We start from the raw sequence: 68254 nt of genomic DNA, 5'->3' as shown, positions 1-68254 counted from the left end.
GCTTTTGGGCTGCACAGACGCCAAATCCGGTTCCGGATCTCCGTTTGATGGTGCCCGCAAGACGGGCCCCGGGGTACAATTCACCCGGACCCCCTAGTAAAGATGGTTTTGAATGCAGCAAGACGGGTAGAAGGTAGAAGGAAATTCAATCAGGCACCCACTTTTCATTACCAGCTCGGTAATTACGTTAAAATGGTCCAATCGTCCGTGTGCAGCAGCCTGCCACAAGGCGAGGGTATTTGTCGAAGGAAGTGCAAGCGATTCGTCTTCGACAGTGGACAGGACACTTAATTGTAAATCGTCCATGAAGCAGCCAGCAATTAACGGTAATGATGATGATGGGACCGATGCGTGGTACAAGTAATCAATTAATGATGTATCAATTTATTTGGATGTTACTTATCGAAAACATTGCCATTTCGCAAAGGTAACGTGGTAGTGTGGTTAGCATACAGGACACGGGAGAATTTTATGTTTAAAAGATTGATAGTCTATTACTAAAGTTTTATTACATGTGTGCAGGTTTCTAACCTCTAATTCACTCCGACATTCTATTAAATTTCTTCCTTTATCTGGTCTCGTTGTCTCAAAGATGCCCCTCCGCGTGCGTACGCAACACTAACAACTTCCAAAAATCAATCGTGAATAATTTGCCCACGAACTGAAGCAAATGTCTTCTCCACGGGGAAGCAAATAATGGTCTGGTTGTGCCTTGTGCTTCAAGCATAAATTCCCATCTCCGAGTGGTGCCAAGAGGAAATTCCTGTGTTTTATTTTTGCTATTGGTTGAACTCGTAAGGGAGTTCCTAGCAATCTTGCACTGGCATTGCACCATCATACAAAGCCTAATCCAGTTATCACATTTTTTTTTCGGGAGGGTGAACAATTGGGATTGGACAAAAAACTCTGCGAACCACCCGATGCCGCTGGGTTACGTGGCGGCCAGGAAGGTTGTGCTTTTTTTGCTTCCTCTCTGCTCCGTGTCATACACAATAGGAAGCAATCTCACCAATCCATTCTTTGCACCATGGGAACGCATTAATAGTTTTTCAACTCCTTCCGGTGCACCAACAAACCGGGGGGTTGCAATTCGGTTCAATTAGACGCCCGCGATTCGTAGTACACCTTCGCGATGTTATGCCTTCCTAAACGGAACCACATTTTCCATTCGATTTCCAGCCCACCGAATGGAAGTCTGCTTCATCAACGGCAGCAGGATTTACGCTCCGTTGGTTTTCCACCCACCGTGCAGCAGGAGAGAGAGACAGAGAGAGAACGAAGGATCCGTAAAGGGGTGGATGTCCTGCCAGTGATTGTCTCGAACTCATCACCCGGGGCAACACGATAGGCTGTCGATAGTGTTCCAGTTCCCCATTTTAGTGCTCGCTTCCCGTCGTACTTCCGGGCACGGCGGCCCGAAACTGCACCAAAACAAAGTAATTATCCTTGACGCCGGGTCGTTGTGGGCATAAAAGAGGGCCCCAGCAAACGGTTTCCGCGAACAAGGCACGTAGGAAAGTAACAGTTACCGGTTATAAATCGGCCAGAAAAATGTTCACCGAAAAGGATGTCCTGTTCTGTTGTCTTCAAGCTAACAAAAAAAAAGAAAAGAAAAACGGAGGCTATTCATACCACCCGACACAAGGATATATGAATGGGTGCGCGAATCGGCAGCACATGTGTGCCATACTGCACTCCTTCCCGAAAGGATTGATGTCCAGGTGAAGCAAATCGTCGCGAAATCGGATCCTCACCTCGGAATTGACACCGACATAAAGCCTCCGGCCTTTTGGCACGATCCGTACGCTCCCGGGGACACGATCGAGAAGGACACTCGAGTGCGTTGCATTCATGGCAGCTGCGAACGATTGCAGCAGCTTGCTCGGTTCTCCAACCACTATAACGCTGTAATTTACGATCGAGTAACGTCTCTCTCTCTCCTTTCCGCTTCGGTCCTTCCTGCCGTTTCCTGCATACATCCTGACGCACCGGTCGGGGATCGTCACTGCACCCGGGAAAGAACAGAGGGCGCAGAGCGAAATGGTGAACTCGCTGCCAAACCGTGTATCGCACCCGTCCAGGGATTCGCATAACGATGGATGGGTGATAGGATTTTAAATGCGCACCGAAACACACGGCCAGCGTTGTTCGGGCCGGCTGCAAAAATTGGGTGAAAATAGCAGTGCAATGCCGATTCTTCGATCTCCTTCCTGGCATTGTGTCTGTGTGGAGTTTTATGTACTGCAACCCCGGTCCCGGACGTGTGCCGTTCGGAGATAAATTATCTATTTTATTGTTATTGATTTCCAATCCACCCGTCCGCCCGTCCTGTTCGGGATCGTTCCTCTGGCACGCTTCAAGGCACTGTTTGCGCGCTCAGATTGACATTTGGTGCATTGTTGCGAAGGGTCCTAGGGCTTACACAGGGTCCTAAGCTAAGGTTACCCGCTTCGATTGATTGAACCGATATGGGCAGACACTCAGGATTCTAATTCCAACAGAAGCAGAAGGAAGAAAGCAGAGCAAAACTTTGAACATGTGGAAGGCGGCGACGAGATTCGAGAATGCATCTTGCAGTGAAGTTCTGCGCTTTGTGGTGGAGTTTTGTGTGGATACGCCTAAATGCCGATACAAATGCCGCACTAGGCATCCGAACCAGATGACGGCACATCTTGTAAGTTTTGTTGCGTTACGGTGGAGATATTCTGCACCCTTATTATGTCCCTTGTTCGTGTATAATTTGGTAAGAAGCAAACACACACATTTAGCACATACGAAATGTCACACAATGCATAATGAAATGGTTCTTCGTACTCATCAAATGCTATCTATATCACACATCACGTTGGTGTGGTGATGGGTGTTTTACAACGAAATCCCACTAGGAGTGCGCCGCACAATACGCGGGACCCGTAATTAAACGTTAACCATTATTGGGGGTAAGGAATGACTCCCGATTAGTGGTACCCTGGATGGGGTTTTCTAATTTGTTTCGGCAAGCTTCATCAACGAAATGGCTAACGTTCGTACGCGTCCAACAGGGTCATTATCGCACAAGAAAAAAAAAAATACGCCACAAACCTCCGAGTCACGCCATTAATGCGTGTGTGTGCATGGGATGGTGGCCGTGATGGCGCGTCCACCTGTGTGTAAGAATTCCTGCCTCGTTGCTCACCCGACGCAAATACTGACACTGTCGCCACACGCAACCATCATCCCAGACGCGAGGTTTTTTTGTCGCTACGCCTTCGCTACGAACGATTTTCCCGAAATACCTCTAAACGTTGCTGGCTAAGGGTGGTTCTACTCCCCTCCCCGGGGGAAAACACTTTGACGGGGTGGTGAACATATCTACCGGACGAATGGCAATTCGGAATGGAGCGCAAACGGTAGAGAAGAAAAAAAAAGCGCATACCAATCCCGTCTTTAAATGTATTAATCATATCCTTCTCTCCGTGCAGTTGGACGTATTTTTAGATTGATGATTCATAGGGTACCCTCTTAACGGGCAGTTCCTTCCATTGCTGGCCGAACCAACTCCGAATGCTCCGTAACGCATGAAAAAAGGAAAGGTGGAAAGTTTAACACCCACCACGAAACGCGTCTTGTTTTGCTGTTAAGGCAGAAGCAATTCGGAAGATGAGATAGATTGTCTTTCCGTTTATTTAAATGCAATCCCAATGATTTCTGTCCCATCCCATCCGTAAGGACACAAACACACCCGAACTATATGGGGTAAGATGAAGGTATCAGGTTGTGTTTTAAGTGTCGCAATAGACACGGCCCGGGACAGTGGGCTGAATCTGCTGTCAGTTCTGGTTTTGCTGGAATGCTACTACGTGATGGTGCATAAATTTCATTGTCAATCAAACTAATGCAAAGCTATCCAAGCTCCCCAACAGCACCGTGGTGTACTCGCCGTCTGGAGCAGCGTCTGGTTGTGTCTGATTGATCGATCTGTGACAAGGTATTTTCATTTGCTGATTAAACTTGGCCTTACTCCTCTCGTGAGCTGAATTTTGCACAATCCGTTTGAAGCTGGCAATGAAGATGGCGATCCTTTTCAGCAATGCGAAGGAAAATCCAGTTGAAATACTCTTACCGCGTTGCAGTTCGTTTGTGTGCGATTGGTTAGCGATTCCTTCTACCGACACATCGGCGCAGCAGATTGCATTAATTTATTTGTTTACCAGCGCCAAACAAACCACCGAAATACCTCGCCACACAGTGCAGAAGCGTCTCCGAACGAATGTGTGCATCCGGAAAACCATGTCCAATTAGTAGTGGTCGGCAAGAAACACCCCCGAAAACGTATGGGTCCGAAGAAAATTAATCGAGTGAAACAAGCAGCTCCCCCATTTTCCTGCCAACCGGCCTGGTAACACTCCAAGGGGGGATGAGGGGGCAACACAAAAAAGGGACAACGTAACAAATGCACACAGACACAAGCATACGTCGTGTGTTTTAGACCCAACAACTTCATATGCGAGGGCAGCAGCTAGGAAAATGTGATGGACCCTCTAGGGTTTTTTTTAATAAAAAAATTCCAACCCCACTTTGGTTGAAGGGTTAGGGTCCGCATTGAGGGCTGTATGGTAAGTGTGGTGCGTTACTTAACATTACGCGACGAGGGTGTCGTGCCGGTGCCTTCTATGGGTCCGTCGGTTTGTTATCATATCGGCATCGGCAAGGGTTCCCGATGTAAAACACACACCTGCCGCCCCGTAACATTGCATGGCAGCAGGATCACCTTGGTAGCCCTTCGATTGGGCATGGTGAAGGCGTCTCGTTTTGCGAATAGTAGTAATGGTTCATTTAAAACATCACCGTACAACAAAAAAACACATCGTACGATTAAAGCTACATTTTTTTTGGGTGTGTCCGGTCACGCGTAGGAAAAAAGTTTTCAGACCCACGAAGGTCGTACAATATTGTTTCATTTCATAATGATGTAGCTTTATGTATGTAAGTCTGCTATGTCAAAAGAGAAGACCTATTCGAATTCAAATAGAAATCTTCAATCAATCTGGCGTTTGTTTCTAACGCCAGTTGTGAACTGAAGAGGGGACTCAAACATGCTCAGTCCGAGATTTGTAGTAGCGTTTAGTAATGTGCCTAATGTTTGAGAAAAGTTACAAAGAACATCTGGAGTCTGTAAAGTAAAGATTCGTTTTGCTATAAGGTTGAGCATTAAGTCATCAATTTGTTACATACCGCTATTGGAACTCATCCATTTGTTGAGTAACATATCATTTCTGCCTTACTAGACTTAATTTTACCACGTAGCCACGTAGGTTCGGCCAGGGATTGGTCCGGATGGGATGTCAGTGAAGGCTTCTTGCCGCAGTATACCAAAGATGGGCAGTCAGTACTCTCAGTGAGTAGAAAAGTCACTAACAGTTGCTTTACCATGCGTCGTCGATCGTCGATCGGGCAAAAAGCATAAGCTGAGCTCGATGTTAGTGTGACGTTAGTGGACGTTAGTCTGTGAGACGTTACTTCGAAGTCTTCCAAACTGTAGATGCATATTCAAGTACTTAGCGGACGACACAGTAATAGACGGAGTAAATAGTTTGTAAGATTGGATCTTTAAAGCCCTTGGACATGCGGAGTACGATTCCCATCTTCTTTCTTTCGACAAAACAACCGCAAGAGGTCTAGAGGCTTACCATTTCTGGCTTCTTTGATTTTATTTACCCGTAGCCGTGGATAATCAGAGTGCTTGATAGGGGAGATTTTACCGGATGAGATTTTAAACCAGTCCTGTCGTGTGAAGATCGGCGCCGCTACTAATGCACCACCGATCCGAATACGATTACCAGTAGTTGTGTGTCATCGCCTTCTCATCCTGTAGGCCATATACTAGATTTGTTTCAAGGACAATGTCAAGATCATTGATGAGTCTAGTGTGCTCTACTGGAATCCCATAAATTTAGTAACTGTAACTGACTTAAAGTATGACGGGCTCAGGTAATTGAGCTACTGTAACTTGGTTCGATTCATAGTTTAAAGGTAGTCACGATGAGTGATAAGAAATCTTCGAAGTATTGTTACAGTTGGTGACAGTCAAAGTCATACCGAACTGTCAAATGTGAGATATGGCAACGCAAGAGACAGGTCTTTAACGAACGGTAGGAAAAACAACAGAAAAGGTAAGAATTGAATACTTCAGAAAGAATTTTCCGAAATAAATTATTTTTAGTTAATCAACTACAAAAATGATTGTATATCCCAAATGAGCGTCTTTTTATTAAACGCAGCATGCATCTAAAATCATTTGCTAGAATTAGTTCATGGAATAGTTGCATAGTGTTGAGGACACCGTACCAGCTGTACAAATATTTAACGTGTTCCGATGAGAAGCAGCGCATTAGAACGAATACATAAATTGTCAAATCATCTATGTAACATCAACGATTGTTCAATCGTTAAAAACTGACGAAAGAACCGTATCAGAGCCGTATAGAGGAAAAAAGATATCCCGATATAAAATAACCGACCCCGGCGAAACGAAACGGAGGACAAAACGCGAGATACTGTAACGTTCAGCGTAAAAAGCAGCAGGGGTGGTTTGATAATTCCTCTCATCCCCTAGTTTAGAGTTTGTATTCGCAAGCCACCGCTCACATCGGATCGCTGTCCTGGTGTTTGCGCGTTGCACCACTATCACCACTGCACATCACACCACCACCATCGGCGTACATTGGCGAACAGTTGTGCGTAGTGATTTGGATCACACTAGAAGAGTCTGGTTTCGAACACAGTCACACACCGACCAAATGTACGAATCGAATTGTGAGGGATGATACTTGCCAGCGTGCTTGTCCGCATCGGCCCTAGCCCTAGCTCTTCCCTATGTTGTTGCTAGAAGTGCTCTAGAGTTTTTCTGTTGCTAATGGAATTTTCACCACCACCAACACTATCGCGTCCAGGGGCCGGCCAGTGATTGTTCAGATGATATACCCAACCCCTAAAATCGGTGGACGAGTGTCCCTATACACCGGGGCGAAAAGGAATAATTGTCGGGTCGCGTTGTGCCCATTGCGTATGCAAAAGGAACTGAAAAATTTCCACATCCGCCCTGGAATGGGGGAAAAAGAAATGAGTTTTTTCGTGGTTGTTGTTGTTGTTGTTGTCGAAGTTTGCTACTTCGATGTTTGTGAGTGAATATTCTTAGTCGGAACTGCGCCCGCCACTAGCTTGCAGGGATGATGCCGCGGGACCTACGTGACATTACACTGTGCACGCGGGATGGGGCGCAAAAGAACCGGGGAAAATAAATATCACGACGATTATTTCCTTCCCGCAACCGTATTGCTCCGACACCCGAGTGGTTCCCTGGTTTTAAGGGAAATTTTACTACAACAAAAAAAAAACACACTCACACATAAAACAGTAAGGGAAACCACCCCTACCTGACGACTGGAAAGATGGAAAATTGTAATTCGCTTCACACTGTAGTAGTAGTTTGTTGTTTTTGGTGTTGTTTGCAGCAACGCAGCGTACGATCCAGTGCATGACAACGCACTGGGCGCTGTGTGGGAAGATTGTTTGTGGTTACCAATGGTTACCCCTAGGATGACGAGAAAGATTTTGAACGTGTTTAAACTGTTACCGTTACGGGCGAGTTTCACTTTGCTTGAAAGGGACTTTTGGGACTCGTCACCATGAATTGGATGGATTGGAAAAAAATCTCATACCTCAGAAAAGAACTACACTATAAGACAAAAGTAGTGTTTAATGGATTAAAATTAATCTCTATTCTCTATTCTATTAGGTTCATGAATCCTTAGAGATTTATGATTCATAGATTGTTCTATGAATCTCTTTTAGAGCATTATTTTTGATATTTTTTAATTTTTTGTTTCTGGATATTTCAGTGCAAAATATTCGAGATACATTATACATAATTTTATTTATCGTTTTTATGATTTACCTATTTATGGTTTCCAAAGCAATAAGTAATAAAAAAATAAATAAAAATAATAAGTTAAAGAGTTGAACTTGTTAATGCTAAAAAACGCCGCTAAGTGCAACGTCAAGTGGGCCAATATGTCTTCTGTATTCAGTTCTTCTTTCAGTAACAAGAAGGACACAAATGAACCAAAAGTATAGTTTTTGAAGAGATATATAAATAAGAAGGAATCTTTTGGTAGTCGACTCCTGATTTTAATGACTCCTTCGTAAGGATTCTCAAAATATAGAATATGGATGATCCTACTCAGAATTGAATCTAATTCATATTTCAAAAGCCCCCAGCAATTTAAAATCACCTTAAAAATAATGCCTACACCCAGCAGTTTAAATATCCTGATTAGTCTTCCCTTTGTTTCACTTTTTAGTTTAAGATAAATGTCTTGTGGATTTTTGTTCGTCGGTGAAAAATTCTCGCTCTACGTAAGCAACGTCTATAATTGACAGCAATGGTAACGAAATTAGCTTCCCATTGAGTGCATTTGTTGTGTTGTCCTTTTGTTTGGCAACGGAATGATTTACTACCACACCATTCGGGCCAGCCCGTTTCAACCAATGTGTCCCTGCCAGACAAATGTGCCGCACTGTAAAGCCACTTGCCAACACTACACACGGGTAGTGTTTGTGATGGTGATGAGTTAAAGTTCTGGCACAGCCATGCTTTGATCGACGAGTTTCGTGTAACAGCACCCCCGCTGACAGTGACTGACAGCGACCGTATATGACGAAGGCAACCGTACATTCGATAAAGAAGCGCAACGGGCAAAAATTTAAATTTATCTTTCCGTCACCCTTTCTAATGTTGCCCGGCACTGGTTACTGGTTGATGGCAGGTTTTTGTTGTCGTTCGCTTGTTGTTCCTACTCTACACTCTACTCGGTGCACGAAATTCCGGCCACCGTTGTGTTTCAATTTCGGCCGGAAGTTTTCCCCCTTCAGTTTTTTTTTCAAGCCAATTTCCCAGTGACCTTCAATTGCGGAACTCATCCTTATGGTGCTTCGGAACGATGGTGGCATTTCCGTCGATAGCGAGCGAAACTTTGCAGCAGAACCGGTGTATCGAATTGAGTTTTCTTTTCGTGCGAGGGTGTAAATCGATAGCGCCCAGGGATGTGTATGGCCCATATTCGTTCCCAAAACATTGGCGCATCATTTAGCGCTTCTGGGCGGTGCGGTGAGGATACTTTCACCATTCACCGTTCCGTGAGAACGATCGCGTGAGAAAAGGTTATTTATATTCGAAATCGAAACTGCACGGAGATGAAGTATGTTCGCTGGCATTCGTTAGCGATTGATTGCATCTTGTTGAGGGTTAATACTACAAAATTGTGCTGTGAAGTAGAACTTCAACCATAAATTATCTGTCCGATTCCGTGCTTAAAAGATCTCAATTCTCCATCCAAAATCAGCTCAGGATAGCAGATAGAGCCCTTAAGAGTATGGTTTAGCTAACCAAACACTACGGATAAAACGCATAAATCATTTTCCTATGGCGTGGTTTTGCTAAAATTTAATTACGCTAAAATTTCAATAAGCCACCACCACTGGACAGATTGAATTTTCCATCCCATCTATTGGGAAGTGGCAGTGCACTGCACTGGTTTCGGACTCGTTCAATATCGCCCACCCGTAACGTGCGGCTCATCATACTTGTACTGCTTGTGCTGCAAGGAGTGGCATAGGAAATGAAGGGACATCGCTTCGCTTCGGGTCTCGATTGTCTGTGTAATACATCATCATCAACTTTACCAGCCTCCGCAACATCACCTTGCAATAACCACCCACGGGGCAATCCCTGTGCCAAAGGGAATCATCAAACCGGATTTAGCACCAACCAGCCAGCCAGCCAGCCAACACCCCAATCGATTGGGCCGAGGTTCTCTTTTTGTGCTCGATTTGTTTCGACGGTGACCGATGACGTGAAGCAAAACCACCGACAGCAGATGGTCAAATGGGATACGATTCCGGGCCGGTAACCTGAGGAGAGACCAAAAAAAGCAGTTGCAGCGAAAAAAAAGAGAGATATCCCATACACACAATGCACCCCCTAACTAGCTTTGGTGGCGTGGCTTTTAAAAATGGTGAATGTTATTGGGAAAGATGAAACAAAGAAAAAAAACAATCCCGTAGCGAGTGAATTTCGAAGTTGTTAGGAAGTTTGTTGTGTCCTGTGTTCAGAATAGCAACATTGTATCATCGCTCGTTCGTGCCGTTCGTCGCCTGTCGTCGCACGCTCGCGTTGCAGTCCTTTGATCTTTAAACGGGTGGGGCAAACGGCGTCTTTATTACGACTGTTGTCAAAAATTCACATAATGTCAACATTTGGCAGTAGGATCAGTCGCATGCCGTAGTTTTACTTATTTTATGGAAAAAAGAAACAACACAAAATCAACTAGCGCGGGGCCAAGTTGTTTGGATGCGGTGTGCCCAAGCACTGTTATTTTATTGCCAACCGTTCTTAGACAAACAACGGTTCGGAAACACGATTGCTACCGAACCATCGGAGAGGACACATGGACACCACCGCCTCCGTTCAGCTCACAGAAGGATGAATTATTCGATGGCAGTAAATTATCATGGAAATTAAAACGCCATGAAAGGAAATCCTTCGGGATGTTTGGCATTTAGGAAGAGATTTCAATGAAACAAGAAGCGGGAAAGATTGTAATTAAAAACCTCAGCAACAGATTATCTTGTCTCGCCGGTGGAGGGAGTTATGCGCTGCGCTCTACGGCTATCTGGATGATCAGATAGCCGAACTGTGTGCGCTATCGGACAGGGTAAAGCAGAGGGAACAAAACCGAGCTACACAAGGACATGGGCTTTAACAGCGGGATATAGACAAAATTCAAATCAACCTTTTGTTCGCTAAATGAGGGCTGATAAAACAAGGACACACTGAAACTCCCATGGGAGCACCTTGAGCCTTTCCGAGGGAGATGGGGCAGTGCAGGCTTACTGTTCTACCGCTTTTTACACGTTTATATGATTTATGTGCATCACGAAAGGTGTAACGGATATAAATTTATCGTTCAAGGATCCAATTTTTAAATGCATTTATTGTGCCGTGAAGATGCGTGTTGCACTTTCGAGCACAATTCAATATTGCAAAACGCCCTTTAATGGAATAATTTCATTACCTGGCACTCTAAATACTTCACCCTGTGCACATCGGTGTATGTGTGTTTTCTTCTCCATTTGGTTCCACATACTCTTCCCACGCTCCGTGATGCACTCGAACTGCGCTGCACTTCCATCCGATTGCGTGGGGATTCCTCTGAAGGGCTTCCGTACATACAAAAGGTTCAAACGTTCGGGTGCTACTGGAAATCGATTACTGCGTTGTTTCCTCTCCGTTGGGAATTATTTTCCATTGAAAAAAAAAAAACAGAAAAACATGAAAGAAAAGGAATAAATTGTTTCTCTATGCTTCCGCCCGGTCGAGGTTTCCTTCTTGTTGCTCGTTGTAATCCTATCGTTGCCCCGTCCGTCATTCACGACGCGCACGACGCGCTCTCTCTCACGATGGTATCTTCTCACGTACGCGGGAGTAATTGAACACCGTTCAAACATTCATCGTACTGCCGGGTCAGTAAACTTAATCCCGCTGGATGCAATCAACTGGTCAGCTTTTCCGGTACGCGGCTCCAATGCCAATGCCCTCAAAAACTCGAACTCGAGCAAGTGTTTTGCTTTTCATTCCATTTCCTACTGTGGCTGCAGGCAAATAGCTTCAGTCCGGCAGTCCGACATCCTACCGATGGAAGCATTATGATGTTATTTTCCTAGATTTGCCACCAGCGGCTATGAGTTCCATCGTACCACAACGCCACATAAAGCGTGTGTTTTCTTCGATCATGAAAAATGCAATAAAGCACATAATGGATGCACTATCCCAGCATAACATCTACTGACAACAAATTCCTTCCCCCGTTCCGTTTCGTGCCCTTTTTTTGTTTTTGTTTGTGGTCTTATTTGGCGACAAACCGACTAGACACCCGCTACTAACGTATGCAACGCTGATGAGAGGGTTAAAATTGTTCCTGGCGTACCGCAAAAAAAAAACAGGATCGAAAACAACCACATGCACCGTAATTAGGGCTTCCCTGCGATCGAGTGGACCACTTTCACCCTTGTTTTTGCTGTGTGTCCGGACCAGCGCTGCTTGGACCATTTACTATATCAATTCGTTGTGACTCGGTGGTGCCCCGGTTGCATCGTCGTCGACCCCGGAACTGGCAAACAGGAAGTGTAGCGCTATTCCAATCTCACTCGCACAGTTCCGTATGGTCAAGTTCGCAGCTCGTTTCCGGCCGGGTCGGGTTCCGTACGGTCGCCCTTGGTTGCCTGATTATACTTTGCCGGCAGTGCCCCCTGCTCGCCTTCATCCACAATCACCCACATTGTGAGTGAGTGGTTTCGGCCTGGATGGGAACTGTTGTTGGCAAACTGGTCACGCAACCAGCTTCGCTGTGTGTGTGTGTGCCGTATATCCTTTCCGGGCTTTCTACCACTCGCTCGGTGTGGTGGCACAAGGTGTCTGTATGTTGTAATGATTGCCTGATTGCACAGCTCTATTGATGGTGTGCCAAACTTCGTACCCCGCTTCGGCTCGCCGGTCGCCATGTCGGATGGTCAGTGGCGGCTACTATGCCAACTGGCCGTCGCACAACAAATGCACTCGACCACTTGGAGAAGTCATTGCAGGTTACGATGCACCGACCACTCGCTCGGTGCATATCTTGATTGGAGCGAAACGAAGTTCAATGTAAAGTTCGCGCAAAGACAATCATTTCAAGCCATCCGTTTCTGGGGGGCGACCTGGCAGTTATGCTTTCCAAGAACTGTCCATTAAGAATTAAAAAAAAAAACATTGTGGAAGGAATGTTCTACAAGGTAGGAACGTAGGTCTTTGCATAAATGAATCGATGTTACTCAAATTGGAGATTTTATACAAGGAGTAGCACATATTTACTGATGTGATCAATATTTAATTTGTTTTATTTTACTAAAATTAATAAATATTTAAAACTCAAGTGAAGATATTTGGAATCATTGCTATAATAGGACTCTTTAATATCAATTTATTACGAAGTGAGAGTGTTATTTTGAAACTAATTTTTAATTAAATCGATGGTACGGTTTCATTTCCTTTCCAATCTGATCAAAACTCCATCCCTGAAAAGAATGGGAAATTCCGTTATCTCCTAACGTATCCTCGAAACGGGACGGAGGTCATCATCCTCGGGCGGAAATCCATTAGAAGCCCGAGGAAACACATAACGATCGCTAGCCCGCTGAACCGACCGTACGCTGGTCGATCGCTCGTTCAGCTGCTGCTCAATTGTCACGCAACTCGCCACTCCACCGTCGCCGTGTCCGTGTGACGATACTGTACTGGATGTATCACCGTCCTGCCGGCACACACACGGACTATAAGGCGAAAAGGGAAAAAATATTAAATTACACCGCACACACCACACACCGAATATCCTCACCGTACCGATTCGATGTGAAGCGATACGCATTCGGGCCTTTTAAAATGCTTTCCTTCGATGGAAAAAAAACCGTTCCATTCCGTTCGATTCATCTGCTTTCTGTTTGTCCACTTCATGTCCCTCGAAACTGCTCTATCACGTTGGGTGGACGTTTTACTTCCCGTCGAGCATCCCTTGACTCTCCGGGCTCTACCCCATGCAGCTCCACACGAACTCATTCGGAGGCAAGCTGCTGGAAATAGGCTGGATGGAACAATAAAAAAAACACACACACATCCGGAAGAATTATTAATCGATTATTAAACACTCCGTCCCTCGATGGAATCCCTCAGTTCCGCACGGTACGGATGTGTTTTACCGTAAACTTTCGGCAGTGGGCATTTTTTTTTTGTTGTTTTCCCTCTTTTTTGTTTGGGGGCTTCGTTGTTTTAACACCATCGGTCGAACACCACCGTACACCGATCGGGGGCGGGGTGAGGGTTCGAAAAATGATACGGAACTCATCCGGCATGAGTGGCGTGTAATGTTTGATGAACCACAAAAACCGAACATTTAAATTACTCTCTCACCCACGGCCGGTTTGCCGGAAACTACGGAAATAAAGGTGAGAAGAGGCTGTTCGGAGCACGGAATTGTGTTTTTTTTATTTATTATTTCTATCTTTACCAGCTGTTAATGATGAGATAGTGTGAAACGGAGCGGACACACCCCTGTATTTATTGGGAGCAAAAGTAGCTCTTTACTGATTAATCTCATTAAAAGTAATCATTCTTTTTATGTGATAACTTATGCAGTTCGATGATGATGTTCAAATAAAATAATTTTTTACTTAATCTAGACTCGAAGGTAATATTAATTTCAACCAGTGAATAATTTCTTCAATAATGCGGGCTTCACAAATCATCTGCCAACCGGTACACTCGTTTCAAAGTCAGCAAAGCTTTTCATCATTTTGGCACTGCACACAAAAGCATTCGCCTGATCCTTTGGTGTAAAGCGCAGCAAATAGGGGCACTTTGTCCACGTCCGGTGGAATGACAACAAAATGCCAGCATGTTTCGCATGCAAGCATGCTTTCCTGTGGAATTAGACCCGGCAAGTGACTGATACACACGCTAGACGGGAAACCGGATGGCACAAATTCCGGAACTGATTCGTGAGACTTTCCGTGTCGGGGTTTGATTTTTTTTTTTGGTTTGGTGTTCGATTTTTGGGAAGCAAATTTGTTCGAACCACATTCACTTGGTTACAAAACTCGAGCATTTCCTAGCAATGAGAACCGGACGGACATGTTCAAGTGGCCATATTGTAACACCCGGGCACAGCATTGTTGGTAGGAAAAGGGAAGGAAATAAATTGTGGCTTTACATGGCTCCTCAGAAATTTGGGTCCACCGTCCGCCGTGATATGCGGGTTTTGTTGTTTGGTAGGAAAGAGTAGGAATCCTTTTTTTCATTTGCTTGTTTCTGTGCCCCCATTTAGGGCTATCATAATCGATATTCTCCACGGGACAAATGGTGGCTTAGCGTTTGGGTGAAATTCGAAACCGATAGCGGACGGAACGTTTCAAAACTGATCTTCTTGCTCTTGCAGTGTGAACCGATACGATCAGATGGCTAAGAAACAGTCGTGACGCCCCGTTTTTCTCGAAGGCAATGTCTTTGCTTCGTCACGCGGCATGTGGTACTGGCAGGACCCACGGATGGGTAATTACTTTCGCTGCGTGGTTTTCCCGTGTTTTTTTCCGAGGGGTAAATTCTAACCAGCAGCCGGGTGTTAAAGATGAGATCAGCGACGAAACTACTAAAATAATGTATCGCAACCATACACACCATCCACTCGATGGCCACTTGAGAAACGTTTACAATTGCTGTGTCCCTTTTTTCGTGAAAGATCGCCTCGAGGGGCAAATATCGCGCTGCAAGAAAACAGGCGGGAAGTCCTTAAGGTGCACCACTCGAGCACAACCCCTCAAGATTGTGCTGCAGACCCCTATGCGTTGAACGTCTTACGCCTCCCGGTGAGCTACGGTTTGATGTGAGATCCAGTGCCCGGTATTATGGCCCATTTACCGCAGAATTAGCGTGCGGGTATGGCGCTAGTGATTTCACGCAATCGATCCGGATGACACATGGGCTATAATTAGGCAGGCAATGAAGCAATAATAGTTTCTTTATCGTACGGTACTCGGGGTGGACATACGGTGGGATTTGTTACACATAAGAATGTTTGAAGAGGGGAATATGGCTATTTGGAGGTTTGATGCTGCGCGTGAAAGAGACTTTAAAGCAGGATGGGATTGAGGAAAAGTATTGCTATTTTATGGTTTTTGCTATGGAATGGGAGCAACTGAAATGGAAGAACGAAGGAGAAAATGTTTTATGAGGCATGTATTATGGCCAAACAGGTTTTATGAATTATTATTTAAAATTGTTTAGGAAATTTTTTATTTATATGCAGTAAATTATCCTTTTACGTCTTATAGATTCGTCCCTTTTTTTGTAAATGGATATACAACATTGTTGCTTAACCTCAAAAAATCCTTTGAACAGCGACACACATTTATCAAGAAATACAGTAACAAATTTCTCACGCGCGCAGTGTCACGTCGACATTCCCGCATTTATTTCTTCCATCCTTCACAATATCCTTTTCGTTCACCGCAAACACTTATTTTCCACCCGGTTAAGCCCACCAGCACCGGGGGAGAAAAAAAGAAACAAAACCCGATACCGAAACTACTTTTCTCCATTGTGGTCCCATTGTGTTTGGAAGTGTGATATCATTTCTTAAGATCGAGCGCCAGCAGAAGAGAAGAATGCTTCAGCGCTGAATAGCAATATCGGTAGCAACGATCACTAGGGCCACCGCTCCTTACCGCTCTGTATGCAGTTCGCAAACCCTTCGCAGTTCGCTGGCCCTTTGCTCAATGCTAATTACCCTTTTTTCATGCCCATTCATGGTCTGGCACTTGAAAAAACATTCTTGAGATGAACGCAAAACCGCTGCAATCGAACATAAATTAAATGTGGTGTTGCGTTCGCAAAGTGGAAATCAAAGTTGAATAAAACAGGATTGCCACACATACTGATTAATCTCATCCACCAAAGGGTTGGTACCTGCTGTGCTGTTGCGCCCGTGAGAAGCCTGAGAAAAATGGAAATGTTAATTAAATGTGCATTTTTACAAACGATCAATCCACCTAAGTAAAAGATACATTTATTGCTTTGGTTTATGGAAAAGAATTTATTTAGCAGAATTGGGTAAAATGTGATGAGGAAATGGATGAGGTAAAATTCAGGTATTTCACATAATTTCACTCTGTAAACTTCATTCAAAAGTTTATGTTCATGTTTAATGTTAATGTTAATGTTAATGTTAATGAAACCGCTACCGTCATGCCACCGGGCTACCCCTGAATAAACAGTTCGTTCGAACTGACAATTCCACTAATCGAACTGTCAAACATTGTTATTTATAAATGCCAATCAATTCCGGCAATTCAATTCAATCCAATCAAGGATGAATATTGAAATGGTTTTACATGGATGACCAATCACTGGCCTGAATGACAATAAATAACAAGAGAAATATTGTACTTAATTTCCTTCAACAAAGCGGTTAGCATTGTTATCGGATATCGGTGCCAACATCATCCCTAGATAAGATGAACCATGCCAAAAGATCGCTGTCGGAATGGTAAAATAAAAGCCGAAGACTACGCACCTCCTCCATGTCCCTGAGATATGATTGACGGATTTTCCTGAGACTTTACCAAAGCAACAATTGACAAATTAACAAAACGAAGGGGGAGTCGAACGAGAAGACCACTAAAACCAAAGTCGAACCAAACAATGCAATTTACCTTTCTATGGCTAGCATAAAGCAGCTAGCATAAGATCACAATTCTCGATAGAAGGATCGGTAGATGAAAATCAATGAATTTTCTTTGAATGGTTTATAAGCGTAGGATTGAAGGAAGATGTAAGCGACTGGTTTAACGTTAACATTTTCATCATTTTCATTCATCATTATAGGTTGCATTATTTCAAGAAATGTCCCATTATTACGTTACGGAGATAATTACATTTAACATTAATCGCCGTTAGCAACAAACATATCAAGGGCTCAAGCGATATATCGTAAGCTGTGATTGTGCTACCTATCAACAGTGCACAATTAAGACAACATTCAAGTAACTAGCAAGACTGATGAAATTTTATTTCCAATTAGTGCAAAAGAACCAATGTCGGATCTATCGGCTTCTGCTCGAGCAGCACGTGCAACGTTTGTCAAGATAGTGAGTGTGACAATTCGTCACTGAAAACTGTCACAGCCCATTTTCGGGCAATGAAGAAAGTCGCAGAAAGGTCCAACATGGACAAAATCACATTTGTCCTTTTGCCCATATTGAAATGCTAACAACAGACGGTTGGGAAAGAACAGACGGTTCTCATAAGAGGGTGTCGCCTGGAAGGACACGTGATAGCACATCGTTACGAACAGCCACTGCGCACATCTCTCATCCACCGAAACTGGAACGAACATCTCACACACAACTTCACGCCGGGTTCCTTTTTGTGGTTCGTCTCGAACTCGGTAAGGTTCCGTATGCGTTGACATCGAATGAATATTTATCGTGCACCCTGCAATCTTAATTACAACCGTATCCACAGTCCCACACAAGCACCGAATCCCGTAATTCGATAGCACATAGCAGACCCAATCGGGGAAAATCCGGTGGACATCGTCTCACCGTGGAAGATACGTTTGAAATGTTCCACCATCCATCCCACTGCCCGGCAGTCCGACAGTGACAAATGCGGCGTTATGCCACCGCACACGGTCGAGGGAATTCGACTGGTGAACGGTTACACCCTTCTGCTAGGGCCACGCGAGACACGCGCGCTTCCGAGGGTGCTGAACGAAAATGAGTTTTCGTCACAAAAACGAAACCCATCTATCCGCTTCCCGATCCTAATTGAATAAGAAGTACTGTTGTGCAAGAGATTAGGAGTTGTTGGGAGTTTGCTTTCCCTTTTCTTCGGGGGAAAATGGGTTTCGGCGGTGGTGGTGCAAGGAAAATCTCGTGCAATGTACTTTGGCACATCATCATTCCCGATGCGATGCTTGAGAGCCAGGAATCGCGACCGGGAGAACGTACGCCGATGACGTTTAATTAAAATTAATATATTGAAACACCGACACTTTGTAAGATTTCTATACGATTGGCACCAACAGTAGTGACCCATCCCGGTTACTCATCCATCCGCCCCGATGGAGGCGCCTAGTCGGGTGTGGATTGATGGTTCTATTTTAAAAGTTTTATTCTGCCACTAGCCGGTACACCGAGCGGGGAATCATTCGGTGGGCTCTCACCGTGAGTCATACAGGCATGCAACGCGCGGGACAGTCGATGGGGGGTGTCGATGACTAATCATGAGGTCGGGACCCGACCTTTTTCGACTCATGCGCGCCAAACGTTGCGCGGGAATTTGTGATGTTTTAGGCTTTTTTTTGCCGCAAACACTTGCATGTACACATACACATTCCTTATGAATGCAGTCGCGTAGTACATAAGTAACAGGTTGGTACTGTACGGTATGCAACAGGTTGTTGAAACGATTGCCTGAAAGACACCACGACTGGAGGTATTATTTTTAGACCATTCGGTATTGGCGATGAGTCATAGGCATTTTAACTGCAGACAAAGTGGATGATGCATACTTAGAATGAAACCCTTGGCATAATTATGTCTTTCTTATGGTTTAGCATCTAAATAAATAAGAAACTATCGATTTACAAGACTTTCTTATTAACCTCTCCATGAGAATGTCTCCCAAGCGCCAGTCATTTCTCATAATCTTTTCTTTCGCACCAATTCAATCGTCTTTCAATCGGGACACAATACAAGCGACTGGAATGGTTTAGATAAGCCCCTTGATTGAGTGCATAATTTGATGCTTATCTGGACACGAACCTTCTGGTCGCAAAGCCGGCAAAGTGAGTGTTGGAAATGATTGATTGATTTTTCTAATTATTTACTAGAAGCATTAGAATCGGATTAGAGTTTGTGGAATTATTTCCTCCCTCAGAAAGCTCATAACTTAAGGACATTTATTTTTATATGATAATATATCACAAGTACTGCGTGTATTCGTCCCTCCCTTTTCAATCTCCTAACCACCTCCTGTGTACGCACACAAAATCATATTACTCAAACTCATTTGCATTTGCTTCCATTTGCTGTGTTCCCATTTAATTATGTTCCCATAATTCTCCGTTCGTTGGATGCTGTCAATCAACGCTCGCAGCCGAGCATGCATCATCGCCGACGCTCGGCCGGGCCAGAATGCACCGCCACAGATCCATCCCACGATCTCAGCAACCAAATACCGCTGGGCAAACATAGTATGCCTAGCCATCCCTATACGAGGTACAGGGGAGAAAAACCAATGCCTACTGCAACCTACAGGGGTTGAACTACCGTACACAAACGCATTAAAACACGGCTTAGCTTGGAGTGAAAAAGGAAGCGTAGAAGAATGCCCAATTTTCTCGGTCGTGCTGTCTTCAGGGGAAAACGGCACAGAGGGAAAGCGAGAAAGCGAGAGAGAGAGAAACCGGGGTGGGGAAGATTTTTCCAGCCCTTCATTCAATGCAGGGACGAAAAAATAACTTTGACCAACGCTTCGCTTTGCTCCGTAAGCACAAACACAAATACCCGTCCGGTGGCGAGAGGGTTCGTAGTTGCAGCAGTAGTTGCAACTAGGCAGGGATAACACCGCACAGCATTCGCTTCGGTGGCAGCAAAATCTCACATTCGGAACGCAAACTCACCCCGAAGGGTGAACCCCGATAGAAGCCGTTGCATACCATTGCCATGGCAAAACGACAATGGATTTCAGCTTTCCTTGCTTGCCGCGTATAGCCGGAATTGCAGGCCAAACCCTATCGAACACATTGAAGGGTGGTGCATGCATTGGTTGGTAGAAAACCCTTTTGCCGAAAGGGAACTCACTCCTGCCGAAGGGTGGAAAAACTGGGGTCGAAATCGGTGGAAAGCCTTGTACGTTTTTTTGTTGTAGTCGTGCTTTATATTAAGGCAGCAACTGCATCTTTCGATGCAAACGCTGCGCGAGAGTGATTACCGCTCGAATTCCATGCTCGGTAATGGGAAAGCGTACTTTAAATGTCCAACATACAGCGGCTGCACTGTAGCTCTGCTGTAGAAGCATTTCAAATTCGTGGCTTATTTTTGTGCTGCTTTTCATAATTTAGCTTCACGTACACGGGTGGGGAGAAATAGAAAAATCCAACGCATATATTTATGATGGCATTATTGAGTGTGTGTGTCCCCTAATTCTTGGGGATTGGTTGTGGCACACTGTTCTGCTGTACAGGGGGCCACTATGCGCTGTCCAGGTGAGATAAGAGTTGCACCGCTCCGCTAAAGGTGTGCGCACACTGGGCAGCATAATTTATGCCGGGCAGGACACACAAACACACATTCGAAACAAACCGTGTGCATGTGTCCCCGGTCGGCAGCACCTTTGGTATGTTGTGGCGCGTGTGCATTTCTCCTTTGGTTAGGGCAGCATTTGAATTTTTTTGCCTTTCCACGATACAGAAATCCTTTCCAGCGTGTACGCGTCATGGGTAGATTAATGGAATAAATAAATAACTAGCGTATAGTGAAATGCACACGACCAGAACGCTTATGCAGCCCCGTGACACATACCGTACCGTGTGTTCTCCGGACCCCAAAGTGTGCCCCGGGTGTGCGTGTGTGCCGGATAGATTTTATACTGATTATCTTATTTGCTCGATAATAAGCAAATGATAAACATGTGGAGCTGTAAATGGTAAATAGTAAGGACGCGGTTGAAAGACCACACGTTCCATGTTGAGCCACACAGTTATTAACCTCGAGTACCGATTACATGGTGTTTTGGGTTGTCAATTTAAAGAACTGAAGTTTATTGAATTGAACAATCGGAACTGCTAATGTAATGCTTTAATTGCCTTAATTGCTTAGCTTAATGTGAGTCCATCTCCAACACTCAATTCCCTACGGCTTCACTAAGACTGTGTGCTTGATAGTGCCGAAAAAAAAATATAGACGGGAAGAAAATTCACCTTCCTTTCGTTCGGAAAAACTCACGGCCAGAACCACTTCCCTCGATTGAAATCGTTCTTCCCGAATGGTTGTGCCATATTGCATTCTAGACGGTGAAGGTAGGGTCTTCCCGTACGGTACCTCCAGACGGTAACTCCAGACGTGCTTTACGAGCCTTTAAGTTCGCCGTCCTCACCATCAGCACACATTCCCGACATCTTCCGGGGGGTTTCTCAAGACGGAACGTTACGTAGAAAGGGTGAGTTTTTGTGGTGAGCTCCTATTACCGGTAGTTTGCTACCGGTGGTTTATGGAGCGATAAAAAGGCGCACAGGGATAGACGCGTAAGCATAAAAGAATCGTGCCCTTTTATAGCAAGTGTCTTCGGTGCGCGTCGGGCACCGGGACAGGTGTCAACAGTGAGGAAGGTTAAGAACTTTGTAGTAAGGTGGCATCACGGATGACTTTTAACCTCCGGACAAGTGCCTGTTAGACGTGTAGACATTAGTTAAACAGATTTAGCAGCGGCTGCTTCGTCTTTTTATTGCGGTGGCATTTACTGCTGTCAATGTATCTAATATTAGCGAATGGGATTAAATCCGGGAGAAGTCCCAGCAAGTCGCTCGAAAAGAATTCTTACACATTTGCCAATTCGCAATCAAATCCCCCGGTCACCAGCTGACGGGCAAAGTGATACAAATTGAAGGAGGATCGATCAATAAATTCTAACGCTCGAGAATAGAGGAATCCGTTTGGAAAGAACGCCACAATACAGCATCATAACTTTAAAGGAAGCAAAAATGCAACACAACGGAAAGTGGAAAAAAAAGTTCATTGACACTGAAAGGATCTCGAATCTCCCCCCCCCCCCCCCCCCCCCCCCTGCAAAACATATGATCGTTCGAGCATCCGAAAGTTTCGGAATCTTACCATCATCCCAACAGGGATCTTCCCGTTTTACCTGCGATCAAACTGTCAATCCGGTGCAAAAAAAAAAAAATCAACCATAATAATACGATCCTTTCGGCTTGATCAGCAGCTGCAACTCGGCTGTAACTTAACGGTTTGACACAATGCGTCAAGCAGGAAAGGGACAAGGAAAGGAAGGGAGATAGGTGTGTTCAGGATCGTATTCCCATTGCCGTCACCAAACCTCTGCTGTGTGTACTTAGCAAAAAAAAAGCAATAATGCGGAAAAATTCACCAGCGTGCGCCACACACGCCACGGCACGAGCCATAAAAGCGGCCCTACCTAGATCATGCAGGCAGCTGTGTGGCGCAAGAGGAGATGGAATGAATCAAATAAAGGTAGCATTAAAATAATAGTGGATGAGAGAGAGACAGAGAGAGAGAGAGAGAGAGAGAGAGAGAAAGGGAAAAATAGCGACACAAAGCCAGCAACAACAGGCACGGCATTTGATAAATGAAAATCAATCTCCCTTTTTTTTCCCGGCCCTAGATGGAAACAGTAAGAACAAGATTGATAAAAATGCGTTTGCCTATGCGCACATTCATTTCCATCTACTTTCACGCTTTACTGCACCGTGTTGCAAATGCTACTGCTGCCAAACCAGAAAAAAAACTAATCATAATTAACAACCCTAAGCCACGCGTGTGTTCTCCCCGTTTTCGTTCGATCATGTCCAGCGCCAGCCAGGATCCTCGTCGGAACGGGGAAAATCCCTTTCATTTTGCTAGGGGACTCCCCGTTCGGTAATGATCGTACAGGACGAGGCAATGCAAGAGAGAGAGAGAGAGAGAGAGAGAGAGAGAGAGAGAGAGAGAGAGAGAGATACAGAGAGAGAGAGAAACATTAAGCAGGAAAAGCAAAGGAAATGCACGAAAGCAGGGAATAAAGGTTGGTATGTTAAGGCATGAATCACCATTCGCACCCGCGTGCGTTATGCTGCGGCATATTGGCCGAGGGCTTTAGAAGACACCCGAACGAGAGATACACGGCAAGAAGAACAGAAGAAAAACCTGATGAATCGAATTCAACCTTCTTTTTTGTTGACGAGGAACGTTAGTGGGAAAAGGGACGCTTAAAGAGTCCTCGAATATCCTTACGGAATAACGCAAGTGCGAGAGAGAGAGAGGGAGAATGAGAGAGAGAAAGAAACGGACTAAGGAACGCACCCAGAAACACAAAAGTCCAGGGAAAGGACGCCGTCAACGCCGCACGTGCTCGACGTTCTTTGTGCAAGTCGGAGTCGCGTGCCACCGCGCTAGAACCAGGGAAAGCAACGAAGGAACCGGGAGCGGGGTTGTGTTTACATCCGTACGGCGCTTTACTCTCGGCCGTGCGGTTGTGTGCGTGCCGAGTTGGAAATTCAAAGAGGGGAAAAACACATGCGCACACACCAACGTCTCTGTCTGTCTCTCGCTTATGTATCCGCTTTCCTTCCGGTGGTTCCTGGTGGTGGTGGTGTAAAAACCCCAACCAGCAATTGGACTCCTCCCATCCATTTTTTATTCGGATCTCTCGTTCTGGCCTACATGCGACGCGAGATAAAAAATCGAACACACACGTGATACACACGCAAAATCACGGTACGCGATCCACGCCCTCCATCGCGCGTATACGGATATCGCAACGCACCAACACATTCAAAGCAACCGACCGACAACGCGTGTGTCGACAGGTACCTGTGTACTGTGCTCGCCGCTGCCGACTTAGAGTTAAATTTTGTCCTTGCAGCTTACGCGCCTATGTACGCATAGGCGAACACATTCAAAGCGACCGACCGATAACGCGTGTGTCGACAGGTACCTGTGTACTGTGCTCGCGTCTGCCGACCTAGAGTAAAATTTTGTCCTTGCAGCTTACGCGCCTATGTACGCATAGGCGAACACATTCAAAGCGACCGACCGATAACGCGTGTGTCGACAGGTACCTGTGTACTGTGCTCGCGTCTGCCGACCTAGAGTCAAATGTTGTCCATGCAGCTTACGCGCCTTGCAGCTCAGCATATGCGGCTCGAAGCCCACATATTCAACCTCTCATTTAAAGCGTCCAACTGACTGGCGTGTGTGGATTTCTGCATTTAATCGTACTTAAATTATTATTTATTTATAAACCATCGGTTGTAAAGTATTGGCAACACTTTAACTAAACAATTGGAACACTTTTTCCTAGGATATTTGAAGGACAAGCGCACAAATTCAATGATCAAAACTAGGTATAATTTGATACATTCGAAGACATTGCTTTGTGGCGATCGGTAACACACGGGAGTATTTAACAATAGCAGGAAAATTTTAAGTGTTAGATACATACATTGTTCTACAAAGTGGTTAAGAATAAGAAATGTAGTTTTTCTATACATATTAGTGGTGATTTTTCCACAATTTTTACATATTTTTAAGAATAACTAGAAAAGTAGCAGAGATAGATAAAAATGATGTTCTACAAAAATGTAAAGAATAAAATAATACATCTTTCTATGGTGTTTGAAAAGTTCTAAAACTTATACCAAAAATTTTTTTTCATTATTTTTCAATGCAAAAATTATTTCAAAATGCCTTAAATTTTATGTTTTATTTAAAAACAGCCAATCGCCAAGCCATTTGAATGTTTTTCAAAATTTTCAATGACAAAAATCCTTCCCGTTAGGCTTTGTTTATAAACCGTTAGCAACGCACGTGAGCCAAGCTACTCGCGCGACCCTGAAGGATGTACCTATTGCTGCTGCTCGACCGACTTAATCCAATATTCTCTTTCATTACAGCACTATCGCCACGCAAATATATGGGGAAAAAGAGTATCATTCTCTGATAACGGCTCTCACGAGAGAGCCAGAGAGTGGTGCTAGTTCCCCCACCCCCCTTTTTTTGCATAGAATCATATTTTTGCTACGACCCGGCGTAGGTCCACACGCTGCAAAAGCCGCCGGGCGACTGAAGCGGGCGTGGTTACGCGCCGCTTTATATACCATGCGGTGAGAGTGTGTGCGTGAAGGTTGAAGTTCGTCTTCCTGTCGGTTGTCTACTCGAAAGAAACTTGACTCAAAATTTGACTATGAGAACAAAAGAAACTCGACCAAGAGACTCCGCCTTTGCATGACTGGGACCGGTCTCACACGATCGACTGTTTCCCGATGGTTCCGAGGGGTTTCCCTTTCGTATCCTTGTGGATGTGTGGCGCGTTATGTACCGGGTAAAAAACCCCCTCGAGTACGCCGCTGTTGTTACACCACAGCACTGTGACGTGTGAGGCCGCACATATAAAACGGTCCGGATCGGCCGGTGAGAGGATCATTCAGTGCCTGGCCACGGCCGAGGTCATACGCACACGTTCGTACGCAAGCAGTCCGCGAGAGGCATATCCTTTTCCTTTTTTATTTTTGTATTGTGGAACCCGATTGTGGCCGACACTGACCGTTTTGTAAATAGTATAACCCCCGCGGCAAGCAGTGACATTGCACCAGTGTGAGATTAAGCGTGTGCCGTGGACAGGTGGTGTTTCAGCAGTGTCGCGCAAGTGTCCGTTCCCGAGTGTGTTGTGACATGCGAGGATGGCAGCAATCGTACAACCCGCACAATCCCGCCAACCATCCCCAGCTGGTCTCCTGACCACGGTGGCCAGCTTGCCACCGTCCTACAAGGTGCAGTACGGTGATGTAGTCGGAAAATCGGTCATAGCCACCGGCAAGATGTCCGCGACGGGTGGAACCGACAGCCCGTTGGATTTGACAGTGCGCCAAGCAGCCGCCGGAGGTCCCATCACCCCACCGGCAACACCTTCCCCACTGAAGAAGCGCTACCGCGAGGACAATCAGCTGAATGTGCCGACGAAAACGGAGGAACCACTGCCAAAGCGCGCCAAACCGTGTGCGGAACCGAGCGAACCGGAACGGATGGACGTCCGGCAGGATTTAAGCACACCGGCCAAGGGTGGTCGTGAACCACCAGTCACAAATCCACCGAAAAGTTCGAAAAATCCACCGGCAGCGACGGCTCCGTCCGGGGGCACCAAGGAGCGCCGTGCGAAAGCCATCCGGAAGTTAAAGTTCGACGAGGAGAACTCATCGCCCGTCTCGGGCACGATCATCATCTCGCTGGAGGAAGCGCTCAGTGGCGATTCGCCACGGGAATCCGGTGACATCGATCCGCAGTTCAATCTGGTCGAGGTGTCGGATGAGGTGCGGGCCGAGCTGGCCGCCATCCCGAACGTGATCGGTGGCTACAACTGCAAACTGTGCCGGCTCGAGTTTGAGGATGCGTTCGGGCTGGCGCAGCATCGTTGCTCCTGCATCGTGCTGCTCGAGTACCGGTGCCCCGAGTGTGGCAAACGGTTCAACTGTCCGGCCAACCTTGCATCGCATCGCCGATGGCATAAACCGCGCGATCAGGTCGGCAAGAAGGGTGGCGCTGGGAAGGTGGAGGCGGGCAGCGATTCGGCCGACTCGGATGGTGCCACCGACAAGTTCCGGTGCAACCAGTGTGACAAAACGTTCAAACGGCCGGCCTACCTCAAGAAACACCAGCTAACGCACAGCAAACAGCCAAACCGGAAGGTGGCAGCGAAGCGTGCACCCAGTCCACCGGTTCTCATCGATGCGCAGTATCGCGGCGAGGACTCGAACCATTCCAACCAATCGGGCCAATCGGTGGAAAGCGGCGGTGCTACGTACACTGACTGTGGGGAAGAGCGGGCAGCTAGAGTGAAGCCACCGCCGCTTACCATGTACAGTACGCTCGCATCGAACGACAGTGGGGCGCAAGAGATTGAGATCGTCACTACCGGATACTATCCGGATTCGTCGACCGTTGTGACGTTTGTGCAACAGGAACGTGCCGGTTCGGTAGTGTCCTCCTCCGGGCGGGGCAGTGTTGCGCTGGATCATGACGATGATCAGGACAGTGACTGCGAGGAGCGTACGCTGGTCATCAACGAGGACTACCGCGACAACGCAGAGGACGAGGACGAGATGGAGCGTCAGTACCGTTCGGCCTACTGCGATCGTTTTACCGAGGAGGAAAATCTGGCTGCCGCCGCTCTCGCCCGACTCCGGAATGGACCGTCCGTCATCCGGCACACCACGGCACTGGTTGTGTAAGTAAGGCTTTTAGTGTACGCTAAGATTCCGGGTTTCATTTCGATTGGTTGAAGGTGGTTTTTGGTGTAAACTCGAGATTCTTTACCAAGGAGTTCCGTAATAGTTAGTAACCTGCCTGCCCGTACAACGATCGGTTACGGATCGATCGAACGTGAACGCAGCCTTAGCATTTTACTACTTGACATATTTATAATTACTACCGTGTGCCGCACAAGAGGACGCATCGTGATGTTCTACCGCTGATGTTGCCTTACTGTAAGTGAAGCAGCATTTTCTTAAATGCGAAATTTGTACATTTCTTGAAACGTATTCGAACCCGATTCTACAGCGCCATACCAAAGGACTACTATTTAAGTGGAGGGCTACCACGCATCAGTGGCGCCCCCTACAGGTACTGTTAGTAACTTAGTAAAGCTAGCCATAGACTGACGAGGACTGGTTGGGTGGGAGACGGTTGTTTTGTAGATTTGTTTTTACAATCCAAAGATAACGAGCAATGCTAGTCGATAGTTTTAGAGAAGCAAAGCTTCGCCGGAAGAAAAAACAGAACCCCTAGTCGTAGTGTCGTATATTTACTTTCTTTCCTTTGTCTCTTTTTTGACGGAAGTTTCGGTGGCGAGTTTCGAGGTTGTTTCTTGTTCTATTTGTGTGTGCTATTTTCATTTGCGTTCTATCGTTTCCCTTCCCATTGCTGTAACCTATTTTTAACAATCTTTCTACTTCATATTTATACACTTTTGTGTCTACACGCTATTTGCTACGCGGAAAACAAAATCAGGAACTTCCGTCCTAAACAGCCATACTTCTTGTACATTCGAGGGATTTGAAGTTTGCAAAATTTCAAAACCACAAACCCCCCCCAAAGATGAGTAACCATCTAGTCATTCTCGTGTATAGAGTTAGGTTTAATATGTGTGTGTGATTTATGTACTTCTACTTATGACGTTCGATACTACAAAAGTGCTCATACGACAGTGGTGCAACAACCACTTTTGACAATAATCAGGTTCCAATTTGCACATTCTCTTCATATCCATCAGTTTAAAAACATAATTCACTATTCTACATCCACAAAACATGCTTTCATCCTTCTTTTAAGTTGCGCGCAAGTGCGGATGGGATTCGTTCCACGGTCCTTCGGTGTATTAATTAGACCCAGTGCCAAAGAACGATACCATCCGAGCGACCCGCGAACGTTCCGCTAATTCTATTTTACATTTGAAGCACAACCACTGTTGCAATGAGTACCGAGTGTAGGGACCCGTAAAGATTTCAAACAATTGGACAAGCGCTGTCCTCAAATCCATTGTACAAATAAGTTCCTGCTTGTCGGCAGTACTGTCCATTTGCCTAGAAGCTGTAAGAAAATCCTTTTCCCATTGCATTCTGTATACGATTTTATGTTTCGGTTTCGGATTAATTTTTGTTTCGTTTAAATTTTGACGCAAAAGGCTTTCGAATGCGCACCCCGTTCAACCATGTGGGTTGGTGCATTTGAAACAGTGCGCTGCAGGTTCGGGAAAGGCTTTTGCAATCGTGCGAATAACCGTGTGCCATGTTAGGTAGCGAAGACCTTCGGTCGGACCGCTGCAAAGTGGTGACGAAAATCGAAAGGTATCAACTGTAGCACAACATGCCAATGTACAATGCGCACCCTACGTAGAATGTAATGTCTAAGATTTAACCGAGGAGTGAGAAGAGTTTAGTTTTTTTAAGGTGCAAGCTAGTCATGCTGGTAAATTTTACTTGCAGAGTCTCGTATTTATACCAAAGCAACAAATGAGCAATTCTAGTCCAGTGCGTCAATCACACACAGCTAGTCCAAAGCTAGTGGGGCCCACTAGTCAGGGTGTATGTACCTAAACTTAGAATGTATTTAACACCTTTTCTGGTCATTTGCTAGTCATATTTATCTATTTATTTCACTGTAAGCTTTCTTCGGCTTTCACCAAGATCTCAAAAAAAAAAAACGGCCCATTAAAACATGGCAGACTAGTCATCATTATGTACATTTTCTAGTCCAAAAACACCAAAAATAGTGAACTCGTAACCAAAACCACATTTGCTTTAAAAGGATAAGCACCAAAGATAGTATATTCCACTTTTGTGTCAGTGTGTATGCACTTAATTTATGTATTTATTTATATGCAATTTATTCACACACTTATTTATTTCTTATTTATCCCCTTTACACGTGTATATTTATTTGATCGATTTGTATTCGTATTTTAACACTTAATCCTTACATTAGTTTTATACTAAAACGGCTAACGGCGGTAGAACATCACGAGGCACATCATAGCGGTACAGTTGCCTAACGTGTAACGATTAGCAATAAGTGAAAAGAACCGCAACAATCACATTATAACTTTACAAAGTGGACGAGGATCACACAAGGAGAACAATCGCTTTGAAATATCTTGTTGTAGTATATTGTTAGGAGCTTCTATCATATTTACAAAACGGGGAAACTTAAGACAAAAGGTCAAATCATTTGAATATTAGAACGTTTACAAGGTGCGCAAACGTCTGAAGGGTTTCTAAACAAATCAAACATGTGATATTAGGTGAATAAGATCTACAGAAACTAAAAGAACCCCGGATTACCAGTGTACACACGAGATGTATTTTGCTTTGTGTAATGTTTCTGTTCCATTTTTTTTTTAAATGATTTTACCCATCTCTCTACGTTTCTTGCATGTCATTTACGCGTTTAGCTACATATTTTTAATTTAAGTAATAGCTTTTGATGAAACAAAAGCAGCAACAGAAACTGAGTCTAGCCGCAGGTGTAGGCATGCGTTTTGGTTTTAAGAATGAAAAAAAAAACATTACCAACGTAAGAACTTATTTTTTACCAGTGCATTATTTTAAGTGTATTTCGAAAATTTACATAAAAAGTGAAAAGAAAGTACAATAAAGCCAACGCAAAAAAAAATCATTGTGTGACTTTTTCATTACTATTCGAACGTTATAAACTGTATGCATTAGTAAAAAAGGTTTACTTTACCGTAAGTCGTACAAATAAACTTGTGATACATTTTAAAATGATCCAAAATCCTAACCGTCACTTATACCAGAAATTTTGAATGTTTCTTCGGTTGTCAAATTTCGATGTCAGTTGACGGAGCCACCGTTATGCTGGTTTGTTTACATTTTCCTTCGCAGACTGCATTTAAACGTAAAGAAGTTGTTTCTTTGGTGTGAAAGTAAAATTTCCGGTCGTTGTCAAGATCCGCTTAAAATAAACTATTTAATTTGCCTTCCTGTCTATGATTGCAAAATCGTATTTAAAGCAACACAATTCCAACCATGACGATGAAGGTTTAGAAAAACGATTTAACATATTCAATAATAGTGACCTTATAAATGCGGCTTCGAAATGGGACAAAAACCGCCCACAGAGTTGATCGGTTGTGCGATCCTCTACACTGGATGTTTGATATACTCGTTCTATAAAAACTATGAACTAAGCAATGGTAAGTTCGCGTGGGAAAGATTAAAACCGCAAGAAGCTACAATTTCCAATTTCTTACAGAAAATTTGGCCAACTATCACACCCTTGATGACGGGTGGTTCATATTCAAACATCGACGACGTGACGATTTCGATTGGGAATGGGAACATTACATCGGGTTCGTTGAACGACATGGAATCTATTTCCTCGTACACGTCGTGGTAATGGAACTGTCGCGCCGTGTTTGCGCTAATCACACTTCCACCGTTTTGACGTTATTTGGACTTGGCGTGATCTATCGCATGTACAATGTAGCAGTATTAGCAGTAATACTAGTGCAAAGTTTATCCTTCTATTACGGTAACCCAGCAAAATACTACCGGTGCACTGTTTGGCTAAAAACATTCCTGTGGATCGCAGTGATTAACTACTTCAAGGTGTGGTACTTTTACGACAAGCTAAATGTTCACTTCAATATCCATAACGATCAACTTCTGGAGCTGAGCCTGATCACTTCGTGGAACGTTATCAAATGTACCAGCTTCTGTCTGGACAAGGGCCGAGAATCATCAACGAAAGAGTGCTATGGTTTGCGAGATCTGATGGCTTACTTGCTGTATTTTCCGCTGCTCCTAATGGGACCTGCCATAGTGTACAGCCGGTTCAAAACGCTACACACCCATTTCCAATTGGAACTGGAACCACACAGCTTCCTCTACCGTATGTGGACGCTGGCAAAGCGTTTAATGATGGCATGGTTTTGGGCGTTGGTCATGCTAGCAGGACAACACTTCCTGTATGTGAATCTCATCCAGCAAGATCTAACACTGCTACGACACGTTAATCTGTGGGCGCTGTATGGACTAGGCTTTCTGATGGGACAGTTTTTCTGCATCAAGTACGTCGTGTTCTATGGTGTCGGCATCGCGTTTGGTCGATTCGACGGAATCGATATGCCCGCCAAACCAATATGTATTGCAAGAGTAAACCAATACTCGGACATGTGGAAGTTTTTCGACAGAAGTTTGTACGAGTTCCTGTTCAAGTACATCTACACCGAACTGTGCACGAAAACGTCCCGACTGCCACGTAAAATCCTGGCCAGTTTGGCCACCTTCGCGTTCATCTACATCTGGCACGGTGTGTTTCTGTTCATCCTCATTTGGTCACTGATCAATTGGGTGTGTATCTTGCTCGAAAGGCTGGTAAATCATTACACACCCGCCGATAGCCGATGGCGAGCAATTATCGGTACGCACGTGTTCATACCCTCGGTGCTGTCGAATTTCTTCTTTTTTGCCTCGGAAAATGTGGGCTTTATCTATCTCCAGCGCACCTACACCGAGGGCATCAGTAACTATCTAGGACTTTATGTGGCCTCCTACTGTTTCTACCAAACTGGGCAACTAGTGAAGAATGTACAAACGAATAATGAAAAATGTAAAACGAAATGAAAACATAAAGAAGCATTTATTTCTTGCCTTCTACCATTATAATATGATATCCGAACTTGGTCTTGATGGGTGGATCCGTGTACTTGGGAGCATTGGTGGTAGAAATGGGTAACGCAAAGGCCGCATCCTGAAACGGACCCACCATTGCACCACGGATCTGCCACCCAAGATCACCTCCCTGGCGTGCCTTGTCTTCGCTGTAGTTTGTCGCAACCACATTAAACGCCTGGCCCTCTTTCAATTTCTCCAGCGCTTCCATTATTTTACCTTGCTTCTCACAAAGAATGTGTCGTACCTTCACCGCCGAGCCACCTTTTTTCTCCTTTGCTGCTCCTGCAAGTAAACGACAGCGGTTAGTGCGAGGTGTAAGCAGCACGATGGCCACAAGAGGTTTTACCTTCGTCAGCACCACCTCCAGCGCCTCCTTTCTTTCCACCGGAACCACCTTTAGCTGGTGCAGCTTTTCCTCCTCCCTTGGCATCCTTTTTTGGTGGCATCGCTTGCTTTGTTTTCAAAACAATCCTACCGGATGGGATTTCCGAACCTCGATTCCAACCGGCACGCAGACAAAAATCACCTAGCAAATTAAACTGTCATCTTCCATGGCCTTTCTCAGCCATTGTGTTTTTATGTTGATTTGCTGATAACAAGGAGGCATATTCATCGTTTGTATCGATATCAGATATCAAAAGAAGCATAAATTCATAAATATATGGACTCAAATCGATTTCTTCTTTCTTTTTCCCCGCATAATTTCGATAGATTATTATGAATAGTAATGAATCCCATGCTATAATCCGGAAAGACGTATTTTGGTTGACGTTTTCAACGCATTTGCACGCGAATACGCTTCAAAACAAATAAACACGTAGTGGTTTCTGGCTGCGGAGTAAATTAATTCGATAATGCCGTGTAAAATCTTCCGCTAAGTGAAGAAATAATCTCAGCAAACTTGTGCTGCATGTAATCGTCAACCAGGAACTATAGTTTGCGTCAGCTTGCGAAACACAGAGCAAATCCCGTAATCATGTCCCGTCATCGGAACGTACGCAACGCAGTATACGATGGTACGTACCGTTTTGGTAAATGTGGGCCCAAAAATCCTATTTTCAAGCACCAACACCCGATACAGATTACGATGATGATGATTATCCGTACGGACATTCGGTGGAGGATGAGTGTATTTCTCCAACCGATGCCCAGCAATGGATCTACGACCGTGCCAAAGGTCAACAGAGTATGTCCGAATTTCTCGCCAACAATCGCGACATCGAAGAAGAAGACGATGACGAACTGGCGGCGGAAAACGTTCGCGATGGAACCGCTCACAAGAGGCGCGACTCGGAGGTAACTTATGATAATCTTGCGATCGTGCACCACATTAACGGTTATGTTTCGCAGTGCTTTCAGATGCCAGACCTGAACGACGATGACCGTGCACGGTTGCTGTCGTGTATGGACGAAATTCGTGACATTGTCGGCGAAACGTGTAGCGACCGTCAGATGGTGGAAGCAATCATGAAGCATGATTACGACTGTAGCAAAGCGCTGGACGAGATACTGAACAGCAACAAGACACCGCCTTCGCAAGTCGCGAAATCTGGCAGCAAACTAGCGGCTGATACGATGGAAAAAGGTATGTACGGGGTTTGTCGCTGTCACCAATACACTGAGAAGGTTATATTACACCACATGGCTCACATAACGGTTGAAGAATACTTGCATGTTGTGAAATTTCAAATTTAACTATAGGAAATTGTGCGGCAAACTACTTTTTTTTATTTGTCACTTAATGTCTATTTATTTTACTGAGCTAGTGTGCAGTAGAAGGAATTTGGTTTTGAATTTTTGGCAGATTTTACAAACAAAAAATACATTCAAAATAGTATGTGCTGATACCAATGTGCCCTGGATATATAAACATGCGCCATGATCTCAGTCGATTTCAACGTGAAATAGGCGCAAGTGTACAGCGATTGTGCGCGCAAGTATACTAACGGACGTTCATTTTAACGTATCTTTTTTTCGGTTTCTCATCTCTGTTGGTTGGCGATTGGTGGCTGTAATACGGCACTCGACACTATCCGGATGGGCATCACTATTGGATTGCTTACGGAAGGTAAGATATGGAAGCTTCTCCCAAACCCGTGGAAACCATCCCTACTCCTGCCCTTGCCGCGATACGGTTTGCTTTACCGAAGGTGCAGTTCAGTGCCGGCAGTGGTGGCAATTTGAACGATTTCGTAAAGCAACGCATGAAACAAGAATCGCAAAGCTCATCGTTAGCTAAATCGTTGGAAAAGGAAAATAATGAGCCAAAGATAGCAGCCTCTCCGGGGTCGTCTAAACCCACTACGCTGGCACAGTTTGCTGCTCTTTCGATTGGCACAAGTTCATCTACCACGGCTTCTCCTACCGTTCCGATGAAATCTTTTTCGAACCTATCGGATATGGCCAAACATCACCTTGAAACGCAAGGGACACCTCCCACCTTTTCGGCCAATGCGTCGCCGAGGTTTAACGTTCCGCAGATATTCAAAAAACCTTTTGCCTGTGCTTCCCCCGCTTCGGCCGGTGATGACACTTCGTCTCAATCCGTAGCCAACCAACCGATGCTTTCACAGACCGGTTGGATATTGGACTTAAAATCCGCTCTCATTAAAAAGAAACCCAATGCAAAACATCCAGCCTATGGGGACAAAAGTTTAACAAAGCAAAAAGGTGCAGCCATGGATTCACACGAGGCAATTAAATATGGTTTCGTCGATTGCGATATTACGGAAACGGTTAAACCGACGATCGATGAGTTTTGTACGATCGATGCCAGCTCGGTACTGCAGATGGATCTTTCCACCCATCGCACACTGACATCATCCCCTATGGGAGTTGTGCTAGGGATTCGTTACAGGAAGCGAAAGCTTCCGATACGGGTTTCGCATAACTATACAAACTACACCACCGTCGTGCCGTTTCGTTTCGATATGCCCTCTCCGGACGATATAGTATTGGGGCATATAAAGAAATTTAGGCAGTAATAACTAAAACTGACAACTTTGGACAAAGGGGAAAGCTCGAAAGAGGATAACGCTTCGAAAACTCTGATCGGTTGCTTTCCCAATAAGACTACCAATGATATCATTCGATGTATTGTGACTAAACATATTTTATCGTTCCGTTTTGGAAATCCATTTTCTGCTAGTGCCTAAGTTTTAACGAATAAACTCTTTTTTCCTATTTATTTGCATTTGAAAACTCACCCCTTTTTTAGTGGATCGAAAGCTTTCATTCATGCAGTGCGGCTGGTACGCAATATTTCGCAATATTATTCACTCTTTTCTTCCCCCATAACGAAACCCATCCCGTGATCTCGTGAATGTAGGCATTGGTGAACGACTGCTGGAACGCTCGGAAAAGAAGCTTCAAACTCACAACGTACCGACCATTATCGCAACGCCTTCCGTCGACGCTCAGCAGCACGTTCGGCCCGTGAGCGATGTAGCGACGACTGTTGTAATAACTCCGAGCCCATCGGTGGCTAAAAAGACGCTCGCCTTCGAAGTGAACAGTCCCCGCGTACAATCACCCTGTGTGTCTGGACGCAACACGCCCGAAATAACTGACGAAACCCGACAACAATTTCCGAGCAAATCAACCCCAAAGGAACCGTCGAGAAATGCGAAGGAACTGTTCAGCAAGGAACGTGGCTCGAGGAAAGATCACATCCATATGGTGGTGATTGGCCATGTGGATGCGGGCAAAAGTACGCTGATGGGCCATCTGCTGTACGATACGGGGAATGTTTCGCAGCGCGTCATGCACAAGCACGAGCAGGAGAGCAAAAAGCTGGGCAAGTCCAGCTTCATGTATGCCTGGGTGCTGGACGAAACGGGAGAGGAGCGAGAGCGGGGCATTACGATGGATGTTGGAAGCACGCGGTTCGAAACCGCAACTAAAGAGGTAACGCAAATTGGTGGAAGATCGTTATTTAAATTGGAGTTTAAATATACATAAATAACTCTTTCAGATAACGCTACTGGATGCGCCTGGACACAAGGACTTCATTCCAAACATGATATCGGGTGCAAATCAGGCGGATGTGGCCTTGCTGGTGGTGGATGCTACACGTGGAGAATTTGAAACCGGTTTCGAGCAGGGTGGTCAAACGCGAGAGCACGCACTGCTGGTACGTTCGCTTGGCGTCAGCCAGCTCGGCGTGGTCGTCAATAAGTTGGACACGGTCGGCTGGGCAAAGGAGAGATTCGACGAGATAGTGAACAAATTGAAGGTGTTCCTTAAACAAGCTGGATTCCGTGATGCCGACGTTACCTATGTTCCCTGCTCGGGGCTAACGGGAGAGAATTTGGTTAACGATCCAACGGATCTCGGATTGACCCAGTGGTACATTGGTCCGACACTTTTGAAAGTAATTGGTAAGTGAATCGTTTAAAAAGGGGCATCTGCAAAGGGTCTAATGGAATGTTCTGCCTTCGAATCTATTTTCCAGACACTTTCAAAACACCCGAACGCGCTATTGATAAACCCTTTCGCCTGTCGGTGGCGGATATATTTAAAGGCACCGGATCAGGATTTTGTCTCTGCGGCCGTATCGAGTCAGGTATGATTTGCGTAAATGACAAAGTTTTGGTGTGTCCGACCAAGGAGCAGGCCGTGGTGAAGAACATTACGATCGATGAATTACCTCACCAGACCGCGTTTGCCGGTGACCAAGTATCGCTAACGCTGGCCAACGTCGACATCAACAACATCTCGGTTGGGTACATCCTGTCCGACATCTATCATCCCGTCCCGTTGGCCACCCGTATACTCGCACGTATCGTTGTGTTTAACATAAAAGTTCCGATTACGAGAGGTTATCCGGTGCTGCTGCATCATCAGTCGCTTATCGAACCGGCCACGATTCGCAAACTGAAGGCACAACTGCACAAGGGTACGGGCGAGGTGATTAAGAGGAATCCACGCTGCTTGGGCAACAATTCGTGCGCCCTGGTTGAGATCGAATGTCAGCGACCGATCGGCATGGAGCGGTACGCAGACTTTAAGGATCTGGGAAGAATTATGTTGCGCGTGGAGGGCGTTACGATTGCTGCAGGGCTTGTAACGGAAATTGCGAAGTGAATGCAACGAAACGAGAAACGGCGGTACCGATCGTTATGTGAAGAAATAAAGACGACACTTTATGGAATGATGCTGTTTGTTTGTTTGGGTATCGTTTTATTACTAATTTGCTTGAGTTTTCTTCACGCGTAAGGAACATTCGGTGAGGAGCATTTCGGAAAGCGGTCACTTCGGGACAAAGTTATAGACGACGATTTCGTACGAACCGCTCTCGCCGAATACGTGGTTCAGGATTTCTTTCACCTTGTTCCACTCGAGTCCATCAATACCGCAGCCAATGCGTGGAATGGCCAACTTTTCCACGCCATTGTTCGCCATATGCTCTCTCATGGCCTGCAAAGATTTGGTCAGATCATCGTACGTAGGTTTCAGATTGTACGTTTTCTTCGTAATGAGATAATAGACGTATCGCTGTGGACCGTCGGCCAACATGGCCACTCCACCGACACCAACGTTTTGTGTCTTAAGCTCGTCCACCTTGCCGTACAGCTGCTTGAACCGGACCGCAATGCCCGCGCCCATCTTTAGATCAGCGGCTACGCAGTGTGCCAGCGAATGGTCCTTGGGAGCGCTAAAGAGGTCACCTTCGATTTCGCGTACACAGTTTGCCATGGTTGCAGCGGATGTGGCTGTCCTTCTAGCGGTTAAAGTAGCTAGGCGGTGATTACTGCTGGATGCGGGATTTGGGAAGTGTTTGATGGAACCGGCCACTGTACGAATGAAATTGGCAAGTGTCATGGAGGCAAAAGATTTTTGGAGAGGAGCGTGTAGAAAGAAGGGAAAGTAAACAACCGGCAAACCGGCAACAAAGCACAGCTGATCGGAAGTGTCAGTTACACTGTCGGCGATGAGGGCAAAATGTTTTCAACGAACTCCATGCTTTTGAACTTAGAATTTCGTTTGATTAGTTTAAAATTAATGTAATAAACTATTTTGAATATATTGTGAGTACAAAATTGATAGCACAAAATGATATTTCTCTGTACTGCAGCAGATTCAAATGCATCATCTTGTGACACCTCTGCCGATCCCATAGTTCAATGTTTATGTATCATACGTCACAATTACGCGCCACAAGCAAAAACGCACTATAATCGCTATTCCTGTATTTACACGCAACGCATGCACAGTTCAAATGCCTTCCGTGAGTATTAAAGCCGTAGAATCGTTCAGCTCTGAAGATCCGGTAAGTAAAGTGAACCCTTAGCTAGTGTGTGTAGCACTTGGGAGAAAGTAATCGGTACTGTTCATTTCAGAATTATCCCGCCTCGAATCTTCTGAAGCCCGGCAACAAGAAATGGAAGTGTCGACAAGCGGGCGAACAGCAAGCGTTTGTGGTGTTACGACTCGAGGAACCGACCATAATCAGCGGAATCGATATAGGCAATGAGCATTCGGCATTGATCGAGGTGTTGGTCGCACGCAGTGGTTCCAGTAATCCACCATACAGTGAAATTTTACTTGCCACCAAATTCATGAATGCGGTCGACAGCCGCAATTCAACCGGTACGAACGGGGTACAGTGTTTTAACTCTTCCACACTGATACCTTCGGTGGCAAGCGAAAAGTGGGATTTGGTAAAATTCATTTGTACCCAACCGTTCAATTCCCGTGTCCGGTATGGCCTTACGTTTGTTGCTCTGCACACCAGCAGCGGTGCGGAGAAGAAGGATAGAAAAAGTCTAGTGCCGGAAAAGTTTCAGCAGCAAATTCGGGAAGAAGCGAACCGATCAAAACCGTCCGTTGGGCTTAATCTAGGGCGGTTTAAGCTGCGCGAAGAATCACCCGATTCGGATGATGCCGGGTTTTCGAACATATTTGCGCGGTGGAAGAATAACAATTCAGCAACGAGCTCCACCAGCGCAGGGCCAACCGTTAGTGCTTTAATGCGCGATACAAACACACCGAAAGCATTGGAAAAGAACATTCCCACACCGGGAAGCGTACGAAGCGTTGCCAAACAGCGACCTAAACCTCAAATATTTCTGGACAGCGATGACGAAGTGAAGAACAGCGAGGCAAACACTAGCGTGAAGGTAAACCGTAACGATGAATCAGTTTTATACGATGCCGAAGATAACAAGCCGGCCAAAAAGCTTCATGACATTGCACGCAATGAAGGTGGAATGGCAAAACGGGATTTTACCACATCTAAACCGGAGGCAAAGAATGCTGCCAAGGTGTCATCATCCAAGTTTAAAGAATTCCTGAACTTTACCGGGGCGGAGCAAGAACCGAAACGAAACGACGAAAGGAAAAGTTCGAGTTCAACCTCGGTGGTAGCTAGAAAGCCGAACCACAACACTTCATCACATCTAGATCGTAAGGACACTCCGAAAAAAATCATCGATCAAGCCCGTCCTCCGTTATCCATCGAAAAGCAAACAGTTCCTTCTGGGAAACGATTGTCTTCGCCTACAAAAAGTCCCGGCAATCATCATGATAGTACGACACCTACGATGAAAAAACCGAAGCTAACAATTGTAGACGATGAAAGTGATCCAGAAGTCATGAAACCCGTACGGTACAAACCGTTTGGAAAACTGCTTGAAAATGTTGTCCTAGTTATCAGTGGAATTCAGGTATGTGGACATTAGGTTCATGTTTAATATTATTGTTAAAATAATTTAGAATTTATAGTTTCCTTTTCATTACATTTCGTGAAATTCCCATTTTCATTGCTCCTTTTGCGTGTCGTCTTCGCTCTCAGGGTTGTTTGGCTCTTTGTCCGGTTCTTGTTTCATTGGTTTATGTGGAATGGTTGAATCTTCATCATCGGAGTTTGTCGTACGGTTTGAGTCCGAATCATGTTTTGTTTCCGGACTAGTTTCACCTTGTGAAGCGTTCTGATTCGTTTCTGCTTTTTCACCATCATTGTCTTCGTCATCGTGATCGCTGTCGGATTGATTGTCCGCGTCGGTTTCGTTTATTGAGCTTTCGATGTCTTCTTGAATCGTAGACGTAGATACACTAAGAAATTCCGTCGGACTGACCACTGCGCCGGGCATCGTATCAACACCATCCAACGTATCAGTGGGCCACATTGTAACGGTGTTAGAAAAATTAACCATCTTTCTCAAACCCGATCCACTGCTCAGCTCCAAATCGCGATTCTGATCGATGGTTTCAACCTGTTTCGATGAGGAACCGTGTGCAAAGCGTAACAATTCATGCAATCTATAATATCCATTTTGATTGTTTGCTATTCCCGCGGAAACCAGCTTCCTCATTACTTCATTCGATAAAGATGTTAAATCTGCTGCGGACAGTTGCTGTAAACTCTTCAAAAACACGTAAGCCTGTAGATCGGCTAGAGTGCATGCTGAATGGACGAGGAAAAAGGCGATTAATTTTAAAAGGTTCCGAATTCATAATTCATGAACTTACCTTTGTTCAAGTGGCAGGTGTAGTATGCTAAACCTTTCAAAAAGTACCGGTAGTACTTTTTGGGAATGTCTTTCGAATGTACAAAATCGCTCATCTTGCAAAACGTTTCTAACAGAAAGAATCTGATTTCTTGCACTACTCGTTGATGAACGTTTTCAATGCTTACTTTGATATTTCTCACAGAATCCCGATCGGGCAAACATTCGCAGTCAAGCGCTGGCGATGGGAGCAAAGTACAAGCCAGATTGGGACTCTTCCTGTACGCACCTGATGTGAGCATATTTTTATACACTTTGAGACCATTCTTTTTTTTATCATATTGCCCCATTTCAGCTGTGCGTATAAAAATACACCGAAATACAACCAAGTCCAAGGAAAAGGGAAAATTGTGAAGCAAGATTGGATCGAAAAGTGTTACACCAACCGGAAGCGACTCTCTTGGCGAAAATTTGCCCTTGACACAGCGGAAGCTAACGTTTCCGATTCAGAAGATGAGATAGTAGATGAAATGAACAAACCGCCAGATGTGGTGCAATCAACGGAGAGACGTAGTATTCCAACGTTGGTGGAGAAAGTCCAAGAAGAAGCGGTGATGTTGCACGAATTAAGCGACACGGACGAAGAGCCTGGTATGGCAATCGCTCGAAAGGTGTACGATAAAAGCACGGAAGATGAAGGCGATCACTACGAGAACAACGCGACGGGTAGTTTGGATTTCTTCAAGGGCAAAAAGTTTTACCTGCACCAGGAATTGGGAGCCGTGGATAAGATAAAGCTGGAAAAGTATATTGAAACGTTCAGTGGGTAAGTGATTTGCGCTGGTTTTGGTAATATTTTAAATAACCGAATAGTTTTTCTTTTTGTAGAACTGTTTCCAAAGAGATGCCCGGTGTGGACTATGTGATTGCTCGCAGCAAGCATGTTTTACCGTTCAACTGTTGTGCGGAGTTGGTGAAGCCACTGTGGGTGTACGAGTGTAACGACATGGAATGTCTGATACCGGTAAATCGATATCGGATTCTGTAGGCTAAAGCTAAAGCTTAATTGTATTTATGGAGTATAACGACAACACGAAACTTACGTTGTAAGGTTTTTATTCCGATCGAAAAACAGGATTCGAAATAACTTCGCGGAACCGTTTCTCCTATAGGGTATCTCACACGTTATCAAACAAATGTTCGCCAACGGATCTACACGATCATTTCCAGCTCCCGTGCATACATGATCGCCTGTTCAGCCAGCTCCTGTGATGGTATCGGTTCCTTAGGTTTGGCTAGCTCGTTCACAAAATGATAAAACCCGTCCAGATTCAACTTCCAGCCCCTCTTCTCGCCAAACTGCTTCACTTCCTCCTTCGTCTTGAGGTTCAACCGTTTGGCGGCTTCCTGCAGTGAGATTCGCTCGTACGAGCTTTCCAAGCAGGCACCGATCTCATTGCGAACCGTCTGCAGCAGGATGTCGATGAAGAAGTTATAGCTTTCCGCCGGTACGTTACCCTTCGCTTGAAAGATTTTATTGTACCGTCCCTCCATTAGATACTGTTCCAGCGCTAGCGGATGCCGAATGAAGGCATTCGTTTGTATAATATCGGAGGGCAGCAGTTCTAGCTCGGTGTGAAATTCAGCTACGCGGTTCTGGGATAGCAGAAACAGCAAATTTAACCCCAGCAGCTGGTACTTGTTCTTGGACTCCCCAATCAATGTGCTAAGAGTGAAATCAAAAGCAGACCACGGTAAGCAATGGGAAAATCGTGACATTGTAACGGGTGATACGTACTTGTAATCATAGTAGAACCACTTCAGCTGCAGGATGTAACGCTCGAATGCCGGGATGTTTTTGGTGGCGATGCTGTACTCCACACCAATCTCTAGGACATCTCTTGCGATGAGCAACTCCTGCTGATTGGCCTGAGTGTTCCCTGTGGGAATGTAGGACATTCCAGCAAGAGCTACCTGAAACAGAGAAAAGGGGAAAACAGCTCGCATAAACAATGATTCCCAAACAATGCAACCAGTCTGCGGGGGTCCGTTGGGGCTTCTCTTCCTACCTTCAATTTGTCTAGGACTGTGCCACACAGTTTCAGATTGATCGGAGACTTCGTCCACTCCGTTTTTAACTGTTTGTACAGTGCCACCGTGTTATCCATATCGGTTATTGGCTAGCTTCCGTTGCGAGAAGAATTGCAGATCTGAGGAATGGTCGCTTTTCTTTCCCTTTTGCCTGTTCTGGCTGCTGAGATGATTGGTCGAAATTTGTGTGTGTCATGCGTGTCAAACCTGACAGACTGGCTGCCACATCCGGGGAAGTATCCAAGGGGGCGCTATAAACGCTTGCGGAAAAGAAATTTTCCCTCCATCCGCCATTTTGGATTGCTTTTACGGCGTCACAAGCTTGACAGCGTCACTTTTCGCTGTCTACACCTTGTTGGACACACGCAACGTCGAAGAAACTGATCTGAAAAAGTGTCAACTTTAGCAAATATCGAAGCGTTAGTTTTGTGCGTAAAGTGTGCATTTAGTTTTGGCTGACCGTTGGCGAGTGGGAAACAATTGTTGAAAATCCGTACCATCATAAAGGGAACACAAACGCAGTTAGGTGCAAGCCCCACTAGTCGAGCGCTTGATTTCGTCCCAATTTGGCCTGGCAAGCGATAGCCTAGATGATGGTGAACAATTATTGAATTCTGTATCAGTTTGCTTGGAACATGGCCGTCTACGAGTGAGTTCGGTAGCGTATTTAGGAATACGGTTCAACAACAGGTGCAATCTAGGTTGTAATTAGGAACATAGCTTGTGGTGTACATTCGCGCGCGCGAACCTGCTTGATTGATAATCTTTTGGGACAGGGTGAACAACATTTTCACAATACGGCTGAAAACGACATCTAGCGGCGCCAGAACGCGCTCACCAAAGTACGCCGTCACTTCTCGACGGTCCGCTGCTGTGGCAAAGAAGATAAACAAAACAATCCATCGGAGTAACCCGTCGCAGAAAAACGAAGTTAAGCCTTGCTCGGCTAATAGATCCCGGGCCAAATTATTGTGTACATTCTATAGCCTAGCGTACGCGAAAAATAAAAAATTTCAGGTAAGTCGCAAGTGTTGTGCCAAGGTATACAGTACCGAGACGCGATACTGATGGATGTTCGATGACGGAAGTGATGGAATGTTTTCTTAAATGGGCCCTTGTTTTGTTCACCCCCTATACATTACAGCCTATTGTACGAGTGGCCGATTGTTTGGCAGGCAAACGCAACAAAATGCCAAGAATGAAAAAGAGGATCGACGAGGAAACCGTGGTGGTTTCGAAATCGAGAGAACTTCCGGAAACCTTAACGGCGGGTAGATCGCGCCGTACGATAAAGCCCAATCCAAAGTACATGAACGATGAAATGCTCATACCAACGAGAAACGCTATAGACGATAATGACATGAGCGGTGATGAGTACATAGTGGACTACGAAGAGAACGATGATCCGGAAGATTCGGGTTTGATCATCCGGAAATCGGTAGTTACGTCCACGCCGCACACGGACGGGCAACCGAGGAAACGGGGCCGTCCGCCTAAACCAAAAAATTTGGACGCTCCGAGGACTGAGCCAGCGAAAAACCTTCGCAAGGAGGTGTTGAAAAAGATGGACTACAAGACGATTAGTATCAGCAAATCACGCCATTTGCTTTCACAGTTTCATGACGGAAGACGTAGGCTGAATTTGACCGTAGATTCCAATGATGCAGGTAACATTCGAATTTAGTTGAATTAGGGGTTTTTTACCATTTGATTGCTTCATGATTTTTTTTTTGGTTTTCGCTTACAGATTCTGCCGATCAAGACGAAATGGACGACATGGAGATGGAAGAACATTCTCTCCGATCAAATGACAGCTCGGAACATGTGAGTCGCTCTCCTCACAGGTTCAGTTCGCTTGCTTTAAAGAAGCATGTAGCTAGCACCATCTCAGACCGAAGAAGCAGCGTCGCTAACAAAAGTGCGGTTGGTAGCAAAAATGAAGGTACAACCGAAGAAGACGAATACGACGATGAGGCCGATTTTGCGGAATATAGTGATGAGCAAAAGATGACCCCCTCACATCAAATGGTAAAGGCCAAACGTCCGGTGGGAAGGCCTCGTAAATATCCGCAGAAGGTTTCACCATTCGGTGGGAAAGTGTTGCTGCCGGGCATGAAAACATCTTCCGGCACGCCCCTCCCTAAGCGCAAAGCATCGGAAATGGTGGACGAGATCAAGCAAGAATCCCAACAGTCGAAAATGTTGCGCCGTTCGTACGGAGTGAAGAGCGTGAGTGCATCGAGTCGTTCGCTAGAAATTGAGTCGGATGAAAACAGCGAGTACAAGGGCAAACAATTAAACAAATCCGCCTCATTCCAGAACGTGCACCGTGGTCCGGGCCGCCCGCCAAAAGATGCTTACCTTACCGGGCAGTCCAGCAAGCCAGACAAAATGCAAGGTAACCGATCGTTCCCCGAGGTGAAAGCGTCAAAACCTACGATCACGATCGTAAACGTGAACGATATTATGAAAATGAATTCCAAAAGTACATCCGACTTGCGGCGAAAGGTGGAAGAGGATGAACCCGACTCGGAGGACGTGTCCGAGTTTGAGGAGATGCAGTCGAGCGGTCGTTCGCAGGATGGTGGAAAAACGAACAATCAGCTGGTGGCGTCCATCCTGGAGCGGAAGCGACCCATTGCGCTGGAGCACTTGCAGCAGGCGGTACGCAGGCGTGTTCGGGAATCGGGCGAGATGGTACGTAACAGAGTAGAATTGAAACCGAAGCGTACCACCCGGGGCGTTACGGAAACTCTTACCGAAGAAGATATCGTTGACTTCGAGGATGTCTTGCAGAAGAATATTGTAAGCGCGAGCAAAAGCCCCCGTACGGTTACGGTAGGATCGGTACGAGGACGGGGACGGCCGTCGGAAAATTCCCAACAGGATGAAAACTACAGCGGCAGTTACGGTGCTCCGAATAGCAAACGCTTCCCGCAAGGCAACCGGATGAGCATGGGCAAAACGGTCGGCACACCGAGACGGTCGTTGCAACCGCCACGAATATTGAACGCGACCATGAAGCTGGGCGACAATCATCCCCGCTCGAAACTGTCCGGCGGTTCGGGCGATAATCACTATTCGATTGATCTATCCGATCCGGACAACAACGTGAAGCTCGTGTCTTCCTCGAATGAAAACTCTCCCGTCAAGCGATCGCCGATCGGGATGGCGGGTTCGATGGCGACCCTCGGACAAAAGCTGGCCAGCGGTGGAAGCGCCATAAAATCAATGGTACGGGACAGTTTGCGCTCGCCGCAGGATCCGAAGAAAAAGCGTGTAACGGTTTACGAAACATGGAACGTGTTGCAAACCAAATCCATCGACTCCACCATGAAACCGCCCCGTCTGGCGCTGTCAATGATTGGCCTGGGCAATATCGCCGGCGATATCAAGCTGCCATCGTCCGCCTGGTGTTTCCGCACGGTGGTGGAAAGGCGCAAGGTTCTACCGGCCGAGGGTGATGAAGTGTTCTGCGGTCAGATACAGGACCTTACCATAAAGGAGGAAGATAAAGTCAACTACGAACCGAACAAGATATTGTTCCGCCGCAAGGCTGCATCACCGGGACGCTTCAACGTGCAGTTCGATCGTTCTGTCACCTTCCGCAACGACACCTACACGCTGAACGTAGAAGGGCAAATCTGCAAGCTCATGGCTGCACCGAGCCGGCTGGAGTCGGTGGAAGATATCGAGACGTTGCTGAAAATTGTCGACTATGTGGATCTTAAGAACGGTTGCCTCGATTTGCCGGCATCCGCGCGGCTGCAGGCAACCAATGCGGCTGCTGCGGCTGCTGCTGCTAGCAAGCGGTTCGCCGGCAACAAGGATCCGGTAATAATGTAAATACGCGCCGTGCGCCGTATGCAATGGGCATGAAACACAACTGGGAACAACAATAGACGCCGGGACATGCAAACAACGTGCGTAAAGTGATATGCCCTCGTAGTATGGGCATCGCCGATTGGACATCTCTTCTACCGTTGTTTACATTTGTTATGTTTTGTACAAATGTTTGAGGTAAATATCCGTTAGTATAATTTTTTTTAACAAAACAAATGCAATTCAAGCATGTGTTGATAGGCTTTAGTACAGCTTTGAATAGTAAGTTTTAGCAGTTAGAAATTAATGATTTGAAATGCGACACAAAAATCTCCCCTGGGAGCGTATCGTAATTGTGAATAAATATTTTCCATTTCGACCATTTGAACGTAGAATGATGTATATATTAAAGCAATTTGAGTCGTTTCATAAAGCTATTGCTAACTTTTTCAATTCTAACATTGCAATTGGCACAATTTCGCCACACTCTTCGAAATTTAAACACCTTCGTCGTATTGTTTGTAGTTTTTTTTTCTACAAGGACACATTATGTATATACCTTGACTGTCATCATGGATCAAACATAATTTTTTTTCAATTATCTTTGTCTCTATCAACCTTGTCGATGGACGCATGGCAAAATAGCAATATAAATTTAAATGTTCAATCAATTGCAATGGAATGTAACAAGCTTTCCAATTCTCCTCGTTTCAGATCCCACTTATATGCAACATAAATTTTAAAACAATTCCCAATTGTTTCATGGTGTTCGATCCTGCTATGAGATGTTACTAGCTGTGCCTATTTTAAAACGGATCAACAACAATATTCCCATCAGAAGAACGATTGCTATTGACTAATGGCCTCTGGATATATGATATAGACACGTAATCGGCGAGAACGTGAAACCTACGCAGTCTTATTGTGTAATGAGTAGCGGGAGGAAACATTTTATCTAATATGTTTAAGAAACCCTACAAAATGCATCCCTTGGTATATGTATATGTATTTGCAAATCCGGGAGGTGAGAAGTTCATTATCATCGAACGGACATACTTTTTTTATATTTTCAATTTGTTAGCTGACTATAGATTCAAATAAAAAGAATAAAAAGCAAAGAAATAGCCAACAAACTGTACCGCGTAAGTGGTTAAACACATGCCCACTGGTCCCGCAGGGTGGCTAAATCGGCCGGCAGCTCAACGTCACCCGCCCGTGGAAAGCTGCTCTGTGTGCCGGGCTTTTGAACCGACCATGCCGCCACCCGATTAGCTGCCGCAATGCAATTGCCCAGCGCGGCTTCCGGATGCTTGGCAACAAAGTGGGCCAATGCACCGATAAATGCATCACCGGCACCCTGTGATGACGGAACACGGTAAACAAACTGGCCCAAACGAGCGAATTATCTGGTTGAGACTTCCGTCCCACGCACTTACCGTAGTATCGACGACTTTGGTCACCTTCACCGGCTGCACGTGATACACAGCGAGGCTATCGGAATGGGCAAACACTGCACCCTTCTCGCCGAGCGTTATGATGACCGTGTTGCATCCCATGTCCCGCAGCTTGTGTACCGCCGATTTTGCACGTCTGCAAAAAGGAATTGCAGCGTTTCGTTAACAGATTGCACCGAACTGCTGGAAATTTTCCGCAAGACATTACTGAACGTCGGGTATGGTCGGTATGTCCGTTAGCAGGGCTGCTTCCGTTTCGTTCACGCAGAAGATGGTCGCAAGCGATAGCAGCGCGTGGGGCAGATTCGTTTCCGCCGGTGCCGCATTAACGATCGAGATGCCCTTGAACGCCTTCAGTGCGGCGATCGTCCCTTCGATCGGTGTTTCCAGCTGGCAGATTAAAATGCGTGCCCGCTCGAACAGAACCGGCCGGGCGAGAACGTCCGACGGTGCGAGACGTTTGTTTGCGCCGGTCACTATTACGATCTGATTATCCCCATTGTCGGCCACATTGATCTGCGCGATACCGGTGCTTTCGCCAGCGACAACATCCACCTGTTCCACGTTCACACCTTCGCCGGCCAGGGCAGTGCGATACGCGGTACCCCACGGATCATCGCCCAGCTTGCCAATCATTGCGGTTCGACTGCCGAGGCGTGCTGCGGCCACACATTGGTTGGCACCCTTTCCACCATTGCCCGTAGCGAAGCTGGTACCGTGTAGGGTTTCTCCGACCTTGGGCAACCGTGGCACATAGCTAGAGTGTGTGGTATGAAGGACAAAGCAGGACGATCGTTAAACTTTTCGCCCATCGGCCACGATCGAGCCGCACGCACAAACCTTATGAAATCCACTATGCACGAGCCGAACACCAGCACATCGCAATCACCACCGACGGAGGACATGGTTTTACACCTTTTGGAGAACTGATACACCAGACAGGAACCGTGCGCGCTCTTATCCTTCCTGCACAGCTGATAAGGGCCGTAAAAATCGTCATCAAAAACGATTCACAAACACCAATAAACACCAAACACACACACGCACACACACACACTGCCTTTTTACGCACTTGCTCTGGATGATTTGTTAGCACATGGATGGATTCGAATTTGTTGCACCGAGCTGTGAGGAGAAGCACGTTTACTGATGAACCACCCGACACAAACCTTCTTGATCCCCCGATTATCATTCACTGTGGCCGAAACGCGTGCATAAATAATGCAATACAGACCGAATTTAAACCGATCGGATTTTCCACGCGACGTACGACATCATCACCCACCATCATCATCATCATCATCATCACCTTCGTTCGTCGTCATGCTTACGGTTTAGAGAAGGGTGTAAACAGTTCACATGTCCAAACTGTCTGTGCATGGATGTTTGGTTTGTAAAAATGTTTCAATGGTTTTTTTCGGCCATTCAACGGTACGAGCGCGTTAGGAATGAGTGTAATAACGCACTTTCCCTGGGAGCAGAATATTTTCATAGCTACCATGTGGAAAAGTAGAATATTGAAAAGCAAACAGACACATCGCATGTTTTGCTTGAAGACGGTTTGCTAATTAGGTCTGTTTATAAACCAGGAAAAGCTAAATAAATAATAACACACTCGGAACGAAGGATTAATGTAGATGCGAGAAGGAAAAATCTAAATGAGTTCCAGTGTAATAAACGTTGCAACTAAATGCATAGACAGCAAACACAATGTATCAAATTTTAATGATTTTATCTTTCCTACCTTAATACCTCAATCTATATGCAACTGATTTTCAGTTCAGTATATCCTTTTTCTTTTCTTTAATACAAAATAAATTGCAAAAATGCGTTATCCCTTATTTTTGTTCGAACAGCAATAGGGCTGGCTGTTCTATATGAAATGGATAAAGAAAATCATTCGGTGGACGTACCTTCTTTAGCTTTGGATTTCTTTTCTAATTTGTCGGAATTGAATGATTGAAATCTAACTAACATTATGAACTTTTCTAGTTGCTTTTAATTTTTTCAAAATTGTTATCAACTTAATTTATACAATACAATTTAATTGGTGCTTTAATTTGGCTGTGAAATGATTTTTATTGACTGATCAGATGGTCATATGCAGCTTAGAATCTGAACAACGAAAACGAGATACTCGAGTTAGGGTCGAATCTGTGAAAATGTTGCAGCAACATTTGTGTGAAGGCAACATACATATTGTGTGATGTGTTTTATAGGGGCAAAGGAATATTATAAATAAAATAAGGAACTTTCTGATGCCGCTGGCGAGGCAATACAAGATGCCCGGATGGTTAGATATGTTGCGAGATCATTTGGACAAGACACAAATTGATTTGTTCCTCTTGCAACAACAGTGTTTCTGCACCATGAGTTTAACATTCCATTCATATGCTTTCACAGCTAATGTTTCCGCAACGTTTTCTTAGATCCGGTTATTATGTGGGTTTTAAAAAAATTAACAGTTCATAGAGAAGTTGGAACTACAATTTCTAACTTTTCAAACTTACTCTCAACAACAGGTCATATGTTATTACTAAATTGAACTCGTGTATATACCACCTTAGCCTGAAAAATGTTTACAGAAATGCAGCATTTAATACACAAAAAGGAAAAAAATGAAGGTAATAATTGCAATTTCAGGGAGTTTTAATACGTCTTCGTTTTAATTGTTTTATATTTGTTAAAATTTTATGAAAGTATCGGCAATATTCGTACCGCAAATGTTGTCCGCAATGTCCAGCCGACTCTATCACTATCCAAGCCTCGTTCGTCGACGTCCGATTGGATAATCAATGTTTTGATTCCGATTTGCTGTCGCTGTTTGTTCATCGCACTGTTGCGAAAAAGCGCTGCCGAGATGATCCGCCAAATTCTGCTGAAAAACGACATCCTCGTAAAGTTAGTGGCGGCCAGAGGGTACAGCCAGCCAGCTTCATCAGGCGGAGCGAAAGGACCTTCGGCACCAGCGGCTCCAGCGGTGGCAGATGTCCCCGGGCTCAGTTCGCGGTGTGTGCTGAAAAAGGATGGTCCGGTTGGACCGGGTGCTGAACGCAACGGAACGTACAAGGTGCCGGAATACTTTAGCTACAACCAAACGAGCTACTTTGAGGCTGAGATTGAAATGTCCAAGTTCCGCATCCCGCAACCATCGGCGAAGAACTGAGGCGGGGATTTGAGTGGGCTGTAAATAGGGATATGTGCAGCGTATAATAAAATGGTTAGTTGAAGGATATATTCCCTATACGGGTGTCTGGAATGTTGTGTTTTGTAGTTGATTCCAGAGGAAAGAAGGAACAGCTGCAATGACGATGATCTGAAAAGTCGAAAGCGCGATAGCGCGGATTTTTCCCAACCAGAGTTAAGTTGCAAGACTTTACCGTGCCGGGTACCAACGCTTATATTTGAATCGTTCTGCTTTTCTTAATTATACTTTACCTTATCTACGATGTACAATCGCTAAAATAAATACAAAAATGATAAACATAACTGCAAAAAACATATTTTTTAAAAACAAAGTTGCCAATTCGAGCTATTTGGCAACACTGAACATTGAAGCAATTCCGATTATTCGTGGAAGGACACGGATAAAGCGAGCAGAGTGCCCCTGCCGTTTGCTGCCTTATTTTGTTGTGACAACAAACGAACAAAGTGAAAATTGCGTAGCATAAAAGCATCATTTCTCTGCATTGTGCGTCATTGTAATCGGTCGGAAGTGCTTAAAATTTGTTCATAAATTGCCCAGCTTAGTCGAAACGAACACAGTCTGTGGCAGCAAACATGACGAAAGTGGAAATCCCGCTCAAGAACAAATCAGACCCATCGGAAACGTTTATTCAAAACGAGAAGGACGTTGAGGTGCGGGTACGGGCACCAAAAAAGGTGTTGCATTTTAGCGATGGCACGTTGGAAGAGTTTAGCGACGATGAGGAGGATCAGGTCGATAAACCGGACCCAATCACGGTGGATGAGGTAAGCCGATTGAAACAGTGAATTTCGGTGTCAATTGTGCCACCGTAAAAGGTGATCCCAGGGAAGCACCGTTTTTGGGAGTCATTTTTTCATAGCAACCGTTGTTTATTTATTCAGACCTTGACACCGCTGTCACTGTGGTTGCAAGGGCTTTGTGATGAATTCAGAGCATACTAGGATGTGTGAACATTTACAGCGACATGTTATTTTTACCCTATTTAAATAATTATTTTATCCATTAGGAATTTTTCCAGCATCAGGACAAGAATAGGGATGCTATAATTTACTAATTATTGTTTTTTTGTTGTTTTAGTCTAAACTGAACTGGGGCGAATGGATGCGTTACAAGACGTGCAAGCTGGGAAACACCGTGCTGGCCGGATGTGATTATGTCGGCGAAGGGCTCGCTTCGTTCCTGGGCATTACAACACCGAAGTACAGCTACGAGATCGAAGAATTCAAACGGATGCAAGCGGAACAGCAGGCTGAAGATCGCGCAATCCAAACGTTCGTCGAGCAAAGCCGTCCTCAGCATACGAGCCACAGTGTGTCACAAGCACCATCCGCCACTAGCTCGACGGCAATGGCAAACCCAAAGAACACCAAAGACAGTAGTGAAGTATGTGTGGAAAACGAAATTCAAAAATTCTGAAGCAAGGTCTTATGTATGACATTATTTGGCAGCATTTCTTTGATAAGGCATCAGTAAAAGGCACTTCCCGGTTTGTTGTGCAAACGACCAGTTGATATAATGATTGTATTATAGAACGGAAAATGTAAGTTTAATAATTTAAAACGCATGGAAGTACGAAGCACAATGCTTTTGAGGGTGAAATATTTATCGAATCAGGATTGTTTTATGGTTTAGAGAACTGAATATTTAAATACTAAGTGAGTTAAGGATTGCATTTGGATAATGAGAAAGATCTCCTCAGCGGATCATCAGTAAAAACGGAACGTTAATTACACTAATATGACGATGTAGTTGCGGTTTCATAAAAAAATACCTTATAACGAAGCGATTGAGCTTTATAAATATTTTAAATACCGTAACCTTACCAGAGATTTTACATACATATTTAATGAACTTACCATCATTCGCGAGGAATACAAAATGGCATAATGTACAAACATCACATTTAATGCAATAGAGAAATAAACAGAAAGGTTTGAAAACTGTATGAGGGTTTCTTTAAAAACGTATTGAGAAATGTATCATTTACGGCAATGAAATATCAGTTACGTTCAACGTTATCATTTGAAATTCACACATGCGCAATGAATGTATGAAAAAGCGCGGCAAATTGGATTATTGAAAAGTTTCAAATGATCAAATCACCAGATGGCTATAAAAGCAATATAATCGCTTTACCTGATTTACGCTAAGAGTAATATCAGTTACTTCTGGGATTAATTTATGTTTTACATTTTCGTTTTCAAGAGTGTACGATAGGTATTACTTGAATGAACTACACATGCATAATATCTTCGCCGAACATGATGAATATTATTCGCGTAATTACTTTTAATTAAAGGAAGGAACAAATATTTTTGTAACATTTTTCCGGTGCGCCGTCATCCAAATTTTGTACCGCCTGTAACTTCGAACAAAATGTTCATTTCGAAATGAACGACCGAAAATTTAGACCCGCCCACTGAGCGCTCCGAACACAGTCACAAACGACGCCCATTTTTCTTTGTGTTGTGATGAGTTTCGTGGAAATGAACTACAAATTCGAATGGTACACCGAAAAACCATGTTCGAAATAACAGAAGATTCAAATTTACCATCGTTGGGTCAATTTAAAACGTGACTGGTAAAACACGTGTTTGCAAGACTAACAGGATTTAATGGTTTTTGGACGCGATTGGATTTATGCAAGCGATACGGGATTTTAATGAAGAATCGTATTAACTATGTCCCAGTACTGCTAAATATGCGTCAGAAATGAATATACAGCTTTCATATAGAACGGTACAACTGTAGGTAACTGGAATTACCCATTGTAAGTCCCAAATTACGATGTCCCAATAAGTCGATAAATGTTTAAAAACATGCAGAGAAATGTTATAAGGAGAAAAAGCTCTCGTTTTCTTCTTAAATTTTTCAAAATTTGACAATCAAATTTGAACAAATGCCGTCAGAATGGTTGATTTCTTACCGGTTCGAACCTCATGTTAGCTATGCTTTTGTACGAAAAGAACCAGAACAATGGTGGCTCATTTGTGATTAATCAACGCACATTGCTGAACGACCAACGCTAGTCCAAAAGCTGCTTAAGCTAGCCAAAAGCCGAGAATTGATGGGTTTCGGACGGTTTTCTCATTTCCAGATCTTGTCTGCCTTGAAGTACGATCGAATGACGACTGGTGCTACTGGGACTGCTTGTCCGTTGCTTTTATTTATGTGGTAGTGCATTAAAAATTTAAATTTTATACACTCACCCCTTCTCTAAGGTTGCGGCGGCATTCGCATTACGACGTCCTTAAATCATCATCTACCTGTACCCTGGCTGCAGAATCCCTGTCGGATAACAAAGTGTAGAGCACATTCGTGCGCTGAAAAGAGTATCAAATTTAAAACTGCTTTACCACGGCCGGCGCCATCCGTTAACCCTTGTGCCGGATTGCCGGCTTGTCATTTCCCTACCCCGTTGCAAATGCAATTGCGTCACACGCCAATAATGTGCGCGGCCGGCGAATGATGGACGGGTGGCCTTTTCCCCGTACGCGAGCTGCTCTAATTAAAAAAGGTTTGTCAGAATCGGGTCGCCACGGTTGGCACGACTACGGCGAATGGTGTGGTCCCGTCCTTCAACGGCTGCCGGCAGTGCTGGCAGGTAGTCGCATCATACTACCTCAAACGCTCGCAGCCCATCCACACCAGCCAGCCGTTAGATCCTGGAGGCCGACAGGCTTCTATACGGGCCGGTTGACAATTTGCATATGTACTCCGGCGGGAGGTTTCCCGGTTCGCGTGCGTGTGTGTGTATGTTTGCGTCCGTCGTTGAAGGTTATGATTGAAAGCTTCGCGAAGGGTTGAAAGGGCACAGGGAAGAAGGAAAAAATAGCGAAACGAACTGAACCAGCTCACGGGGAGATCGTGACGGGAGCGAAACTATTTGCTGGCAGCGGGATACACACATCAACACACGGGTAAACGCTTAACAAGAGTTTTCTGATGGCAAAAAACGTCCTTCAAAATGGTCCAGACGTTTGGAAAATCGATAATATAAATGAAAAGAGTGATACAATAAACAGAGTATTGCTTTATTCCGATATTTGAGGTAACAGCGAATCGAAAGTGAACAAGATAACATAAACAATAAAGAATTTATAATTTAAAAAAATTCTCGAAAAATAAATTTGGTGATTAAGATCTTCAAAGTTGTTTAATGTAATATTTAATCTTAATTAATTTTAGACAATAGGATCGAATTGGATCAAAGAGAAAAATAAGATTTATTTTAATAAATTCGTTAACACTGTTATAACATACTTTTAATTAGTTTTTAATGAAATTACTCTAACATTAAATATGACTACATATTTAAATAAATTTAATGAAAATTCCAAGCGTCACGCTCCAGCGTGATCTTGTTTTGCATTGAGCACCCCTGGCTGTCATCCGCGCACTAGATCGAGCTGTCAAATTACTTATCGTTTTTGCGCGTGGTCCCTACAGAAAACAAAACAAAACACTCTAGTGCTGTAGCCCGTTTTAGTTTCGCAACATTTGTTTATAAACTGGAAAAGTTTTCGTCTTATTGGAGATCGTGTACGGTTATTTCGGCGTAGGCAATCGAAAACTCGATCTAGGTCACTGTGAAATATGTTTCAGTTCGGTCGGAATATCATCGCAGTGTCCCCATCATATGTGGCCAGTGTTGTTGTGTTCTATGCTTATACATTTTTTCGACTCTAACCTTCTTTGTTCGCGGGATATAGTTTTACAATGCGTACATACAGCAGTGGGGTACGAATTAGTTATGACCGGGTTGATCACGATCGAATGTGTTCGTTAGTACCTCTTTGTTGGGACTTTGGTACATCTATCGGAAGATACGTTCAAGCCAACCTCAGTACGAAGCGTCCGTCGTAATCTACATTATAACAGTGAGTATTAGCGCCTCTTATAAAATTTATAACTTTTAATGTCAGCTCTATTGTTCGTATTTTGTAGATGATGAATGCTGTGGTTCGCAACTATCAAATCCCTGGCGATGCAATTACGATAAATTGGCTTGTAGGAAAGCACAATCTCTCTAAATTTAGGATTTGTTGTATCCTAACACGTGATGTTGGTTAAATAAGAAGTGATATTTGTAAGTGCCTGTTATGTACAAGTGTTTGTGTGGAAATTGTGACAATAGTGAATTGTGGATTTTTCTTGTTGGTTGAATATCTGGTGAGTGATTATAATTTTTTCTTATTTCATATAAATATTCACATTTTCTCTGGGATATTGTATTAATTTAACTAAAAAGAAATTATCTGTAATGTCTTTGCGGCGAAGCCATTTTTAATTTGATCGTTGGATTTTATTTGAATATTTAGTTCTGGGTAAATCTTTCAACCTCTGTAAACATGTGGTAGTTTCATACTGTGTTTGTGTTAAATTATTTTGGATTTGAAAATTAAATCATCAATCAATCACAAAAATATTTTACCCTTTTTTTAATTGTTTAAAAAATGTCCCATAAACCCTTATTGATCATGCAAGTATTAATTCCGGTATTTAAAGTTTCATCACAACACTCATCAGATCTCACAACTTTAGGGAAGGTTTGATGTTTGTTTCTATTGCAAGTGGTCCAAAACAGAAAAAGAACTGATTTGTTGTTCAGACAAGAGGTGCACCAGGACGCAGCAAAAAATCACCACAAATCAGTCACAGAAGAGCCGTTGCGCTTTCGTGCGTTGCAGTGGCGGCAGTTGCATTGCATTGGATGAACCGTTTGGTACGGTACGCCGCACTGCATCTTCCAAGCCCCAGAGTGGTTAAAGGTTTTACGCTCGCCTAGGATATTGCAACCAGGAATGGGGGAAAACAAAGGCTTTAGCAGATCGGGCGTGGTGGATACGCGAATTCAAATCAACCAGCGAACGCGCTCGATCGAACGAAACTTCCACCGGTGTCACATGTGTTTTGACACTCCGCCACGGTTGCGGAAATCCGCTGTATATCCTACACGCTGGCATATTTATACGCGCGCGTGAGGGTGTGTGTGTGGATCCAATTTTCCAAGAGATTTCGGGCTGCGGATGCACTGGAATTTCAATCAATCGTTGGCAGCGCGCTAGCATTATTGTTCCGGCTGCTCGAAGCTATCGGAACGCAATCACGTTTTCCGCCGAGCGTCTAGGCTTCCGTTTGCCGTATGGTAATGAGGTTGAGGTTTTTCGTCGGGGGCTGTGTTGTTGGATGTGTGTTTTTGCGCTTATTTACGCAACAGTATGACAGCTTCTGGTGCTGGTGATTGAATTTCGAACCAATCGCACGCTCAACGAAGACAACTCCGGGGCGAACTTTGGCGCGCTGTACAATCATTAATCACACACGCACAGACAGTCACGGTGTTTCGTGACAGTCGATTAAAAGATGTCCACAATATAAGACAGCTATTAGCGGGTTTCGCCAATCCATAAATCAATTTTACTGCTGTTTCCGGTGCGTGCGTGACACACAAACGTGTACGCCCCGTAAGCGGGTTGAATAATGGCGAACGTGCGGTCAGTCTGATGATCCCTTGCCGTCTTCCGGCTGACCAATTCGTACTTTGTTTGGAAGGGATCCCTAGCCTGATTTGCATATTTACTCGACCGGCCGGCCAATCGAGCCGTCTGAAGAAGGGGTCACTCCCCGTGCATTAAATCGGGCACCGAGGCGCGAGCCATCCGTGTGTCGTTGGGTACGTGTGCAGCAGGGTGCTGCACGAAGGGACGTACACTTCGAAAAGGGTACAACCTTTACGTTCTACCTGAACCTGCAACTGAAAAGTAGGAACGGCAACAAAACCTTTGAGGCAAAGTAATGGCCAGCTGCTCGTAACCGAGGACCAAACACCAAACACCGAGGACTGGACCAGTCCGCTGGTGAGTCCTTTATTTCGCCATTTGTGATAAAATATTTTGAATAAATTAATTCACCCTGGGACCGGCCAGCTATCTTGGGCACGGCTGTGACCTCGATGCTGTGTTCCCTTCGCCGAGAGGTCAGACCCTCTGTCCAGTTAGTTTGACAACGTTGAGGTAGCTCTGATTTCGATTAGAATGTACCTTTTTTTAAGGGATTCATTCTGGCTTTCGGGTTGGTCATCGTGGTGGTCATTCCCTAGGCGCATAGGGGGAAGAGTAAACAGACGAATTCGTGATTGAATTTTACGGTCACAGGCGTTGGTTCCGCGATGTTTCCCGTAGGGCAGCAGAACATGACAAGCACGATGACATGTTCTGCTGAAGGTGCTTGACATTGGACACGATTTCTTGCGCGTAAAAGGATTTGCAGATGGCCCGAGCGGTTCAAAGACGCTTCCCTGGTCGGGTTGTGTCTTATTCTTCACCAGCAAACCGTGTGAAAAGGTTAGGGTTCAAGGGGGTCACGACGTCTTGCACATTAACACGTGGTAAAGTTGAGCGTTGGATGACCAAACGGTAGTACGGATTAAAATGATGGCTTAATTTCGGAGAGAGTGATAAAAATTTCATCGAAAAATGGAAACTATTTGAAAACAGTTTGTAATAATTTGTAGCAAGACATTTGTAAATAATTCAACATGTGTAAATTTGTATATAAGTCATTACTGCTGTCAATAAAATTTAGCGAGCGAATTCCAAATTGGCATCGTTGTTTCATCGACATTTTTAACGCAAAAAAGATTAAAATCGATTAAAAGTCTTTGTGTTGCATACATTAAGGCGTTTTGTTGTAAGTATTGTACAAAAAACAGGGATTAAGATATCGGATATCGTTGGTATACATCTCATGTAGGTTTTTATTGTTGGAAATTGTTTTAAAAGTTATGAAACATTACTCACGTTGAAATCACTTTGGTTGCTTTGTGTCGCGAGCGCCTAAAGCTATGCAAAGCGTCCAAGAAGTGGCAAGAAGTATGGAAGAAAGTTAAGACGCTGTTTTGCCCTCAGTGTAAATATTGAGAGTGTTGAATACTTCCTATTACTTTACTTCATAAATATCAGGTAATTAACTTTTTAAATACAAAATGCATACTTTCAGGCGTAAAAAATGTAAAAATGTAAGCCCGTAACAAAAATATTCTTAATAATAATTCGTGAAATGAAAAATACGATATGTAGTGTAAAAATGTAAAAGTCATCAAAATGCAAACGAATACTTCCGGCTACAGCCTTATAAAACGATAGAAACAAACAAAAATCGGCATAAATTTGACAATTAGAATGCCTACACAGGTATCGAAAATGATCGAATTCAACACGCCAACACCAACTGCACACGCCAAAAGTCTCCCATTACCATATGAAAGCTTCAGAAAGGCTTTGTTTAGTGCATGGAAAATGAAAAGCGGACGAGTATCGATCACATGAAATGAAAATTACGAACGCTCCTTTTGTGTGAACACCTTTCATCAATCTAAACTCTCTATGCGCGCTTGATTGATCTGTAGCGTCGTTGGAGAATGAAGGGGCGAAGAAAGAAGCGAGAAATCAGAATACCGTCAGAGTGGCCTGGTACTTGTGGACATATAGCCAAACACCAGAAACAGCCGCGAGTGAAGTTCCAACACGAACGGAAGAAATATGAGCAAACGAACGCATGGGGAGAAGGGCGATGCGTTCCATTGCTGTCCTCGGTCACGTGTCAGTAGTTCAAATCGGGCGTAGGCACAGTGGCATGACGATGGTTACTCCGTTAACAAGTTTTTCACGTAATCATCACCCGAAGAAGACCGGAGACCCATTCCCCCCGGTGGGCGCCCAAGAATGATCGCCGCGTTTTTTATTTTCCTCAAAGATGGATGACTTTGTCGAACACAGGTGGCTGTGGCGAGTGGTGGTGAAGGAGTTGAAGTGGAGCGAAATGAATTATAGCTCACCGGTAGGTAACATGCTCCACCTACGCAGGTCCTGTGACGAGCTCACGGCGAACGCAAGCCAAAACTAAGGGGAAATGACGCACGGTTTAGAAGTGCTTGTGAATGTCCTTGGTGAACGGTACGACCCTGCATGACTTTATCGACGTATATCGTACATTCCTTTATTTAAACATGGACTTTTCCGTTTGTTAATGGGACTCCCCAGTGGGACGCTAATTAAAGTCAATAAAACAAACATACTAAACGGTGCGACGAATAGCACGGGTCGGTCGATAAATCATCTTGCTGGGTAGTGAAACATCCCGACCGGTGGTCAACACCGTTGTCCAATTCCCGAATATCCCGAAGGGATTTCTAGACGTGTGCGAGAACTTTAACTAAACTTTTAATTGCAAAATACGAAAGGACATGGATAAAAACAAGATGTAAAACAACTGACCGCTTCGTACCGGGACCGGTTTCTCGGAAGGTTTCCGAAGGAAAGGGCACGGTCCACTCACTGGTCAATTATAGTCCGGCTGTGCGAAACCCGTTTGAACCCGCCTGCAATACACGATGTCCAGTTGATTGGTCTGGCAAGGGTCAAGACAGTGTGTGAAAGGGTTAGAATGTCGCCCGAACCACTTTCTTGACCCCAAGGAAATAGGCTTGGACAAATTTTCTCACCCAAGACGACGAACCCCCGGGGATGCGTAATAAAATTTTCCACAACTCTGTGTTGTGGTTCAGTAACTATTCCCCAGAAAGATTCGGGGAACCGAAATGAGAAGAAATGGCCCAGCAAAGGATGGACAGTGAGAATTAGAAGACGATTTCTTGACCCTGTTAACCTGAAAGAAATGGGTTTCCAACCCTGGATGGGTTAAAGTTCAAGGATTGAGCATTTCGCTTCAAACACTTCAAGCCAAGCGAAGGCATTGACAAGCAGCAGCATAACGTCTCCATTAGGGAAATTCCCTTGTCCCAGTCCTCGGCGTGGTACATAATTTTGCCAGCGAGAACGCAAAAGAAAACTCCGATTTTTTTCCCACCCCGAATCCTTTTGGCATAATGAATTCGCTTAACCTTGGTGGCAGCAGTTTTCACTTCCGAGTTCAGCGTACTTGCACGCGTGGCGGCAGCACCGAAACAGAGGGGTTGCATTTATCGTTTCCCTTTTCCCATCGGTTACACTGCCAGTCGGGGTGGCACTTCCATATTTTTTTTTTCGTTCTTTCCATTGCCCACCCACCGCTGCTGTTGCACTTTTTGCAACACCCACACCGCAGGCTTTCACTTTTCATGACCCAGATTTTTATGCATCATTTTACGCTGCTGTTGCTCCATTTGGGAGCTGCAGGGCGCGTGCAGTCTCTGTCGCGACACTGACTGAGTGCGGCCGACGCTCGCCCGAATCCCGACCCGGGGAACGGGGTTTTGAAGATGCCGATTGAAGCATGCGGCAACGTGTTACTAGTCGAGTGTGTGTGTGTGTGCGCTTTTTTGTGTCCTTTGCTCAATGTCACCTTTTCACTTCGTGGTAGACAAATTGCTAATGTACGCTAGCGAATGGGGCGATTGTGTTACCGCAAGCAGTTTATTTAAGCTGAATATGAGAAGAAAGTGGTTTAAGGTGATTGCGATGCAGTCGTTTCGGAAGGGAGGGGGAGGGGGTTGGGAATCCGTGAAGGTTACCAAAAAAAAAAAAAACAGTCACCATTTCGAGCAGTACGATGTGGTGGTGCATGATAAAGTGCTCGACTTTTCCGGTTGTTTTGTTACGCTGTTGCAGCACATCACACATCCTAATCGAACCGGTTCAAGCAGCACAAGATCGGACGCAATAGATAGCGCGCGATGAGTATGGGTCGCGATGCATTTACGCAACTGTTGCTGATCAAAGGAACCGTGGGACCGACCGACCGAGAGATAGGAAGCGCAAATGAGTTCAACCAAACGTCAACAGCGTTGCTAAGCGGCGGGTTGACATTTCAATTTGCGTGTGCACTGAAGTGGGACTTTTAGTGGGACACCTTTTATCATTTGGGAAACAGAGATTGGGAAAAATAGGGAACGGACGGAAGGTTTAAGGTTGCGTTGCCTTTTTTTCGGTCACAAAGCAATAATACAACGCGTTAACAATTTTGTTGCTGAAGGAAGTTTGCTAAAAAAGAGTGTGTTAAATGTAGAGTCAAAAGAATCAGTAGAGATAGAAGTATAAATTAAAAAACCTTCTTACGGATCTTTCAAAAGTACGAACGAACTGCGTTCGCAAAAAAGAGCGAACGGTTCTTTTCACAATGCTTGAACGAAACAATAACTGGTACAATAACAATGACAAACAGCGAACAATAACAAAAATCAGAAAGAACTGAATTAGTCGCTCAAAGAACTTTAAGAACCATATTAAAATGAGAAAGAACTTTCGTAGTTTGCTCAAAGAACTGTTCGTTCATTTTAGTCCTATAAAAATGATAAAGAACTGAACTAGTTCGCTCAAAGAACTGAGTGTCGATTTTCGCCCTTATGAAAATAGTAAAGAACTAAACTAGTTTACTCAAAGAACTCGGAACTCGTTAACAAAAATGAGGAAGAGCTTAACTAATTCGCTCAAAAATAAGAAGAGAGTTACACATGCAACGGTGAAGTATCAGATGCAGATGGTACCGATATGGGGCGTATTGCTTTTAAAAGTGGTGTAGTGTTGGACAAAACCAAAATTCTTTATAATACCAAATTCATTCTCAAAAAGAACGTTCTAGTTCACCAAAAAGAACGCACGTCTCTAGTTACAGGAATATATTGTTGTACGGACTGCATACTTTGGGGCGCATTGGTCAGAATCGTATAAAAGACGTTTAGCACCTAGACGTTATTTTAAATTGATTATATTTGTGCAGTAAATTTGCTGATAATTAAGAAGAACAATCTAAATCAAAAATCTAAAAATATGTAGGATCAAAATCAGATTAACCAACCATCGCAAGACAGGAACGATATGTTTGCCGTATCATTAATATCCAGGGCAGATTATAAATTGCGAAAAAATCGTCGCTCGTGAAACCTCCACCCTTCGAGATGCCCACTACAAAGCAACGTCCCACGCAGACGTTTCCGGAGCCAAAATCCTGCTGTAATGCTACGATAATTATGCTAAAACCCAATCCTTCCGCAACCGCCAACATAACATCGGGAAAAAGTGCGATTAATTCCGCCGCAACGTTGCGCCAAAGGGCCGCTTCACGCACAGCGAGCAACAATGGCCCCGTGTGCTTTCGGGCAACATAAATTAGCTTTATCCTTTGGTCTTCTTCCTAAAAACATACAAACCCACATATAAGCGCGCGAGCTGCGCTAATGCTAATGTATCCTACGGCGCAACGATGACGCAGCGATCGTGGACAAAAAAAAAACACACCGCGTGCGTAAATTAATCTCCCCGAAGCGCGGTATTTTTCGGTTGTTTGTCACAGAAAAAGTGCTTCCGTCGGTTGTTTCGGTTCCGTTTCACCGTGGTTGGAATGGGGGCAAACCCCTTTTTTCGCCTAAAGGGGCCTGTGCCCGCACATGTGCCAGTGCAGAGGCGGCTCCTGGGGACGACATGTGATTAATTAGCACACTTCGCCCTCGACTCTCTGGAAAGCTACCGAGCGACCGGAACTTGGGGACCAAGGATGGATCCGATCGAAACCAGTCGAAATCGGAACGAACTGTTTAAACACCATTTTGTGGAGTGGTGCCGGAGGAACCCCTGCCTTGGACGGATGGGGAATCATTTGTCTAAAAATTCCCACATCACCCATTAAAATCGACCCGGTCTACTCCGTGGCATGGGGCCTCACACTCTCAAGTGAGCGTGATTCACGCAATGGACCGTCGCGATTCGTTGAAAAATTAAATGGAACCATAATTAAGAATGTTAATTAAAAATATATTATTCGCCGTTCGGGACATTCGCCGCACGGGACAAGCGATTGGAGAAAGCTCGAACCAGAACCCGTCACTGGTTGGGAAAATGGAGGACAAAAGTTCAAACTCACATCCCACCACCTGGCACTGTGAACCCGGTTGGGCTGGCCGTGGGGACGCGTGTGCGGATGAAATTGGTTTCATCTCACATGTGACATGAAGGCGGGCGGGTGGGTGACATGTGATGCAAGCTGTGTCCTGGAGACACGGTGGTCTAGATGGGTGATTGAACCGAAAGCGGGCCAACGCCTCGGCGGCGGTTGCGGTCCTTCGCGCTGAATCGTATGCGTGTGGGTGAAGCAATTTTGAAAGAATAAATTATCAAGCTAATGGTTTTATTTTGCTACATTGGTGGATGAGAAGAAAAGAAATGTATAACACTGTTCAGGAAGATATAACGTATATAACATTCAATTAGAACGGTCAGGTTGTATTGCTAACTTATCGTTAAAATTTTCATTCAAGTTTTCATTACTCTATAAATGGATTTTATCACAACCTTTTTTTTCAAACCTATGTTCAAGAACTTTAAATTATATTCCCGCATGTCATCCAAAGCTAAGGCAATTTTAATAAACATCGCATTTAGTAAAATCTGTTTTATTTAAGTTAGATATCACTAATCCTAAATTTAACAATTCGAGAAGAAAATAATTTCCTCCCTATCAGATACTTCTGTTTTCCCATTATTTGTAACTTAACTTAAACATGTTTCATTTTGCTATACCTTTATAATTAGTGTACTTTGATGCAATATTCATTTAAACTACAATTTCTTATTCACTACCAGTTTGATACGAACATTATTTATTTATTACTTTCATTCTGTGCTTAAGACATTGGAGATCCTAAAAAGGTTTATTTCATAGTAAATTTATATTATCACATGGTTAAACAATAGTTAGGAATAATATTTTTAAGATAAATTGTAAACGATAATTAAAATAATTCTTATAGAAGGCGCTTAAAATTAATGAAAAATTGTCAGTCCTGTACCTGCCCTGTGTGCTGTCCTGTAGCAAAACGATTTAAATCTATACTACCTTGTATAGTGTATGAGACCATGCTACAAAATTTAAATATTTGATCCATTTGCACAATCCTACATCCAAAACAGAACACCAAATACTCGAACACCCGCTCCACTGCAAATGTCACACATGCGAACTTTGCTGCCAAACGAAATCGTATTCAAACAGTCATTATGGCGATGGTTTGGGGCTCGCAAAGACTAGCGATAAGCATAAAAGCACTCGCAACCAGCTATAGGGCAATAAATTACGCTTGCAGAAAACGGGCGACCCATGTACAGTCCATAAAAGTCGCAGCAAACAAAGACCACGGCCAACGCCACAAGGATGTGTTACGTGTGAGTTAATTTAAAGAAACTCCACCCCCCCCCCCCCCCCCCCCCCCGGCCATCCTCACCGGGGGTTTAAGGGCGAGGATTATATCCTTTTTTACACCCACCGTTTGGCCGGCACATCCCTTAACCGGCTCTCACTCGCACGGACATAAATCGTCCGTGGACGGCCTCCCGAAAAACCGTTCCGTCATTGGTTTTTGGGTTCGGGTTCCGGGATCCGGGCTATTCGAGAGTTTCGTCCCTCTATTGAGTGTGTGTGTGTGGGTGTGTGGTTCGCTCTCATGTGACCGGTCCTGTGGTGGTCCTGATCGAAGAATTTATCGTCCTTTCCCCCACATAATACGTATGTACACGCGTGCACGTATGTACATCGGTCGCATTGGAGCTCCACAACACATAAAGTACAATTAATCGTGGGGGGGTGTCGCGAGTCGTATGCGGTGGCGTTGAGGGACAAAATCGAAAGATTCTCTTCGGAACGGGCACGAAATGTACACTCGTACACCCGGCCGATTCGATTTCGTTATCCCCCCTACCCCCCCCATTCAACCCCCCCTTTTGGGATTGGCGGACAGAATGGACAGAGCAGTGTGTCCTCCCACTCGCACGTAGAAACATGGCATTAACCCCCCCCCCCATGGACGGTGGGGGAAAAAACTGTCCAAATGCTGCTTCAGCGATGGCCAAACACGACAACGCAAGCCCTTTTATCGCCAGCCGCCAATCCTTGCCGTGCCACCGTTGCCATAGCGAGTGCCGTCACACGCTGTGCTAAAAAGGGGATGCTGAGCTACCGCGGCTGGAGCATTAAGAAATATGTCCCCGCGAAAGAGATCGAGTGTGCGTTGGGACACGTGCGAGAGTGTGTGAAAATATGCGGGAAAAGTGCGCGAGTGCGAGTGCGAAGGCGCACGTGCGCTATCTTCCATCTCCATCCAGTAGGTAGCAAAGCAAACGTTTGGCGCCGTTTCATTTGCATCGGGTACGCGCTGGTGCGCTAGCTGTTTACCATGGTAACGTCGAATATAATGTATGCTCATATCGGCAACCCCGAAACCGATCGTCGTCGTTCACGCGACGCATCCTTTTCGCCATTTCGCTTCGTCTCGTTTGGTCGATGTCGGTCGGGTCGATCTTTTCCTCGCCCAGGCACACTGGCCCGGGGGTGGCATTTTCATCCCGAACGGGGTGGCTTTACCTTTGCTTCGTCTTCTTCGTACGTGCGGTGCCGCTTTCCTTGCCGGACGTGCACATCACATCCCGGTCGCGGTCGGTTCATTCTATTTGTGCCGACGTAAGGCACTGTACACCGTCCGCCGTTTCGTCCGTTGGGCAGAAGGCCGGGAAGGATTGAAAAGTGCTCGGAATACCACCATTCTAAATAAAGCAAAATAGTTTATATGTATTACTAAATAGCTTAATATTTATTATTTAGTTATTATTACTAAATATTTATAACTAAATGTTAACAATAATATGCAAAGGAACTCCGATTATCGAGATCGCTTCTAATCTAAGTGTGTCGGTTTATCCGTGCTGTTTGAAAAATGACTGCATTTTCAAAGGCGACAATAAGGCTGACAATAAAATAAAGTGTAGAACTCAAAAAAGGCCACATAGTATACTAATACTTAACAGTACTAGCCACCGATCCACTCCATAGCCATGTTGTTCGTTTATCCGGGTAACTAGCCCAAGAGCAAGGAATTTTAATAATGAGGAATTTTTAACTAAAACTATTTAGATTTACAATTTATAGTTGATGAAAAAGAGTTGGAGTTGAACTTGAGATTACAGTTGATTACACCAAGCACGAATAATCAGCGATAAATTAGCACATCCTTAGGTGTTGTGCGTTTAGCATAATCAATAGGCGTAAACGAAGGTATCAGTGTGACCTTCATCTTGTTGGAGGATAAAATCCTATTATTTGAAATTTAAGTTGAAACCATTGGAGAACATTTTTCGTAAACTGTAGCATGCAATGCATCTCATAGTATGGTAGTAAGAGCATTATTAAATCCATTTGGGCGACGTAAATTCCACGCACTTATCCATCCATCAATAACACACGAGTTGAAGGATGTGCGACGGTACGAAGTGGAAAAACTCAAGGCAGCGCGGGTGTCGGGGTCGGACGAAGGATTACTGGAGTTAAAGACCATGGGGGTGGCCCTCCCCATTATGTGCACGCCGCTTTTCGGCGATAGTCGGTGCGAGTGTACATACATCCATACATACGCTGGTGCGGGCGTATATGGAACGGGCGAGCGATGGAGCAGCGCGGACCGCGAACGTTGTTGCTATGGCAACCGCGTATAATCGGACCGGGTCACAACCGGGGCCGGGCCGAACAAAACAAGATGGCCGCGCTCGGTCTGCGTCACGTGATGGGGGTTCCGGGTCCGTGACGGGTGTGTTTGGCTCAGGTTGCCAGCGCCGGATCGGACGTTCGGGGCTTTTC

General features: G+C 44.8%; 12 protein-coding genes across 17 annotated transcripts; 7 read left to right on the top strand and 5 right to left on the bottom strand.

Moving 5' to 3' along the window:
- Positions 1 to 26105: 26105 nt before the first annotated feature.
- On the top strand, positions 26106 to 27688 carry LOC128298572 (insulinoma-associated protein 1). The gene has a single exon (XM_053034343.1). It carries the CDS (start codon positions 26106 to 26108, stop codon positions 27648 to 27650), a length of 1545 nt encoding a protein of 514 aa, XP_052890303.1. The 3' UTR covers positions 27651 to 27688.
- Positions 27689 to 30859: 3171 nt separating this feature from the next.
- Positions 30860 to 32567, top strand: LOC128310312 (protein-cysteine N-palmitoyltransferase Rasp). The gene is made up of 2 exons (XM_053046919.1): positions 30860 to 31129; positions 31189 to 32567. Exons 1-2 carry the CDS (start codon positions 31033 to 31035, stop codon positions 32559 to 32561), a joined length of 1470 nt encoding a protein of 489 aa, XP_052902879.1. The 5' UTR covers positions 30860 to 31032; the 3' UTR covers positions 32562 to 32567.
- Positions 32555 to 33326, bottom strand: LOC128310313 (peptidyl-prolyl cis-trans isomerase NIMA-interacting 4). Its single transcript, XM_053046920.1, has 2 exons — positions 32959 to 33326; positions 32555 to 32894 (listed from the first exon to the last, which is right to left on the bottom strand). The coding sequence occupies exons 1-2, from the start codon at positions 33056 to 33058 to the stop codon at positions 32578 to 32580; spliced, it is 417 nt and encodes a 138-aa protein (XP_052902880.1). The 5' UTR covers positions 33059 to 33326; the 3' UTR covers positions 32555 to 32577.
- An 85-nt stretch (positions 33327 to 33411) lies between these two features.
- Positions 33412 to 37748, top strand: LOC128310311 (protein HBS1). Its single transcript, XM_053046917.1, has 6 exons — positions 33412 to 33628; positions 33694 to 33908; positions 33963 to 34197; positions 35941 to 36518; positions 36586 to 36991; positions 37066 to 37748. The coding sequence occupies exons 1-6, from the start codon at positions 33589 to 33591 to the stop codon at positions 37695 to 37697; spliced, it is 2106 nt and encodes a 701-aa protein (XP_052902877.1). The 5' UTR covers positions 33412 to 33588; the 3' UTR covers positions 37698 to 37748.
- Positions 37749 to 37788: 40 nt separating this feature from the next.
- LOC128297882 (ADP-ribose glycohydrolase OARD1-like) lies at positions 37789 to 38508 on the bottom strand. The gene has a single exon (XM_053033596.1). It carries the CDS (start codon positions 38433 to 38435, stop codon positions 37863 to 37865), a length of 573 nt encoding a protein of 190 aa, XP_052889556.1. The 5' UTR covers positions 38436 to 38508; the 3' UTR covers positions 37789 to 37862.
- Positions 38509 to 38805: 297 nt separating this feature from the next.
- On the top strand, positions 38806 to 42357 carry LOC128299465 (DNA repair protein XRCC1). Its single transcript, XM_053035444.1, has 5 exons — positions 38806 to 38883; positions 38954 to 40279; positions 41268 to 41356; positions 41418 to 41888; positions 41951 to 42357. The coding sequence occupies exons 1-5, from the start codon at positions 38833 to 38835 to the stop codon at positions 42108 to 42110; spliced, it is 2097 nt and encodes a 698-aa protein (XP_052891404.1). The 5' UTR covers positions 38806 to 38832; the 3' UTR covers positions 42111 to 42357.
- LOC128299469 (clumping factor A-like) lies at positions 40373 to 41178 on the bottom strand. The gene is made up of 2 exons (XM_053035450.1): positions 41085 to 41178; positions 40373 to 41019 (listed from the first exon to the last, which is right to left on the bottom strand). The coding sequence occupies exons 1-2, from the start codon at positions 41176 to 41178 to the stop codon at positions 40373 to 40375; spliced, it is 741 nt and encodes a 246-aa protein (XP_052891410.1).
- Positions 42162 to 43371, bottom strand: LOC128299468 (26S proteasome non-ATPase regulatory subunit 8). Of its 2 annotated transcripts, none has more exons than XM_053035447.1 (3): positions 43132 to 43371; positions 42861 to 43036; positions 42162 to 42788 (listed from the first exon to the last, which is right to left on the bottom strand). In XM_053035447.1, the coding sequence occupies exons 1-3, from the start codon at positions 43228 to 43230 to the stop codon at positions 42275 to 42277; spliced, it is 789 nt and encodes a 262-aa protein (XP_052891407.1). In that variant the 5' UTR covers positions 43231 to 43371; the 3' UTR covers positions 42162 to 42274. The 2 variants fall into 2 exon arrangements, with proteins under 2 accessions (XP_052891407.1, XP_052891408.1); XM_053035448.1 differs by having other exon boundaries at positions 42861 to 43032; positions 43132 to 43247.
- A 46-nt stretch (positions 43372 to 43417) lies between these two features.
- Positions 43418 to 49706, bottom strand: LOC128299466 (ribokinase). Of its 2 annotated transcripts, none has more exons than XM_053035446.1 (4): positions 49270 to 49706; positions 48638 to 49186; positions 48412 to 48565; positions 43418 to 43553 (listed from the first exon to the last, which is right to left on the bottom strand). In XM_053035446.1, the coding sequence occupies exons 1-4, from the start codon at positions 49332 to 49334 to the stop codon at positions 43485 to 43487; spliced, it is 837 nt and encodes a 278-aa protein (XP_052891406.1). In that variant the 5' UTR covers positions 49335 to 49706; the 3' UTR covers positions 43418 to 43484. The 2 variants fall into 2 exon arrangements, with proteins under 2 accessions (XP_052891406.1, XP_052891405.1); XM_053035445.1 differs by lacking the exon at positions 43418 to 43553 and adding an exon at positions 48066 to 48332.
- Positions 43529 to 47826, top strand: LOC128299464 (uncharacterized). 4 transcript variants are annotated; one of them, XM_053035443.1, is made up of 5 exons: positions 43614 to 44170; positions 44298 to 44820; positions 44901 to 45850; positions 45950 to 47173; positions 47690 to 47826. In XM_053035443.1, exons 2-4 carry the CDS (start codon positions 44343 to 44345, stop codon positions 46997 to 46999), a joined length of 2478 nt encoding a protein of 825 aa, XP_052891403.1. In that variant the 5' UTR covers positions 43614 to 44170; positions 44298 to 44342; the 3' UTR covers positions 47000 to 47173; positions 47690 to 47826. The 4 variants fall into 4 exon arrangements, with proteins under 4 accessions (XP_052891401.1, XP_052891403.1, XP_052891402.1 ...); XM_053035442.1 differs by having other exon boundaries at positions 43617 to 44170; positions 44901 to 45382; positions 45473 to 47173; XM_053035440.1 differs by having other exon boundaries at positions 43619 to 44170; positions 44901 to 47173.
- A 1532-nt stretch (positions 49707 to 51238) lies between the features above and the next one.
- LOC128298034 (uncharacterized) lies at positions 51239 to 51796 on the top strand. Its single transcript, XM_053033764.1, has one exon. The coding sequence runs from the start codon at positions 51290 to 51292 to the stop codon at positions 51593 to 51595; it is 306 nt and encodes a 101-aa protein (XP_052889724.1). The 5' UTR covers positions 51239 to 51289; the 3' UTR covers positions 51596 to 51796.
- Positions 51797 to 52086: 290 nt separating this feature from the next.
- LOC128297545 (protein FAM177A1) lies at positions 52087 to 53558 on the top strand. Its single transcript, XM_053033215.1, has 2 exons — positions 52087 to 52401; positions 52715 to 53558. Exons 1-2 carry the CDS (start codon positions 52210 to 52212, stop codon positions 53051 to 53053), a joined length of 531 nt encoding a protein of 176 aa, XP_052889175.1. The 5' UTR covers positions 52087 to 52209; the 3' UTR covers positions 53054 to 53558.
- Positions 53559 to 68254: the final 14696 nt, after the last annotated feature.

Source organism: Anopheles moucheti, chromosome 2 (genome assembly GCF_943734755.1).
Source record: "Anopheles moucheti chromosome 2, idAnoMoucSN_F20_07, whole genome shotgun sequence".
NCBI lineage: Eukaryota > Metazoa > Arthropoda > Insecta > Diptera > Culicidae > Anopheles > Anopheles moucheti.
The sequence above is the reverse complement of the archived record's forward strand: the minus strand, read 5'-3'. Positions and strand labels throughout refer to the sequence as shown.

Bases quoted from the DNA above. Each gene is read 5' to 3' on its own strand.
- LOC128310312 (XM_053046919.1), top strand. From the start codon at position 31,033: ATGGGACAAAAACCGCCCACAGAGTTGATCGGTTGTGCGATCCTCTAC. The intron at 31,130-31,188 runs GTAAGTTCGCGT...AATTTCTTACAG, and splicing joins AAACTATGAACTAAGCAATG to AAAATTTGGCCAACTATCAC.
- LOC128297545 (XM_053033215.1), top strand. From the start codon at position 52,210: ATGACGAAAGTGGAAATCCCGCTCAAGAACAAATCAGACCCATCGGAA. The intron at 52,402-52,714 runs GTAAGCCGATTG...TTGTTGTTTTAG, and splicing joins ACCCAATCACGGTGGATGAG to TCTAAACTGAACTGGGGCGA.
- LOC128299464 (XM_053035440.1), top strand. From the start codon at position 44,343: ATGCCAAGAATGAAAAAGAGGATCGACGAGGAAACCGTGGTGGTTTCG. The intron at 44,821-44,900 runs GTAACATTCGAA...TTTCGCTTACAG, and splicing joins CGTAGATTCCAATGATGCAG to ATTCTGCCGATCAAGACGAA.
- LOC128299466 (XM_053035445.1), bottom strand. From the start codon at position 49,334: ATGTCCTCCGTCGGTGGTGATTGCGATGTGCTGGTGTTCGGCTCGTGC. The intron at 49,187-49,269 runs GTTTGTGCGTGC...CACACACTCTAG, and splicing joins TGCATAGTGGATTTCATAAG to CTATGTGCCACGGTTGCCCA. The intron at 48,566-48,637 runs GTAATGTCTTGC...TCCTTTTTGCAG, and splicing joins CCGACCATACCCGACGTTCA to ACGTGCAAAATCGGCGGTAC.
- LOC128299469 (XM_053035450.1), bottom strand. From the start codon at position 41,178: ATGAGCGATTTTGTACATTCGAAAGACATTCCCAAAAAGTACTACCGG. The intron at 41,020-41,084 runs GTAAGTTCATGA...TCGTCCATTCAG, and splicing joins CACCTGCCACTTGAACAAAG to CATGCACTCTAGCCGATCTA.
- LOC128298572 (XM_053034343.1), top strand. From the start codon at position 26,106: ATGGCAGCAATCGTACAACCCGCACAATCCCGCCAACCATCCCCAGCT.
- LOC128298034 (XM_053033764.1), top strand. From the start codon at position 51,290: ATGATCCGCCAAATTCTGCTGAAAAACGACATCCTCGTAAAGTTAGTG.
- LOC128299465 (XM_053035444.1), top strand. From the start codon at position 38,833: ATGCCTTCCGTGAGTATTAAAGCCGTAGAATCGTTCAGCTCTGAAGAT. The intron at 38,884-38,953 runs GTAAGTAAAGTG...TGTTCATTTCAG, and splicing joins CGTTCAGCTCTGAAGATCCG to AATTATCCCGCCTCGAATCT. The intron at 40,280-41,267 runs GTATGTGGACAT...TATTTCTCACAG, and splicing joins TAGTTATCAGTGGAATTCAG to AATCCCGATCGGGCAAACAT.
- LOC128297882 (XM_053033596.1), bottom strand. From the start codon at position 38,435: ATGACACTTGCCAATTTCATTCGTACAGTGGCCGGTTCCATCAAACAC.
- LOC128310311 (XM_053046917.1), top strand. From the start codon at position 33,589: ATGTCCCGTCATCGGAACGTACGCAACGCAGTATACGATG. The intron at 33,629-33,693 runs GTACGTACCGTT...CACCCGATACAG, and splicing joins ACGCAACGCAGTATACGATG to ATTACGATGATGATGATTAT. The intron at 36,519-36,585 runs GTAACGCAAATT...TAACTCTTTCAG, and splicing joins TCGAAACCGCAACTAAAGAG to ATAACGCTACTGGATGCGCC.
- LOC128310313 (XM_053046920.1), bottom strand. From the start codon at position 33,058: ATGCCACCAAAAAAGGATGCCAAGGGAGGAGGAAAAGCTGCACCAGCT. The intron at 32,895-32,958 runs GTAAAACCTCTT...GTTTACTTGCAG, and splicing joins TGGAGGTGGTGCTGACGAAG to GAGCAGCAAAGGAGAAAAAA.
- LOC128299468 (XM_053035447.1), bottom strand. From the start codon at position 43,230: ATGGATAACACGGTGGCACTGTACAAACAGTTAAAAACGGAGTGGACG. The intron at 43,037-43,131 runs GTAGGAAGAGAA...TCTCTGTTTCAG, and splicing joins CAGTCCTAGACAAATTGAAG to GTAGCTCTTGCTGGAATGTC. The intron at 42,789-42,860 runs GTACGTATCACC...TTTCACTCTTAG, and splicing joins TGGTTCTACTATGATTACAA to CACATTGATTGGGGAGTCCA.